Source organism: Oncorhynchus clarkii, chromosome 4, assembly GCF_045791955.1.
Source record: "Oncorhynchus clarkii lewisi isolate Uvic-CL-2024 chromosome 4, UVic_Ocla_1.0, whole genome shotgun sequence".
In the NCBI taxonomy this organism is placed as follows: Eukaryota; Metazoa; Chordata; class Actinopteri; order Salmoniformes; family Salmonidae; genus Oncorhynchus; species Oncorhynchus clarkii.
In genome coordinates, this window is record NC_092150.1 from 67,008,687 (window position 1) to 67,080,775 (window position 72,089).

Consider the following 72,089-nt stretch of genomic DNA (forward strand, 5'->3'; position numbering starts at 1 on the left):
GGCAATAAGCTGAATAGCCCCCCATATTAACTAAATTCACACAAATGTGCCAGCAAGGTGTATAGACTTTGTGTGCCTCTAAATCCTTTTCATTATAACCTCAGATTCAGGCAGTGTTTGAGCTGAGCCTGAGTTGAGAGAAATCTGCTGGGCTTTCATAAAGTTAGAAGAAATATCCATCTTTTTTCACTCTGGGAAAAAAAACTGTTCATCACACAAAAGTAAAATGTTCATATTCAGCAATCCAATTGGTAACACTTTTTCCTCTATACAAGAGAGATGTAATAAACTATCATTTTACTGTGTATATACATCCTTAATCATCAAACAAACAACAACAATCCCTGAAGGTGAATTTCATTTTTCATTTTCTCTTAGCTTTAGTCTCAGGTTTGATTCATGTGTGAGGCCATCTACATGAATCATCTATGATGTAACTCTGTTCACAGACACGCTATGAAAGCTCACTGCAGATTCTCAGCTCTAAAGCCATGCGCCTTACGGCACCAATTTCTCAGGGAAATACCAAACGTGACGAGTTACTTTATTCCTTTCACTTAGGTGTGTGATCCCTCTCCACTGTCAACATCTTCCTCACTGACTCCGGTTGAAATCAGACTCTTTCACATGAATGACTTCAAACAAAAAGAAGGTGGTGCGTTCTCTTCTCTAAATGGTTTTATTTGCTCTTTGTCACTATTCTGTCTTTAGAACGTCACTCGCTCTGTCTAGCGCATTGAGAAATAGCTCTAGCAGCACTGACTAAATAAGATTGATGCCTCAATCCTTGGGAGATAAAGGTGAAAATTACAAATGTGCAGCAAAAGCAGACATCTTCTAGGGAGAGCGAAAAACACATTGGTTACAACTGACAGCCCATTTAGAATAAATGTATATAATTTTTCCATAGTCTAGACAGAATCCCATCAGCCCTGTTTGAATGTTTCAGCATTTCAGCAGCAGCAGTGTTGTGCCATTACAATGCTGTATGGGTGGGAAAGTTATTATCAAGCAGGCAGTGTGTGTGTGTGTGTGTGTGTGTGTGTGTGTGTGTGTGTGTGTGTGTGTGTGTGTGTGTGTGTGTGCTTGCATGCATGTGTGTGTGTGTGTGAGGATGGTATGATTTATTGATCTGCTCCTCATAATAGGGGGAATAACTCCTCCGGGCATGGTAATGACTGCAAAACAGCCCTATCACAGCACTTAGCTAAGAGTAACAGTCTAACAGCCTCTGCTAAGGCAATTTCTTTCAATATCAAACTGGGAATAGCAAAATGATTAACACATATTAAATGAGGCGTGCTACTGTTTTTCTCTTTAACAGGAGATGGGTTTTGGGTAACACTTTGAGAGTAAATAATAAAAAGACACTGCATATTTTAAACATAAGTGTTTAAGTGTTTTCATAGTTCCTTCAGTCGATCCCATCCTGCTTGCCTAAGGCTTACAATAACACTCACTTTTTACACTTACTGTGCAAACACCACGTCAGAGAAAATGAAAGACCTTGTGCACAAGGACAGTGCCTCCTTTCAATGGCTACTCTATAAGCACAAACACTCGCTCCCTTCAAGATGACTCAATATCCCATAGTTTGACTCCATCCACAGTAATCCTAGCACATTCATGTAACACCTACTGTACCAATCCTGAAGATGTGGTGCGGCAATCCTTACATGTAAAACATTCATTCCCAGCTTCAGTCATTTTCATCCTCAGACCTCATTTTATTTCTCACTCGTTGCTCTACTAGCAATGGGAAAAATAACAAAAATTCAATTTCATACAAGGTAGAAATGTGTCATTCCAATCATGTGGACGAGAGCATTCGGGAGTCATTGGCATTGTGATACAAAAGCTGAACACTGTGATTGGAACATCTGTCTTGTTTGTTCACCAGGTGAGAGTTACATTGGGAACAGACATGACATGAGAAATAACAGAGTTGTTGAGAGCTGGAGGAAGGTAAGGTAGGTAAGGTAAGGTTATTTTATGACATAGAGGGAAAAATAGAAGAACCCAGTATGGCTGAGAAAAACACACGCAAGTCTATGAGAATTGTTCTCCTGAAAACAATCATCGTGTGCTATACATCCTACGAGTCATTTAAGTTTACAGTACAACTTAAAAACATAATAATGACCCAATTATCCTAAGGTTACATAGTAGTTAGATTCCCCACACACAGCTCCAGGCGAGTCTCAACCACATGCCAAGCACCGTACAAACTTAAGCTTCAGAAAAGTGTGCTGCTGAAATGCCACACAAAAAGAGATGTAAGACGCATAATAAAAGCCTAGCGGCAGACAACTGATTCAGAAAAAAAAAGTATATCGTTGGGGATGAAAAGACTGAGTGAGATCCCCTATGGGATCTGTGCTTTGTGCTGCACAAGCTTCCTCTGCAGAACAGCTCCCAATCTGCATCAGGAATAGCTCAAAGACCCCCAAAAGACAGAGCTTGAGGGGGAAGAGAAACTGCTGTGTTCTTCAAAGGAAGGATGAATCCATGCTCTGCTATAGATATCCTTAGGCAGTCTGCAGCTTTTATTGTTCACAAAGCAGCTAGGTAAACAAACCTACATGGTCTTCTGAGATAGATGGGAGGGGTTGAGGGTAGCTGAAGGATGGGACTAAAAACAAACAAAAGATAGCTATTGTAAAATATACTGTGTCTGTAAAATGTATATAGTATGTATATACTATATTATGGAAGTAGAAGTCTAAGTGTTGTTGTCCATTAGTTTACTCCAATTAGGGGAGGGGTGGTAGGGTTACGGGAAAATAATAAAGGAAAATATTTTTTTTAAGTATATATTTTATATATACAGTACCAGTCAAAAGTTTGGACACAGCTACTCATTCAAGAGTTTTCCTTTATTTTTTACTATTTTCTACATTGTAGAATAATAGTGAAAACATCAAAACTATGAAATAACACATATGGAATCCTGTAGTAACCAAAAAGGTTATAAACAAATCAAAATACATTTTATATTTGAGATTCTACAAAGTAGCCAACTTTTGCCTTGACGACAGCTTTGGACACTCTTGGCATTCTCTCAAACCAGCTTCATGAGGTAGTCACCTGAAATGCATTTAAATTAACAGGTGTACCATGTTAGAGGTTCATTTATGGAATTTCTTTCCTTTTTAATGTGTTTGTGTCATGACTTCCGCCGAAGTCGGTTCCTCTCCTTGTTCGGGCGGCGCTCGGCGGTCGGCGTCGCCGGTCTTCTAACCATCATCAATCCACTTTTCATTTTCCATTTGTTTTGTCTTGTCTTCTCACACACCTGGTCTTAATATCCCTCGTTACATGTTGTGTATTTAACCCTCCATGTCTTTGTGCGGAATTGTTTATTGTAAGTGCATGTGCACATTTTCTCTGGTGCGCGACGGGTTTTGTACCCATTTGTTTATTGTTCTGGTTTCCGGTGTTTTATGAATAAAACTGCCCCGTTGAATACCCAGTTTTGCTCTCCTACGCCTGACTTCCCTGCCGCCAGGTACGCACTCCCTTACAGTTTGAGCCAAATAGTTGTGTTAACAACCTAGGGGTGGTATACAGAAGATAGCCCTGTTCGGTAAAAGACCAAGTCCATATTATGGCAAGAACAGCTTAAATAAGCAAAGAGAAATGACAGTCCATCATTACTTTAAGACATGAAGGTAAGTCAATATGGAACATTTCAAGAACTTTGAAAGTTTCTTCAAGTACAGTCTCAAAAACCATCAAGCGCTATGATGAAACTGGCTCTCATGATGACAGCCACAGGAAAGGAAGACCCAGATTACCTCTGCTGCAGAGGATAGGTTCCTTAGAGTTACCAGCCTCAGAAATAGCAGCCCAAATAAATGCTTCAGAGTTCAAGTAACAGACACATCTCAACATCAACTGTTCAGAGGAGACTGTGTCAATCAGGCCTTTGTGGTCGAATTGCTGCAAAGAAACCACTATTAAAGAACACCAATAATAAGAAGAGACAAAATACGAGCAGTGGACATTAGACCGGTGGATATCTGTCCTTTGGTCTGATGAGTCCAAATGTTAGATTTTTGGTTCAAACTGTAGTGTCTTTGTGAGACGCAGAGTAGGTGAACATATGATCTCCACATGTGTGGTTCCCACCGTGAAGCATGGAGAAGGAGGTGTGATGGTGCTTTGCTGGTGACACTGTCAGTGATTCATTTAGAATTCAAGGCACACTTAACCAGCATGGCTACCACAACATTCTGCAGTGATACGCCATCCCATCTGGTTTGCGCTTAGTGGGACTATTATTTGTTTTTCAACAGAACTATGACCCATAACACACCTCCAGGCTGTGTATGGCTATTTGATCAAGAAGGAGAGTGATGGAGTGCTCTGTCAGATGACCTGGCCTCCACAACCCAATTGGGATGAGTTGGACCTCAGAGTGAAGGAAAAGCAGCCAACAAGTGCTCAGCATATGTGGGAACTCCTTCAAGATGGTTGGAAAAGCATTCCTCATGAAGCTGGTTCAGAGAATGCCAAGAGTGTTTAAAGCGGTCAACAAGGAAAAGGGTGGCTACTTTGAAGAATCTCAAATATAAATATATTTTGATTTATTTAGTTATTGGTTATTACATGATTTCATATGTGTTATTTCCTAGTTTTGATGTCATCTATTATTCTGTAAAGTAGAAAATAGTAAAAAGAAAGAAAAACCCTGGAATAAGTAGGTGTGTACAAACTTTTGACTGGTACTGTATATTTACCATAACTACATATTGGAAATTGGAAATGATACAGACATTTACATTGATGGAAGCCACACTCTATCTGCAGTATTAAAGCTGACCTACCCCCTGAAAAATGTAATACAAAAATAAACTACGTGGTGAGAGTACACTGAGTGGGAATATTGCATTTGCATTTGAATGACAGATACCCACAATGTATGTTTTATTATCTGTGCAGCAGCCTTTCCCACAGACTACCCATTTTTCTGGTCTGCTTACTCTACAAATCATTTCTTACAGGTCTTCAACCCATAACGCAGCGTCTTGAAAATATTTTTGATTTATTTCAATGTTTTACCCAACGTTGAAACTCATCAGCATGAACATTCCAACTTGCAACTTTACTCCAGAAACCCAAACACCATCTCAGACTAAAACATACTTGTCACGACTTCGGCCGAAGTTGGTCCCTCTCCTTCTTCGGGCGGTGTTCGGCGGTCGACGTCGCCGGCTTTCTCGACACCACCGATCTATGTTTCTTTTTCGTTTTGTTTTGTCTTGATCATACACACCTGGTTTCCATTCCATTAAATATGTTCCTTAATTAACCCTCTGATTTCCCTCTCTGTATTGTTTGTCATGTGGGTTCTCGTTGTTCGTGCTTGGGATTATTGTATTTGTTCCTTGTTGGAATCTTACTTATTTTGGAGTAAACTTTGGAGGATTACTCAGAACTGTGTCCTGCGCCTGACTCTGCATTTTTTTTTCATTTTACCAACGTCCTCACAGTACTCAGTTGATAGAGGCCCTTCAATTGGCCAGTGTTGATTTTTCAGTGTAACATTTCTAGTGTTGATTCCAGAATTAAATTCACTTTGTAATAGTGAAATTAACAGTCAAGTAAATCTACATTTTAGAGAGTAAAACATTCCCATCAAAACCTAACCAATCATTGTTATAGTTTTCAGCATGTTCTACTTCAGGGAGATTTTTTTAGGATTTAATATCTGTGTTTTTGCTTGTACATTGATTGATTGATTGATTAATCTTATGATACACATAGATACATAACAAATGTTTCTAAACTAATCCAATCAGTTAGTTAGATTAATTGCACTGTTACTGAAATGGTTGTTCCAGTTTAAATGGTTTAGGCAGTCTTCTTAACACATTTCTTAAACCCTTGACAGTCATTCTGAATGCAGGGTGTGGGTGAATGTAAATTCCAACTGTTGGATATCTTAACAGTGTTTGGATTCCAATAGGAATTAAACATCACTTTGCAAGCCAGCATAATGTGACTTGCAGGCCTGATGTGACCTGCAAACCAGGAGTTTCTTAACACCACTGTGTTAGGTTAAAATTAGGCCATTGAAGTAAGGCCTTATGATATATGTATTGTATTGTCATAGAGTTACATTTTAATAATAGCATTCGCCTAGGTACTCCGTTGGTGAAAGCCACAGGCCTTTAAAAGGGAAGAACTTTCTATTTGAAATCTATTGGACACATTAGCAAACTTGAGGGAATCCTATTTGAGTCAGAAAAGGATATTCATATGATAGGTAAGATATAAAAAAAACTTGCAGAGACCCTATCCAACTGACAATCACTTTAAAATATATATAAACTACTGGAACCAAGACTTAAAAATAACTGATATTGGTACAATATTTTTATTTAACCTTTATTTAACTAGGCAAGTCAGTTAATAAAAAATATTATTTTACAATGACGGCCTACCCTGGCCAAACCCTCCTCTAACCCGAACGACGCTGGGCCAATTGTGCACCGCCTTATGGGACTCCCGATCACAGCCGGTTGTGATACAGCCTGGAATCAAACCAGGGTCTGTAGTGGTGCCTCTAGCACTGAGATGCAGTGCCTTAGACTGCTGTGCCACTCGGGAGCCCTGATGAAGGGAATAACTAAATAAATGACAGTTAAACGAAAATGGACGCTTAATCCAGTATATACGAATGTAGAGAATTTATTACACAAGGGACAAAATTCAGAAAATCTACAGCACAATGGCAGAGTCATGTCTTATGTGTAAACTAACAATGACTCAATAATCCATGCCTTTTGGGAATGCTATAAACTCCAAATGTTATGGGCGGAGTTAGAAAGTTGGCTGTTCAAAGTATTACAATTTAAATGTACTTTTAATCCATCTGTCTGCATATTTCAAGACATGGCATATGAGGGTGCAGTGAGATACCCGATGGGTTGGACGATACTTTTCTCGTCAATCATCTTGAAAAAAGGCTATACTTAAAAACTGGAAATCAACCAATCCTCTATCGTTAACACAATGGAAGGGTCAACTGCTTTATTATCTAAATGTTGAAAGTGTGTGGGCGATGAAGAGAAACAGAGTGGTGCAGTTTGAGGCCATGTGGCGGAGAGTTATGCAGGCGCTGAAGATGGGGGTATGAGCAGGTGGATATGGGCAGGGGTGGTGTTGCGGATGTTTTTTGTGCGTTTGTATGTTTATGTTTTGTAAATAATAAAATAAGGAAAGAATTTTATAACCACGTCTCTGTCGCTAACAAATACAGTCATGTGTGGTACAGTGCCTTGCGAAAGTATTCGGCCCCCTTGAACTTTGCGACCTTTTGCCACATTTCAGGCTTCAAACATAAAGATATAAAACTGTATTTTTTTTGTGAGTGGCAATGGTTTCCTTAAAGCTGCCTTTATAAAACAGGAGTATTAGGCATAGAAATGTGTTGGCTGTAAAAAGGTTACATCTTTGATGGCTATAATTGCTCCAGTCTGACTGTCTTGGTAAAGGTAGACAGTGTTATTCCATCACATTGTGTCCTTCAGCTCATTCAAAATGTATTTTCACACAGGGACCACCTATTACAAGTCAATGACTGAACCTATTGTCTGATAATGCTGCATTTTCAGACACAAGTACAGAACATCTAAGACCAGGTGGCTATAAAGAGCCAATAGGCAGAAATTCATGGATAGAGTTTAAATTATGTTAACAACAGATTGAGGAATTGAGGAATTCGTGTATTTGAGAAATTCATATAGGAATTCATGTATCAGTGTTTAATAACTGATGTAGGAGCCTACACTTTGAACATAGTGGAACTTTTGTTCATGCCAATTTAGTGAGCCTCTGACTGTTCTTTGTGCAAGATGCATTTCATAGGCTATCGGATGTTTATTCCGTTAAATATTATATGATTACTTACAACTGTATCTTCTGTTCACTTTGGAACGTACAGAAATCTCATCTAAACATCAATAAACTGCTTATAAACACATTATTATGTATCCTGATGCCTAGTCACTTTACCCCTATACATATCTATAACTATCACTCCAGTATCCCTGCACATTGTACATGCTTTATGATACTGGAACTGACTGAACCTGTTATTGTATGCTTACGTACTTTCTCGTGTTCTTCTTATATCTTTTTTTTTTTATTAATTGTGTGTTTTTGTTCAACCTAATGTTATTTTTAGTTTTACATTGCTATTGATTGCTGCATTTTTGGAGTTTAGAGCCTGCAAGAAAGGCATTTCACTGTACTTCACTGTGTGACATTAAAACCTGAAACCTGAAACTTTTAACCACTTGAAACTGCACTTTGCAATAGATAATGTATGCAGACAAATTCATTCGATCCTGAATTTTTTTAAAGTTAGGAAAAACTGGTTGTATGTAGTCTGCAAACTTCTAGAAAGCAATATAGAGAGGGAGCCGTGATACTCTTTCTGCATATAGCTCCGTGGAAATTCTGACACCCTCTCAAACCTCAATAAATATTTTCCTAGAAACACGCATTACCTGCGCGCACCTAGCACTCTTCTGTATATTGGTACAAGTTTAGACTACACAACTGCTAAGTGCATAGGAAGTGATATTGTGTGATATAGGTAAAATGATTATCGAATAAGAACTGATAGTGTTGCTTACCTTTCCGTACTGTGCATCTTTAGTCCCCAGGTCCGATACTTTCTGCCTACTTAAGAGTATCAAATACAGTAGTGCAGCAATCCAACAAAGCACCACCAATGCCAAAGTCAGCTTTCGGGAAAGCCGTTTCATTTTCCTATGAGTTACTGGAGCAGATATCCCCGCTTTATTGGCGCTGGGCAATCTACGAGAAGCACATTTCTAGGAATTCTATGAAAGTCGGTTGTGGAGACGTGGTTTTGCGCGCTGCTCTCACATTCTCTGGTTCTCTTCTCGAGCGCTGCTCGCTCGCTCCAGACGCATTCCCTGGTTGCGAGAATGTCTATGACGGGACTGGTAGTAGGCTGTTACACAGCGATTACTCGCTGGAGCTACGAAGTACTATACTGGAATCCGTCCAGCTCGATAAAAATCAGCCGGTTGGGGGTATCTATAAAATCGAATGGGTTTAGCACCACCTACCGTGTAAATCATAATGTACAAGGTTCTGTAGTCTATTGTACTTGCAATGTATGTATCCAGTAATAGATATCGTCTATAATCAACCATGCAGCCTAATTAATCTCAAGTTTTTTTTTACAGAGTTATGGGGTATTATAATACTGGTGACCCAGCTAGGTCACCCGTGATACCAGCCAGTATTCGACGTTCATCAATGTCTGAGGATATCGGGAGACGATGTGGAAACCGGCCACTAGGGGTAACAGTGAGCGAGGTTAACTTCAAGTAGGTTTCGGTTTTGCTAGGTTTTTGTGGATGGGGATGGTGGACCGGTGGCAGCATCTGATTCCAAAGGTTGTAAATTCGAATCTAGCAATAGAACGTTGTTTTTAGTTTTAAGCCTTTCCCAAATCTTAACCCTTACGTTAACCATTGGGAGTTTTTGGCTAACCTTAAGCTTTCGGAATGAATGCCCAAACTTAACCCTAACCTTAACCCTAACAAATTCTGAGGTAGTGCATAAACTTAACCTGAAACACTTCGAAATGTGACATTTGCAACAACTTTGCAATGTTATGTTTGAGAAACATGGATGAATGTCTAATTCTGACGTGAGCCTGTGAGAGCTAGTTGCAGTGACCATTGAACAGGTGGGACTAGGTCTGGTGACAAAAAAGAACAAATAGATTACAATAGAAAATATCTTTATTGACAATTCCCGAATTCATCCTATATATTGTGCTGTACTTTTGATATTGACTAATCTCACTTCGATTTAATTCTAAACTGAATTTACAGACCTTAAAAAAATAGCTAACAGATCAAAAAAGTATTATCATGTTGCACCATCTAGTGGTGGTCAATCGTCGAATAATCCATAAACCATCAACTATTGTATGTTTAAAGTTGTCCAGCAGGTGTCATACTGGTATGTAGAATAGACTGTAAGGGAAAGGATAGATGTCTTGCTATGGTCTCTGCCCCTCTCTCTAAATTTGGACAATTGTGTCTCTACAACTTTTGACATCACTGTAGACAGTACATTCTACACCGTAGGCCTACAATAGACTTGAGACAGTTACGTTGTATCCTCTCCTCAATTTAGTTCCATTGTACTCTCCATCAATTGTGGGCTGCATCATAAGGACACTTTTTTTGTGACACTTTTGTATTTTCTATTTTTATTAAAGAGAAGATTTTATTACAAAGATGTTTTTATATAAAGTCAACACTATATATTTGCGCGTACCAGTATATATATATATATATATATATATATATATATATATATATATATATATATATATATATATATAATATATATATATATATTAAATGACACAAGCAATATATGTGTAGGTATATGGAAATGTTGACATGGATCTTTTCTATTTTCTTTAGTAATGTAAGATGGAAGATTGTTATAAACCATAAACTTGCAATTTATGACTGATACAATGTGTATAGCAATTTTGCGATCACCCATTGTTTGTTACGTTGTATTACCACTAGAGGAGCATCAACAATGAGATGCTAGTGGTCCCTCATCCGCTAATATGGCGCTGCCATCACTGCCTTCAGTCGCTGTAATACTGGGTGGGGTTTTGCCAGTAGTTGGGCATTTCCTTTCGGATTAGATTTCGTTGTCAGACTGGTATTTAAATATGCTGCAGTAACGAAGCCGGGGAAGCCAGTGGAAGCCAGTGACCGCTCAAGATTCTACGCTATATTATACCTGTATTATTGTTTTCTTCATTTGGTTCGAAAAAGGTATATTATATAGAACAGTATTTTGAAGATTCAACCGCGTCAGAATTCAAATGTAAGACGACATCACAATTTGCCAGCTTGATACGTGGATCATTTTTGGGATTCCTCTACAGTTTGAATGAAAATCGTGCTTTTTAGCTGTGATATGTAAATGTGCATGTAAAAATGACTTAGGATCACTAGTATGTGTTGAGTCTAGTCAAGTTACTGGCTTATAGTGGTCTGTGCATCTTTGTCTCGTGTTTGGCCTGTAAAGACTTGGGGAACGCTTTCCATTCAAGGATATGTCTGCATAATATTTGATTGAAAGAAAAAACAAACCATCTACTAAACCAATAAGAAAGAGATCATCCGAATTATTTTAATAGAAAAAGCACCAATAGAGGTCCCTATAGAGTATAAGATTGTCCATTGTCGAATTGCATCATGTTCAGCTGGTTGGGTACCGATGACAGGAGGAAGAAGGATCCTGAGGTCTTTCAGACAGTCAGCGATGGCCTCAAGAAGCTCTACAAAACCAAGCTGTTACCCTTGGAGGAACACTACAAATTCCACGAGTTCCACTCGCCCGCCTTAGAGGATGCCGACTTCGACAACAAGCCCATGGTTCTCCTTGTGGGGCAGTATTCCACTGGAAAGACCAGCTTCATACGGTACGTCTGTGTTTGAAATGTGGGTGCTTTGGTTGCCGGTAAGTAGGCAAAAACACTAGTGAGTTTTGCGCACTGATATGCAAAGAGGGGACGTTACATGCATGGCAGGCACTGCATATGTAGAGTTTGATGCAACAAGTTGATTTTTATTGTAGTACAAATGATCCTAGAAAGAGACATCTGTTAGTGTTTTTTTTGACTGGATTCCTGTTCAACCTTGGGCAGATGCAGGTCAAATGTTGACATAGTCTGACTTAGAAGGGATGAGACATTCCAACAGACAAGAGAGCAACCTGCTGAGTTAGCTTTCACCTATTATGGTATAGATGACTACAAAACGACATAAGTACATTATGGAAATCTAGTGGTATTGCATAGTTATAGACATAGATCTACCTATTACTATCCTGTAATCCTCAATGCCATTTTGTGATTACATGTTACACTAATCATCTGCAATGTTCCCCTATAGTCACACCCATAACACAGGAATGTCAGCTGTGTCAATGTGGAAAACATTGTTTTTGTGGGGGCATGTTTTCCACATCCAAACTTTACTGGTGAGACTAAGTGAATCCCTCTAGCTGTGCAGTAATGCCAGTGAATACTAGTGCTTTTCCTGCTATCCCAAGGTCAGAAGTGAGATGCAGTCCTCTGCTGTCCTCTCACTGATAAGCCCTGCTGGTACCAAACCCTCTCATCAGCTCCCTTATTGCTATAGCAACCTGTCACTAATAGTTTCCAGAGCGACTAGTCCAGGAGTTATAGAGAGGCGCGATAAGTTAGAGACATTAGTCTGGAATCATGTAGAGAATGCCACTGGAAGCACTTACTGTGTATGGTCAGCTTTAAAAGTCTGAAAAGCTTTGGGACACACTCACTTCCTATCCCCTTTAAGTTTGTACTATCTAAATGAGTTATTAGCTTTAGGGCGCTGTTACTTCATAGCCCTTCATAGATTGTAGTACTTATTTTCAAACGAGTTATCATGTTTGGGTTAAGTAATTGAATAGTAGGGCTTTGTTCTCATGCTTTTGAACGTGTGGGTGAGAATGACATTTGAGTGTGGGCTGGTTGATAGGGTTCTGTCTCAATCTGGCCATATAACTGGTCTTAATTAGGCAGGCCTTTAAAATCCACGGTGACATGCAAACAACATTCTGTAACCAGGTATGGTCGTGATCCCTTGGTATAGACAGAGGGAGAAATCCCTGAAATCCTCTGATTGATATCAGACATGCTAAATTCCAGGTATATCAATCCCTGGACAAGATTGGATTAGATATGCATGCCATCTGATAAAAATATCACACATCTAGGAGCTTTCTATATGATGATACTTTAGTTTTTTGCTAAATAACTTTTTATACTTTATACTTATATTTTATGCTAAAGCCAGACCATACTCTATGTGCACCCACAATAGGAGTCCATTTCTAAAGTTGGAAACATTTGAATGTTTAATCAACTAAGGTTCAGCACTGGCCAAGTCGATGATGGCTTTGTCCCACTGGGCACAGATGTAAATTCAGCATCTATTCCACATTGGTTCAATTTCATTGAAATGACATGGAAACGTCGTTGATTCAACCAATGTGTGCCCTGTGGGGTTTCCTGTCATGGTCCAGTCCACTGTCAGAGTTTCTAGAGCTAGCCTCTCCTAATTGCTTTTTTATTTTACCTTTATTTTACCTAGGCAAGTCAGTTAAGAACAAATTCTTATTTACAATGACGGGCTACCAAAAGGCAAAAGGCCTCCTGCGGGGACAGGGGCTGGGATTGAAATACAAATAAATGAAATAAAGATATAGGACAAAACACATCACGACAAGAGAGACAACACTACATAAAGAGAGACCTAAGACAACAACATACCTAATGGCTTGGGGATAGAGGAAGAGATGGGCGGGGCTAGTTGGGCTACTCTCCTTTTCTCTGTGATTTGTACCCTATGCGATGTCACTGTCCTGCAGGATAGGGCCATAGGCAGCGTCTTTAGTTTCCTGTGTGCATTGTTCATAGAGGACCTGCAGGCCTATGTGGCGGCTGCAGTAGGGAGAGTTGTTGGGAAAGAGCTAGGCCTGTGTTTGTGTGTGTGTGTGCTGACTCCTCAGTGCTATGAAAGAACACAGGCCTTCTTTCCTCTCTGGTCTGTCTCCTAACACGTGCGCTGTCCCTGTGCTCTCCATCAGGCCAGTTTCACTCTGCCTCCCTTCCTCTCACTGAAGCCTCAGTGGCAGAGCTGTGGGAAGGTTAAACATCTGGCTCTGGACAGTGCTGCTCATCTACTGTTGGCCATTTCCTGCGGCACTGTATTATGGATTTAAACAGTGTCTACAGAGAGACCATACTAGCTGGCACTGTTGACCCCTATGACAAGATGTGTGTAGAGTGGATATATAGAGTATCAGCTGGTTGACCTCACATCCGTTAGTGCTTTAAAGGTTTAAAGTAGTTTAAAAGGACAACTTCCGTTATAAATTACTAGTATTTACAATTCAGTGCATTCCTAGGATTCTGCACATTCTATACAATTATACTACATTTTTAAACATCTGTAATGTCAATTTGGACTGATTGACAATGAAACTCTTGACCGTGACCCTATAATTCAACAATGTTAGTATGTTCTTTTAAAAAGATGGTTAAGTATGATTTTACTTTGTAACTGGTAGGTGTACCGGGCCTGTAATGTAAAATGTAAACTAAGATAGTGGACAATAAAATAATGCATAAACAGACATCCATTTCTCCTATTACTCCCCAGATACCTGTTGGAGCAGGATTTCCCTGGAATGCGGATTGGGCCGGAGCCCACAACAGACTCCTTCATTGCAGTGATGCATGGAGACACGGAGGGGGTGATCCCTGGCAACGCCCTAGTTGTCGACCCCAAGAAACCCTTTAGGAAGCTCAACTCCTTCGGAAACGCCTTTCTCAACAGGTGAGACTATAGCAGTCCACATATAGTATTCTAGTTGGATGACTCAAGTTTTTATAGAAGGGTTGGTTGTTTAGCAACAAAACCGACACGTGCACAACTATGGTGCAAAACAGACAGGGTTGACTTAGACTGTTGACAACATGTAAACTATATTTAGTCTCCAAATGTTTATTGAAAACGTAAGTACATTTGCACAATGAGCACTTGTTATCGCTCAAATGCATTGTTACAGTTGTTGGTTAGCTAGCTAGCGAATTTCAACCATAGCATAGACATGATATCAGTCAAAACGCCTCAAAACAAGACACTAACAAGATACAGTGAACTAAAACGAACCACCTATGATTCCCCACATGGCAGCTTCTTGTCATTGTTGCTAGCTATCTGACCGTTCAGAATCATAACAACGCATGTCTTCCGGCCACATCGATGTGTGAACATATTTTTTGTGATGTTGTCAGCCAGTCCGTCTACACAGCATATGAAAACTCACATTTCTGATTTATTTTACGATGACTTGTTGTTTTTAGTGGCCTTATCCTAGATGACAGGGCAAATATTCACTATCTTATTATCTTTCTCCCCCAAAAAATAATTTTGTGCATCAGACAGAATGTGAAAAAAACTCTAAAGGCCCCATGAGAAGTTCTTCAAATTTGCTTTAAGTTTGTTGTTCCCCTAATTTTTTTCTGTGCTCAAATGCTATAATATTTATCTAGAACTCTTCTAGTAATCCTTGTGAGTGCTTCTCTGTGCTCTTGCTGAATTCCAATCAGTTTCAGAATACCATTTGATTTGAAATTCCAATATGTTTTGGAATACTCCTTTGTTTAAAGTTGGCATGAAACTCACCATCCTTGAGGAAAGGAAAGGGAGGGAGGCGGAATGAGTACAGGAGCGAGAGTGAAAGTTAAGTTTAGCCTTTCTCAACGGTTGCTGTGTTGAGCTGTGTTTACCATGTCACAGGATGATATCATGACCAGAGACTCCTGAACCTGCCACACATGCTCTACATTCCACCTCTGATTGAATTTCACTCTGCTCACTGCTCAGGGTTTCCCTTAGTTGCAGACTGTCAGTGGGTCTGTTTGCTCTTTACAGTGCCTTCAGAAAGTATTCACACTCCTTGACATTTTCCACATTTTACAGCCTGAATTTAAAAAGGATTAAATCCAATGCAACACATTACTGAGCACTACTCTACATATTTTCAAGCATAGTGGTGGCTGCATCATGTTTTGGGTATGCTTGTAATTGTTAGACTTTGGAGTTTTTCAGGATAAAAAATAAACAGAATGGAGCTAAGCACAGGCAAAATCTTAGAGGAAAACCTGGTTCAGTCTGCTTTCCACCAGACGCTGGGAGTTGAATTCACTTTTCAGTAGACAGGACAGTAACCTAAAACACAAGGCCAAATATACACTGGAGTTGCTTACCAAGAAGACAGTAAATGTTCTTGAGTGGCCGGGTGACAATTTTGACTTAAATCTGCTTGAAAATCTATGGCAAGACTTAAAAATGGTTGTCTAGCAATGATCAACAACCAATTAGAAAGAGCTTGAATAATTTTTTAAAAGAATAATGGACAGATATTGAACAAACCAGGTGTGCAAAGCTCTTAGAGACTTAACCAGAAAGACTCACAGCTGTAATGCTGCCAAAGGTGATTCTAACATGTATTGACTCAGGGGTGTGACTACTTATGTAAATTAGATATTTCTCTATTTCATTTTCGATACATTTCCTAAAATCAAAATATATACATCTTTTCACTTTGTCATTATGGGGTATTGTGTGTAGATGGATGAAGAACAATTATATTTAAGACATGTGGAATAAGTCGAGGGGTATGAATACTTTCTGAAGGCTCTGTGTCGACTGATCAACCCAGGGGGTTTCCACTGTAAGGCTCAGCGTGTTTCCTGAGGGAGACGATAGGAATACAGCGCTTGTGATGGTTTCTGCAGGTGGCTCTGACAATATTAAGGAGGAGAACATATGTGTGGAAATAAGGGTTCTTAAGAGTTCTTTTTTTTTTAAGGGTTCTTGGCATAAGGCCGCTGTTTGTTTGCAAACAGGAGAATCAAAAGAGCAGAGGATAGCTCAACTATGTATCTGGCATTCTAGTCTATTGCATTTCCAACATAATTATATATTTCCTATATCAGCATGAACATGTTTTTTTTTATAGATAAGAAACAGCCAATGTTACAGTTGCATTATTTGGTTGACAAAGCTGTCATTGAATTGGTGAGCGAACGATCATGTGACGCTGTCATGAGAAGCCCTCTGCTGCTTGGTGCAGCTTGCAGACGAGGAGGCCTAACATCCTGTCTGCAGCATCATCCTAGTCTGCTGCAGCCTTCCTGTGTTACAGTAACCACTATCGAGATTCAAGAATATGCTTTATACTGTAAATTGGTCAATTGAATTTGTCTTATTTTGCCGTTTGAGTTTGAAATGACCAAAGGGGGATATGAAACATATTTTAGTCTAAGAGGTCCATTGAGACCCACCCAGAAAAATTACACATGTTTCTGGGAACAGTTCACATGCTTCAAGACACCAAGCTCACTCAGTCTTGGCTTGTCTTGAAAGGCTATACCAGACCGGTCATTTCCCCTCAGTAATAATTGTCACTTTCATGTACTATGTTTAGGACAGTGGAGGCTAATGATAATAATGGCTGAAACGGAGTGAATGGAATGGCATCAAACTCATGTGTTTGGTGTATTTGATACCATTCTACTGAGTCCGCTCCAGCCATTCCCACGAGCCTGTCCTCCAATGAAGGTGCCACCAACCCCCTGTGGTTTAGGAAGTATGATTTGGTTCTAAGTGGTCAATACTTTATTTTACATGAAGAATACCTACAGTAAATCACAAAAGTGAGTACACCCCTCACATTTTTGTAAATATTTGAGTATATCTTTTCATGTGACAACACTGAAGAAATGGCACTTTGCTACAATGTAAAGTAGTGAGTGTACAGCTTGTATAACAGTGTACATTTGCTGTCCCCTCAAAATAACTCAACACACAGCCATTAATGTCTAAACCGCTGGCAACAAAAGTGAGTACACCCCTAAGTGAAAATGTCCAAATTGGGCCCAATTAGCCATTTTCCCTCCCCGGTGTTATGTGACTCATTAGTGTTACAAGGTCTCAGGTGTGAATGGGGAGCAGGTGTGTTACATTTGGTGTCATCGCTCTCACACTCCCTTCACTGGAAGTTCAACATGGCACCTCATGGCAAAGAACTCTCTGAGGATCTGAAAAAAATAATTGTTGCTCTACATAAAGATGGCCTGGGCTATAAGAAGATTGCCAAGACCCTGAAACTGAGCTGTAGCACGGTGGCCAAGACCATACAGTGGTTTAACTGGACAGGTTCCACTCAGAACAGGCCTCGCCATGGTCGACCAAAGAAGTTGAGTGTACGTGCTCAGCGTCATATCCAGAGGTTGTCTTTGGGAAATAGACGTATGAGTGCTGCCAGCATTGCTGCAGAGGTTGAAGGGGTGGGGGGTCAGCCTGTCAGTGCTCAGACCATACGCCGTACGCTGCATCAAATTGGTCTGCATGGCTGTCGTCCCAGAAGGAAGCCTCTTCTAAAGATGATGCACAAGAAAGCCCGCAAACAGTTTGCTGAAGACAAGCAGACTAAGGACATGGATTACTGGAATCATGTCCTGTGGTCTGATGAGACCAAGATAAACTTATTTGGTTCAGATGGTGTCAAGCAACCAGGTGAGGCGGCAACCAGGTGAGGAGTACAAAGACAAGTGTGTCTTGCCTACAGTCAAGCATGGTGGTGGGAGTGTCATGGTCTGGGGCTGCATGAGTGCTGCCGGCACTGGGGAGTTACAGTTTATTGAGGGAACCATGAATGCCAACATGTACTGTGACATACTGAAGCAGAGCATGATCCCCTCCCTTCGGAGACTGGGCCGCAGGGCAGTATTCCAACATGATAACGACCCCAAACACACCTCCAAGACGATTTCTGCCTTGCTAAAGAAGCTGAGGGTAAAGGTGATGGACTGGCCAAGCATGTCTCCAGACCTAAACCCTATTGAGCATCTGTGGGGCATCCTCAAACGGAAGGTGGAGGTCTCTAACTCCGTGATGTCGTCATGGAGGAGTGGAAGAGGACTGCAGTAGCAACCTGTGAAGCTCTGGTGAACTCCATGCCCAAGAGGGTTAAGGCAGTGCTGGCAAATGATGGTGGCCACACAAAATATTGACACTTTGGGCCCAATTTGGACATTTTCACTTAGGGGTGTACTCACTTTTGTTGCCAGCGGTTTAGACATTAATGGCTGTGTGTTGAGTTATTTTGAGGGGACAGCAAATGTACACTGTTATACAAGCTGTACACTCACTACTTTACATTGTAGCAAAGTGTCATTTCTTCAGTGTTGTCACATGAAAAGATACACTTACAAAAATGTGAGGGGTGTACTCACTTTTGTGATATACTGTATTTGTCCATCTGTGAGTCGGTCTGTCTGTTTGTCTTATGTCCGGCCACCTCTTTTTCTGTGTCAGATTTGATCCTGTAAGCTCCGTATTCTTCAGTGTTGGGCTATATATCTGACCATGTCTATGGCCATGTCTGTGTGTTCTGTAGGTTTGTGTGTGCCCAGCTTCCCAACCCTGTTCTCGAGAGCATCAGCGTGATAGATACTCCTGGTATCCTGTCTGGAGAGAAGCAGAGGATCAGCAGAGGTATGGCTCTCAACCCCTCTACCCCTCTCTCAACCCCTCGACCCCTCTCTCAACCCTTCCACCCCTGTCTCAACCCCTCTACCCCTCTCTCAACCCCTCTCTCAACCCCTCTACCCCTCTTTCAACCCTTCCACCCCTGTCTCAACCCCTCCACCTCTCTCCCAACCCCTCCATCCCTTGACTTCTCTACACCTCTCTCGTCCAGGATGGTCACCCTCAGGAGTTAGAGATCAAACCATTTACAGACACAAGCACAGCAGTGTTTTATTGCACAACATAGTGAGAAGAAAGAAATCTGACTGAAAACCCTATATTTACTACTACAGAAGTAGTCATAATGCAAATGTGTACAAAAGCAAGACTTGGGAGAAAGTAGTGCTGTATTCTAACGTTAGCAGTGCCTGTTTGCTAATCTATTCCCTATATCGTGATAGTGCAAAACAGTCTGCAGCAAAGAAAGTATGTCCTTGAAAAACTCTACATCTGTTACTGCTGGCGGCTTTAGCTCTGTTTTCTTAGCTTCATTACAACAAATTTCCCAAAGGAAAATATTTGTATGATAATGTGGTGACGTTAAACCAGGCCTGTGCTGTTGAACCCACTGAGGGATTTGCGTAACCAGTTCTGTATCAAAACATTGTGGCTTCCACACTTCTTACGCCACTTCTGTAATTACTTTATTAGCATTTTCCAGGACACTTTTGAACCTTCATTCCCACAGGGTTTCTATGTTTGTGGTGGAAATAGCAAGAAAGCTTCAGATATCCTGCTTCTCGTTGACTGACCTTTAAAACCACATGTAGGAAGACAGTGAAACATGTAGCTGAGGCAGGGTTTTAGTCTGCGTTCAATCATAATGGGTTGAAAGACACCAGATATCACAGAGAGAGATAGTGTATACGACACCGATATGTTTATGGGATTTTATACAACTGGTGGGTCTAATCCTGAATGCTGATTGGTTAAAACTGCATTCCAGCCGGTGTCTATTCCACAAATTACCACCTGCTAAATCTATGATGTTAAAATGCCTTTTTACTCTGTTCCATCTAACTGCGCAATCCACTGTCTCATTTCACCCCATCAACCCAGCCAGGCAATTTCTGAACTTGATCTCTACTATAAAAAGCATCTAGACATTATCTCACATTTTTTTGTTTGTTGTTTTTTTGTTGTTGAATTTTTACCCCTTTTTCTCCCCAATTTCGTGGTATCCAATTGTTAGTAGCTACTATCTTGTCTCATCGCTACAACTCCCGTACGGGCTCGGGAGAGACTACGGTTGAAAGTCATGCGTCCTCCGATACACAACCCAACCAAGCCACACTGCTTCTTAATTAACACAGCGCGCATCCAACCCGGAAGCCAGCCGCACCAATGTGTCGGAGGAAACACTGTGCACCTGGCAACCTTGGTTAGCGTGCACTGCGCCCGGCACGCCACAGGAGTCGCTGGTGTGCGATGAGACAAGGATATCCCTACCGGCCAAACCCTCCCTAACCCGGACGACGCTAGGCCAATTGTGCGTCGCCCCACAGACGTCGCGGCCGGTTACGACAGAGGTCTCTGGTATCTCACATTTCTTTTAGACTAACATTTAGTTTTTCAAAAGCGGAGTTTTGTTCAGACCTTGCTGTCTGTCTCTCCGACATTTGCAACATTGTTTCAATATTCAAATTCGATCTCCAGCTGTCCCATAGCAATGAAGGTGTTGGGAGGCAGGATGAGACAGATAGGTAGGCAGCTTTTCTTAGCCAGTCAAAATCATAAATCGGCATCATTTTTATACACTTAGGTTGGAGTCATTAAAACTGATTTTTCAACCACTCCACAAATGTCTTGTTAACCAACAATAGTTTTGGCAAGTCGGTTAGGACATCTACTTTGTGCATGACACAAGTCATTTTTCCAACAATTGTTTACAGATCGATTATTTCACTTATAATTCACTGTATCACAGTTCCAGTGGGTCAGAAGTTTACATAGACTAAAGTTGACTGCGCCTTTAAATAGCTTGGACATTTTCATAAAAATGTCATGGCTTTAGAAGCTTCTGATAGGCTAATTGACACCATTTGAGTCAATTGGAGGTGTACCTGTGGATGTATTTCAAGGCCTACCTTTAAACCCTGTTCCTCTTTACTTGACATCATGGGAAAATCAAAAGAAATCAGCCAAGACAAAAATTGTAGACCTCTACACGTCTGGTTCATCCTTGGGCGCAATTTCCAAACGCTTGAAGGTACCACGTTCAATAGCACACAAGTGTAAACACCATGGGACCACGCAGCCATCATACCGCTCAGGAAGGAGAAGCATTCTGTCTCCTAGAGATTAACATACTTTGGTGTGAAAAGTGCAAGTGAATCCCAGAACAACAGCAGAGGACCTTGTGAAGATGTTGGAGGAAACAGGTACAAAAGTATCTATATCCACAGTAAAAAACAAGTCCTATATCGACATAACCTAAAAGGCCGCTCAGCAAGGAAGAAGCCACTGCTCCAAAACCGCCATAAAAAGCCACTCTACGGTTTGCAACTGCACATGGGGACAAAGATCGTACTTTTTGGAGAAATATCCTCTGGTCTGATGAAACAAAAATAGAACTGTTTGGCCATAATGACCATCGTTATATTTGGAGGAAAAAGGGGGATGCTTGCAAGCCGAAGAACATCATCCCAAATGTGAAGCACGAGGGTGGCAGCATCATGTTGTGGTTGTGCTTTACTGCAGGAGGGACTGGTGCACTTCTCAAAATAGATGGCAACATGAGGAAGGAAAGTTATGTGGATATATTGAGGCAACATCTGAAGACATCAGTCAGGAAGTTAAAGTTGGTCGCAATTAGGTCTTCCAAATGGACAATGACCCCAAGCATACTTCCAAAGTTGTGGCAAAATGGCATAAGGACAACAAAGTCAAGGTATTGGAGTGGCCATCACAAAGCCCTGACCTCAATCCCATAGAATTTGTGGGCAGAACTGAAAAGGTGTGTTCGAGCAAGGAGGCCTTAAAACCTGACTCAGTTACACCAGCTCTGTTAGGAGGAATGGGCCAAAATTCCCCCAACCTATTGTGGGAAGCTTGTGGAAGGCTACCCAAAACATTTGACCCAAGTTAAACAATTTAAAGGCAGTGCTACCAAATACTAATTGAGTGTATGTAAACTTCTGACCCATTGGGAATGTGATGAAAGAAATAAAAGCTGAAATAAATTCTCTCTACTATTATTCTGATATTTCACATTCTTAAAGTAAAGTGGTGATCCTAACTGACTTAAGACGGGGCATTTTTACAAGGATTAAATGTCAGGAATTGTGAAACTGATTTGAAATGTATTTGCTGTATGTTAACTTCTGACTTCAACTGTACAAATAACTCTCAATAGAAAACAGGTAAACAAAATGATGTGCAGCTAGTTTGAAATCTTTCCAGCTTCAGTTTGAAGTGATTATGTTAGCTGTGTTGTTGGCTAGCTCCTCTGAACAACAGTGTCCTGACGAGAGATCACATTTTCTATGCCAGGTGAAATCGCTCATCATTAGCTCATTGTTATGTATGTATCCAAAAAAATGTCACTAGAAACAGCTTAAACAAATGCAGCTAGTTGGCTAGCTAGCAAGCAAGGGATAAGAACGTTGCCAGCCAATACTGCAATGGAACATTTTGAACGAACGTCTGGGTTGCGTCCATAGATACAGGAAAGAAAGACTGAATGACTGGGTCGACCAGCCGGCTTGGGTAGCAACCCTAGATTTGTGTTGGGACTATATCTTGTGGAAGGATGAAATAGTACGAATACATTCCTAAAAATAACGTTTTTAATTAAAATATGTTTAGCATTATTTGAATATGTTGGTAACCTGCTGTATAAAAGTGATAATTCCAGAGAAGCCAGTGTTTGGGGGATATATTGGCACGGTTTGCCAACACCCGTGCCAATATATCCTACAAACACCAGCTTCTCAGGAATTATCACTTAAGTGTAACATGGCCCACCAGCTCTTTCCACATGAATTCCATTGAACAGTGAAGACCATTGTATGGCAGTCTGAGTACACTCTGGTTAATCCTTATAAAAAAATCAGGGTTTTATATCACTTATGACTCTCATAGTGCTTCCAATGCTGCAAAGTACAGTATGTACATATACCTGCAGTTATGTCGTCTGCAATTCTGAATGGCTCTGTGTGTTTCTGAGGATGGCAGAGTGGACAGTGGAGTAGTGATCAATGTCACCATGATGTCACAGTGTTCCAGCCTTCTTATCAACAAGGACATCAGGACTCTGCAGTGGACAGATATGGTGCTTATCACTGTTATCCTAGCAGGCTGCCATAGGCTGACCAGCCACATTGCCCTCTGTAATTATTGAGACAGTGAATAATTTTTCTTCTTTGGGCTCTATACTATTAGCTATAATATTTGGGGAATTTTCATCCATATCAGGTGAACCGTTTAGAAATGAAGGCACTTTTTGTACGTAGTCCCCCCATTTTAGGGGAGCAAAAGTATTGGGACAAATTCACTTGTGTATTAAAAGGTTAAGCATTTGGTCCCATATTCACAGCACACAGTGACGACATCAAGCTTGTTACTTACACATGTGTTGGATGCATTTGCTGTTTGTTTTGGTTGTGTTTCAGATGATATTGTGCCCAATAGAAATTAATGGTAAATAATGTATTGTCATTTTGGAGTCACTTTTATTGAAAATAAGAATGTTATACAGTACCAGTCAAAAGTTTGGACACACCTACTCATTCAAGGGTTGTACTTTATTTTTACTATGTTTGACATTGAAGAATAATAGTGAAGACATCAACTATGAAATAACCAAAAAAGTGTTCATATAAAAATATATTTGAGATTCTTCAAAGTAGCCACCCTTTGCCTTGACGACAGCTTTGATCTTTGCACACTCTTAGCATTCTCTCAACCAGCTTCATGAGGTAGTCACCTGGAATGCCTTTCAATTAACAGGTGTGCCATGTTAAAAGTTAATTTGTGGGATTTCTTTCCTTAATGCATTTGAGCCAATCAGTTGTGTTGTGATAAGGTAGGGGTGGTATGCAGACGATAGCCCTATTTGGTAAAAATACCTATGTCCATATTATGGCAAGAACAGCTCAAATAAGCAAATAGAAACGACAGTCCATCATTACTTTAAGACATGAAGATCAGTAAATCCCAAAAATTTCAAGAACTTTTAAAGTTTCTTGAAGTGCAGTCACTAAAACCATCAAGCGCTATTACGAAACTGGCTCTCATGAAGATCGCCACAGGAAAGATCCTCTGCTGCAGAGGATAAGTTAGTTCGAGTTACCAGCCTCAGAAATCAACAATTAACTGCACCTCAGATTGCAGTCCAAATAAATGCTTCACAGAGTTCAAGTAATAGACACATCTCAACATTAGCTGGTCATAGGAGACTGCGTGAATCAGGCCTTCATGGTCAAATTGCTGCAAAGAAACTCTACTAAAGGACACCAATAAGAAGAAGAGACTTGCTTGGGCTAAGAAACACAATAAATGGACATTAGACTGGTGGAAATCTGTCCTTTGGTTTGATGAGTCCAAACTTGAGATTTTTGGTTCCAACCGCTGTGTCTTTGTGACACGCAGAGTAGGTGAACGGAGCATCTCCGCATGTGTGGTTCCCACCGTGAAGCATGGAGGAGGAGGTGTGATGGTGTGGGGGTGCTTTGCTGGTGACACTGTCAGCGATTTATTTTGAATAAAAGGCACACTTAACCAGCATGGCTACCACAGCATTCTGCAGCAATATTTGACTATCATTTGTTTTTCAACAGAACAATGACCAAAAACACACCTCCAGGCTGTGTAAGGGCTATTTGACAAAAAAAAGGAGAGTGATTGAGTGCTGCATCAGATGACCTGGCCCCCACAATCACCCAACCTCAACCCAATTGAGATGGGTTGGGATAAGTTGGACTGCATAGTGAAGGAAGAGCCGCCAACAAGTGCTCAGCATATGTGGGAACTCCTTCATTGGAAAGCATTCCTCATGAAGCTGGTTGAGAGAATGCCAAGAGTGTGCAAAGTTGTCATCAAGGCCAAGGGTCGCTTACTTTGAAGAATCTCAAATATAAAATATATTTTAATTTAACACTTTTTTTTGGTTACTACATGATTCCATATCTGTTCTTTCATAGTTGTGATGTCTTCACTATTATTCTACAATGTAGAAAATAGTAAAAAATAAAGAAAAACCCTTGAATGAGGCCTAATGTGATTTGGAGAAAGGTTGTAGTCACTTGTTGACAAGATGCTTAACAAGCGTTGTAATCCTTTTAGAGGAGACAGGTTTGTGTGTTTTGGTGCAAATGTGTCTGCATGTATTTGCTGCTGTTTTGTTCCCTCCCACTGTGCTGCGTGTTGGCCTGAGCGTGTCTGGGATTAATAGTGCTGAGTGCGCGTAGTGCAGGTTTGGCAGATGCAGGTTTGTTTCTGTTTCAATAAAGTAGCACAGCTTAGGATCCTACGTACACCACTGCAGTGGACAGGCCTGAGGATACTTTTCACAGCCTGTTAATGTTCTTAGGATTCCATAATAAGTGGACACATTTCCATAACATCACTCATGAACATGTTTGTTACAAATCACCAATTTAATAAGATGGCTTGTGTCAAGCATTTAGGGAAGAGTGAAATGAGTTTGAAACAGGTTAAAGTTGAGGGCCAAGTACTGCTTGATACTTTCAAGTCCCTCACAGAAAGTAGAACTCTTTAGTACCACTCGTAGCTAAGTAGTAAACAGGCCATATCTCTGGAAACTACTAAGAATGCCAGAGGCCTGGCAACAGTTGGCTAGGGACAGGGCCACGGGTATGGGGACAGGGGAGGGTTGCCACAGGAAGCCTTTTTATCACTCCAAACAAGTATATTGCACACCTTCCCCCCCCGTCATAGCACAGTAGCACATCAGTACAAGGTGGGTGACCATCTGTGGATGCTTAGAACTGAGCCGAGAGAGAATCAGACTTCTTAAAAACACAGACTTACCTGGCAGATGGGAAGGATAATGACCTCAGTAAGGATGCCCAGAAGGGACAATAATAGAGACGTCTCTAAGCCCACAAACAAATGGAGAGAGAGAGAGTACTGGTTAGTTTATGGACAGCTTTCGCTACAGTAGGATACCCTGATAAAGGCTGCTGTTTTTAACCTTTAGGGAAAAACATTTGACCCCAGTATAATAAAGGCTTTATAAGAGTAATTCAGCAAATGATTTGGAGCTTTTTAACCACATATCTCCAGTGTAGCGGTGTTATATCTGCTATAGAGCTGTTCTATCCTCTAGTTTCTGGGCTATATTAGAGGCCTGGCCTGGCAGAAGGGCTGCTGTTAGTTTTAGCAGCTGGGAGCTTTCACTGATACTCAGCCAACACCTCTCTCTCCCCAGAGAAGCCTCTCTTTCTGCTGGGCCAGGACGCTCAGATCTCCACTACACCAGGCCAGGACTCCTACACCATGCTCATATCCTGAGGAAAATACTAATACCAGCCCAGGTCTATTATAGCAATAATGATGTTATATTCTGTGCCTAGCAGATTCCCTCATTCTGGATGGCTTGCACCTGTTGTCCCAATGTAATGAAGTGGTACGGTGAGGTACGGGTCTGGCTAGATAAAGTTTGAGGACATTTGTTTAGGCATACATGACAAAAATCTGTCCCAATCACTGAAAGGTCCACTGAGTGTATCAATTCTTTCAAATCTATAAAGCATTTGATCATAACTTTTCAGCTTACTTAATTTGAATCTAACAGAGATGCACAGTCTTTTTTTATTTTTTTTACATTTATTTACTGAGTGGTTTTCCACCCTTTCAGGCAACACAATAGTCATCTTCAGCAGGACGCATACCTGCCCTAAGTGAATAAGTGTCTGATTGCAGCGTATTTTCATAACCAAGGGCCAAGCCTGCGTTCCCACGTCAACCAGTAACACAGTTAAACCTCTGAGGGGCCAGGAGTCAGAAGTACAGTGCTAGGAAAAGACATGAAGACTATCCCTTACTTGTGAACTGTCATTGAACTGTGGAAAATGACAGATTCCTGGATCTGATATTCCAATCCCTTTCTATGGCTTCTGAAGCCCAAGTGTAGGCAAAGTCACAGCGCTAGTTGACTAGCTGTTTGTGTGTTCAGTTCGGTTGCAATTCAATGACGTGAGGAAAGTTTGATTTTTTATGTGTCTTACACTTGTTACCTTTGGATAGACTTGGGAATGGACATTAGGACAGTGTCACTCTTTCCAACTAATTAGGTAGCAGAGCAGACAGACAGAAGATTGGTTCCAAAAAAAAAGAAACCCGCACACTGCTCTTGCTACTCTCACTGCTTTTTAAGCTTTACCTAAGGCTTAATAAAGAGCAGTGTGCAGGTTTCTTATTTTTTCTCATCTTATTCAACTGTTTTCATGCACCTGCAAAAAAGATTGCTCAGCTCAGATGTGCGAGTGCCTTTTGAATTATAGTTAAACTACTTGAAACATGGTAATTCTTTCAACTTTATTCAGCTATGGCTGTTCACCCACTTAACTTTGTTCTACACTTTGGTTTTATCTTACCTTATTTAAGTCAGCATAGCTGTGTTTATGCGTGTGTGTGTGTGTGCGCTGAGTCTTGGCGTGTTTATGTGTGTGATGTGTAACTGTGTGGGGGGGCCTGTTCTTGAATCTGACGCCTGTCTCTCAGAGTGTGAATGTTACTATTTCTCTTGTTGCTGTAGCAACCCCACAGGAAATGTGGTCGCAGTCTTCGTTGTTTGTGTGTCATCCTAACTTGTTGAAATACAATGGGTTGGTAAATAGAAGTTATACCAGGAGCTGTCTACAAGCAGAATACAGAGTGCTCTTATTTCCACCTGTAATTTTTTTAAAACCTCTTTTCTTCAACATTTGGTTTACTGTTCTGTCAGGACCCTGATTGTGTTTCAGTTCTGGAGAGGTTCATTACTAGACTGTATTATGATTATCACAATGTACAACATTCACCCACACATAGCCATGTTGACTTGAAGCTCTGAACCCCCCCCCCTTTTCATAAATTTCATTTTTCACCTCTGTTTGTGTCTCCTTTCTTCCTGTGTACAGCTGCGAATGAACATGGACCCGGCTATAGCGAGTATCATAAATGCCCATATGGAGGTATTGTAGTGAAAGTCCGACTTTAAACAACCGCAGTGTTAACCAACGCAGCTTGCCTATACTACAGTAGACCCTATGGGATTTCTGCAGTGCTGCGTCAAGCCAGGCTTAAAATAACTGGGTCCCTTGACATTAACAGCTTACTGTGCCCCATCGTTATAAATCAGTGCCATAATGCCATGGTCCTCCAACCAGTTTCACTGCTCTTATTGTCCTGCCCATTATTCACGTATGGTCTTTGACTTACTGTACTGCTGCCTATATTTCGCTCCAAAGGCAAAGGAGCCGTGAGTGTTTATTTCTGTTTAAGCCCTTACGGTAATACCGGTAGTTGATCCATAGTCAATAGTAAGTCTAGTCAATATACTTGAGAACTAGAGAAACACTAGCAAGGGTATGGAGTAGCAAGTAACCACTAATGATAAAATACCTCCTATGAAAAGGTGAGAAACGTGTTCTGTCTATCCCCACAGAAGGTAACAATAAAGGCCCATAGTGAAACTGCCAAATCATCAGGGATGAGGCCTCTGCGTTTCTATCCTGTATCGGCATGGAATAAAATCCTTCCCTGGAAACATGGCCCTGGCTGCCATATTCCATGCCTCTGATTTGAGCAACATTAACACACTAATCCCAGCTTCTGGTACAGTACCTTCTCCAGTTCTGTGGAAGTCTTCCCCTCAGCTGTAAGTGCACCAAGGTAAGGAGGAGCTCTGCCATGCACCCTTGGAGTTGGAATAGGGTTGGAGAAGGGTGGTTAAGTGCTCCATGAAACAGGTGTTTCACTTTATAGATGCTATGTGTCTTGATATTGAAATGCATCTCAGCGCAAACAGCTTGAGGTTGTTGTTCCTGTGTCTATGATGTGCCTATGCACAAACAATAGACCTGAAATGAAAGTCCTGGGTTGTCTTCTATTCTTTTTAATTTCATAGATCACTCCATTGTCTCGTTTTGCATTCAACAACTTTTGCATGTCTGCTTTAAACAGATGCTTTGTTTTCTTCAAGGTGTACTCATACGGTATGTTTCTTTATTCTCCTCATAATGCTATGTCACATATGCTGTGTGTGGTTCCCTGACCCATTGTTATATTACAGCACACACATTCATTTTTCTGTAGCCAAGCTCTTTGAGCAGAACCTTTTTTAATATGATTAGTTTTTATTGTGTGATTTTCCCCACTTGGGTCCCAGCCAGTTAGAGTTAGGAATGGAACGGAGAGAGAGAGTGCGGTGCCCAAGGTCAACTCTCTGACTTACTGGCTGACTGCAGGTCTGCCTCCCAATACTCTCCCCATCCAATGGAAACTCCTCTTTCAATGGCATTCAGATAAGAGAGCCATGTCCACCACTGATATCTTGTCAATGGGAGACTTAACTACTTTCACGACTAGGAATACATGCTTTGATAATGGACTCATCCATTAGTACTCATCACCTGCTGCTTTCTAGAGACTAGAGTACATTTTAATTTCTCTGGAGCTGAAATCTGTATTCCCCTGACAGCTCTCTTCGTCTCTGGGCTTCTCGGATCACTGGCTTCAGATTAGACCGCTAATTGCTCCATTTAGATTAGCAGTTGTTTGGGGGAATTCTCCTTCGTGCCTGAAATGCCTGTCTTTCTCTCTCCCTCCCTATCTGCTGCTGCGAGATAGGTGCAGGAGGAGAATAAAGTGGGTCAGTCGCCCGCTTAGTGTAAAACCTGTTATCCAGCTAGCGAGGTTGAGGGTAGGAGAGGAGGAGGTCATGAAGCCATATGCTGAGTCATTCAGCCCCTTCTTGTCCTTCCCTGCTCCTCAGACTGGGGTTAAAGAAAGCACCCTCATTCTCCTCAATCCACTGTATTAGCATGAAGTGATGACATAGTTAAGTGAGGACAGGACAGATTAATATTGGCTTTAGAAATCCTGTTCTCACTGCATAACGGTAAGAAAAGGGAGAGGCACAAAATGATTGACCATTGGATCATGTTTTTCAGGCGTTCAGCCTCTATCTCAGATAGTGGTTTTAACTGTTGTCTTTAGGAATTTATGACGTGTCATACTGTTTGTCCTCTTGAGCAATAGCAGGCCTCCCAAGTTTACAACATTCTTCTGGTTACTTAGCTGGATGCCACTGGATCGCTCTGGCCCTCCAAGAGTCTGTACTGTTGATGTTCTGCCGGTTGTTGACCCTGCCTATCTCCCTCCACTACCCCTCGCCCCCCCTCTCCAGGCTATGACTTCGCAGCCGTTTTAGAGTGGTTCGCCGAACGCGTGGACCGCATCATCCTCCTGTTCGACGCCCACAAGCTAGACATCTCAGACGAGTTCTCGGAGGTCATCAAGGCCCTGAAGAACCACGAAGACAAGATCCGGGTGGTTCTAAACAAGGCTGACCAGATCGAGACGCAGCAGCTGATGAGGGTTTATGGCGCCCTCATGTGGTCGCTGGGGAAGATCGTCAACACGCCTGAGGTCATCCGTGTCTACATCGGGTCGTTCTGGTCACACCCATTGCTCATCCCTGACAACCGTAAACTGTTTGAGGCGGAGGAGCAGGACTTGTTCAAGGACATCCAGTCACTGCCCCGCAACGCTGCCCTCAGGAAGCTCAACGACCTCATCAAGAGGGCACGGCTCGCTAAGGTAAGCTCTGACTACATGCACGCACACATTCTCTCAGAAAAGAGTGGAAAGTACTCCTAAGCACAATGTCATTTTGGTCTGACTAGAAAGTTCTCTTTTTATTAAGTATTAAGTCATTTTTCCAAAGAGAATAATAGTATTTTTTTAAAGAGGTCTTTGAATGGAATAGAATCTCAAGAGACACCACACAGACTGACCAGGAACTATAATACAGTAGACTCACTATGCAAGAGTAATGAGTGCAATCACACCCACTTTGTTAGGATACGATAACCTTCCCCTACTAAGCGAGCTGCCAACCCTCTCCCCAGGGGAACATTATGTGACTGCGTGGTGAGATGAAGGCTGGTACAGTGGCTGTACCTGGGTACCTTCACAGCTGAGCTACACTCTAATAGAGTCATAAGGCATTGGTGGCACTGAGAACCCAAAGTCATACCACATCAACTATCAGTCATAGGTCACTACTGTTCACTTGACATAGAGGCTTGATTGCAAGTGGGTTTGAGATGCAGTTGGTCATGGACAAACCTTAACTTCAAGCCCACATGTAACTTACATTTTTGGGGGGGCATGGTTTTCTCTCAGGACACAGGAATGGTTTTTTGTTTTTTTTACAACTCTCATCGTGCAGTTTGGAAACAAACTAAATATTTTTATTTGATTTTTTTACTAGTCAACAAAAAACTGTTGGGCGATGGTGATAATTTTACAGCAATAGAAATCATTCCACAAGGACTAGTTTTTATAAGTCATTATATTGATGAATAATTTTTTCCAAGCTAGATAGAAAAATAAATTGCAAGGTGAGTTGTTCTGTGGTCAAGGCCTACTGGCTGACTGATGGACGAGCATCCAGGGATCACAGCAGTGGTCAGGATAAAGACAGGTCATTTGGGCTCCGGGTGTGTCCAATACCATCAGATGATTAACATTCAGCCTCATGATGAATCTCACTCCCCATGGCTGAGTATATAACCCTCCCAGACAGCCATAAACCCCAACACCACCCTGCCTCTGTGGTGACCTAGCCGTGAGTCGTGACCATATTGTGTTGCCGCCAATTATTGTGGTGTCACAGGCAAACATGATTTGCAGTACAATATTATCGCCCTATAGCTAAACAAACAGAGGGGGTGTGTGATCACAAACAGTGGGGAGTGTTTAATTGATAATTATTATTATTTGACCATGCTGGTCATTTATGAACATTTGAACATATTGGCCATGTTCTGTTATTATCTCCACCCTGCACAGCCGGAGGATTGGCCACCCCTCATAGCCTGGTTCCTCTCTAGGTTTCTTCCTAGGTTTTGGCCTTTCTAGGGAGATTTTCCTAGCCACCGTGCTTCTACACCTGCATTGCTTGCTGTTTGGGGTTTTAGGCTGGGTTTCTGTACAGCACTTTGAGATATCAGCTGATGTACGAAGGGCTATATAAATATTTTGATTTGAATTGATGAGCTTGTCATAATTTCTGGGATGTCCCTGACCTTACAGTAGGATTCAACTGGATCCAGATGTGTATAGGCATGATCTGTGGCTGGGGGAGGGATGGATAGAGTGAGTTGGATAGTAGAGCCAAGCAGGGAGGTGGGGGGGGGGGGGGGGGGGTATTGAATTATGTGCAGAAAGACCTTGAGAGAGCATCAGAAGTGTTTGTTCTAATAACAACGAGACCTGGGGTGTATTCATTACGGAAACCTTTTACCGTTTAAGAAACAAACCAAAGCAAACCAAGAGTTTCTATTGGACAAATTCAGGTACTGTAGGGCCCTCCTCTACAGTACCTGGCTGTTCAACAGGATGTCCTGAAGGGTGTGTGATTGCCTTTGCATGCGTGTTTTGTCCACAGTCCATGGAATCGCAACCAGACAGGTGGCCACTTTGAGTGGAGATGGCAACCCACCCTCGACCTCCCCCTGTCCAGTGGAGGCTGCTGAGGGGAGGACGGCTCATAATAATGGCTGGAATGGAGTAAATGGAAGGATACCATTCCATTTACTCCATTCCGGTCATTATTATGAGCCGTCCTCCCCTTAGCAACCTCCACTGCCCCTGTCCCCCTATTCCCTGTCCCCTGGTTCCTGATCCCTGTCCTGTCTCCTGTCCTGACCAGAGAGGTAGTCTTCCTCTGCTATCAGCAGCAGTGTGCTCATCCATCCGCCAAAGTAGAAGTACTGTTACTTTAATGACATTTTGCTCAAGTAGAAGTAAAACTACTAGTGTAAAAACTAAAGTAAAAGTAAAAAAGTAGCTCATCTAAATATTACGCAGAGTGAAAGTAATGTAGTATACCTTTAAAATAAAAATGTTGACCTTATAGCTATGGTTACCTAAATGTTGTTGCACATCATTTTTTCCTTGCAATAAATTGAAAAAAGAAGAGAGGAAATTAATGTTCAGTATTAACTAAGTCTGTTTATTTGAGTTGCAGCAAGGCACATCGAGTATATAAAAAAACAAAGGATTTGTCAGTACTATTCATATTTAAAAATACATGAAACATTCAAAGCAATTCATGTATTGATGAATTATAAGCAATACAAAATCAAGTACATAAACAAATCACTTTCCCCACTCATTCCATCCCTCTTTCCCTCACTCACAAACTCCCTCTTTCCCTCACTCACAAACTCCCTCTTTCCCTCACTCACAAACTCCCTCTTTCCCTCACTCACAAACTCCCTCTTTCCCTCACTCACAAACTCCCTCTTTCTTTTATTCTCTCACTCTCTCAAGGCCAAATGAGGAGTGCAAGGGCATTGGACCTACCTAAAGGATTTGATGTCAAATTAGCCTTGGAGGCAACAACAGAACACCATGGAAATAAAGATTGAGCAAACTCCACTGAAATAGAGGAGGGAATGTAGGGTCGGTTGCCCCTTTGCCTCCAGAAGAGCCTGAATTCTTCATGGCATTCTACAAGATGTGAGAAACGTTCCACAGGGAAGTTGGTGGATGTTGCACAGGGATGTTGCTTAGGTCACTCGTTTTTCCCATTCTAACGTTCAATCGAACAGCAACTCAGAATGCCTTGATGCCTGTCTGCCTGCTTTATATAGCAAGCCATGGCCACGTGACTCCGTCTGTAGGAGCGATACCTTTTCGTGAATGGAGTGGTGTACCTAATAAACTGGTCAGTTTGAGTGTATATAGGCTACATGTACATTAGGTTTTGTTGTGTTCCTTGAGCAAAAACCAAGAGGTTCTGTTCTAATGCCTTCACTTACCTCTGAACTTGGTGTTCAGTTTTCGCAGGAGCTGATTTTCCAAGTGAATAGAATCTGTCCTGGCTCTCTTTGCAGAGCAGTCTAACACAGCTAAAAAGATGCTCACAGGCGGCCGAGGAAGGCAGGCCTCTGTTCAGTTTGAGGGACACACATCTGAAAGCAGAGTTCAATTCCTTTCTGTCTGTATGGAAAGGAATGAAGCAAGTCCATCTTATCTGACACACAGGCAAGGTACCCATCCAGCTCCCCTGTACCTGGTGACCTTTTGGGCATCAGTGATGAAGAAAAATCCTCTTAATCAGATGAATGCTGCCTCTGTTGCTCTGTCTCGCTCTCTGTGGCAAGATGATGCTTCAGGTAGACCAATCCTGTATAGTTACAAATACAAAACATCCACATATTTAATATTTCAGCAAATTCTGCTTTAGGTGGAAACTTCATATCACTGACATTACAATAGCCCAGACATTCCATACTTGTTATTCTCAGATACTGAGACTGAAGTGAGTTGGTCAGATGTTCTCAGACCTAAATGTTGTCTAATGTTGAGATGATTCCATGTCTAGCTGTACCTATTGTGTACACTAACAACGTTATATGCACAGCTAACTTAGCTGCAAGGATAGCTTGCTAACATTAGCATGCTAGACTAGGCTAACGCTAACATACGTAAGTTACACTATTAGATAGCTAGCTATACTAGCTGCTAAAGCCATCCATAACAACATGTTTGATCATTCATAGCTAGCTAGTTATCTCAAACTAAACTAGCTAAGTTCTTTTTTACTTTTTGAAAATCTTTTGACCATCATCGTTCAATTTGTATGCACAGCTTGATTGGCCTGTATGGGTGCGACGATGCGTGACATTTTATTTAATTGGTCACTGACTAAACAACAATGAGCATTTTCTTTTCTGCCTTCAAGGGGCTCTCCAAATCTTTCCATGCCCTCATGATCTACTATTATGAATAGCCTACAAATTTGTACTCTTTAATAGATGTTTTTAAAAAGGTAGCGAAGTACAATACTATAAAACATTTTAAAGTAAAATGGCTGCCTTTTGAAAAATACAAAAGAAAGTACATGTTCTTGGAAAAGGTACTCAATTCCTGTAACGAGAGTATTTGTAATTCGTTATTTTCACCCCTACACCTACTATTGTTAAATTGCTTTTATTCCTCATTGAACACAGTCAATAATGTCTGGAGCAACTGTTAAATATCAACAAAAACATTGTGGCCTTGGATTTGAGTTGCTGTTGCCATTTCACTGCTTGAAACTTGTTTTCCGCTTTTAGTATGCCTTATCTCAGCAATCAGCTGATGTCACAAAGTGCTATACAGAACCCCAGTCTAAAACCCCAAACAGCAAGCAATGCAGATGTAGAAGCACGCTGGTTAGGAAAAACTCCCTAGAAAAGCAGGAACCTAGGAAGAAACCTAGAGAAGAACCAGGCTGTGAGGGGGGCCAGTCCTCTTCTGGCTGTGCCAGGTGGCGATTATAAGAGTATATGGCCATTTAAGGCCAGATTGTTCTTCAAGATGGTCAAACATTCATAGATGACCAGCAGGGTCAAATAATAATCACAGTGGTTGTAGAGGGTGTAACAGGTCAGTGCCTCAGGAGTAAATGTCAGTTGGCTTTTCATAGCTGAGCGGTCTAGAGGTCGAGACAGCAGGTGCGGTAGAGAGCGAGAGAGTATTGCATTCAGATATAGCATACGTAACATGTGAATTTCTTCTTTCATGGTGAATTGTGTCTCAGAAATCTCCAGGAGAGCCAGTTGTGTGATGCGGTTATTTTCGCCTTCCCCTCTCAGTTTTAGGAAACCCTAAGGAAGGGAACCTCTTGAGTAGCCGGATGTGGTACCTGCTACATGCACCCTCATAAAACTGCTTTAAGTGCTTCCTTCCTGTTTGAATGTTTAAAATATCAGGCATTTCTTTTCAATGACTTTGGGAGATTAAGGGAAACATTAAAGAGCCCTTTGTGGCACAACAGACACATAAACAAAACTATGACCCAAGAGGAGCTGGCAGCAACCCCTGTATTGGTCCCGAACCAGCATTTGGGAAACACTGTCTCTCTGCCCCACTTGGTATTACCAGTCCTGTTGTTTTCTGCTGTCTTGTTGTAGGTCCATGCCTACATCATCAGCTCTCTGAAGAAGGAGATGCCAAGTGTGTTTGGAAAGGAGGGCAAGAAGAAGGAGCTGATCAACAGCCTGGGAGAGATCTACAGCCGCATTGAGAGAGAACACCAGATCTCCCCTGGAGACTTCCCCAACCTCAAGAAGATGCAGGTGAGATAGACACACTCCTGTGTAAGGTATAAGAGTAGATGTACACTACCATTCAAATGTTTGGGGTTACTTAGAAATGTCCTTGTTTTTAAAAGAAAAGCACAAAAAAATTGTCCATTACAATGACAACAAATTGATCCGAAATACAGTGTAGACAAGCTTAATATTGTAAATGACTATTGTAGCTGGAAATGGCAGATTTTTTAATGGAATATCTACATAGGCGTACAGAGGCCCATTATCAGCAACCATCACTCCTGTGTTCCAATGGCACGTTGTGTTAGCTAATCCAAGTTTATAATTTTAAAAGGCTAATTGATCATTAGAAGCACAGCTGAAGACTGTTGTTCTGATTTAAGAAGCAATAAAACTGGCCTTCTTTAGACTAGTTGAGTATCTGGAGCATCAGCATTTGTGGGTTCGATTACAGGCTCAAAATGTCCAGAAACAAAGTACTTTCTTCTGAAACTCGTCAGTCTATTCTTGTTCTGAGAAATGAAGGCTATTCCATGCGAGAAATTGCCAAGAAACTGAAGTTCTCCGTACAACGTTGTGTACTACTCCCTTTACAGAACAGCTCAAACTGGCTAAAACCAGAATAGAAAGAGGAGTGGGAGGCCCCAGTGCACAACTGAGCAAGAGGATAAGTACATTAGAGTGTCTAGTTTGATAAACAGAAGCCTCACAAGTCCTCAACAGGCAGCTTCATTAAATAGCACCCGCAAAACACCAGTCTCAACGTCAACAGTGAAGAGGCGACTCCGGGATGCTGGCCTTCTAGGCAGAGTTCCCCTGTCCAGTGTCTGTGTTCTTTAATGCACCTTAATATTTTCTTTTTATTGGCCAGTCTGAAATATGGCTTTTTCTTTGCAACTCTGCCTAGAAGGCCAGCATCCCGGAGTTGCCTCTTCACTGTTGACGTTGAGACTGGTGTTTAAGATGGCGTCAAAGAACATGGCTGACGTTTTACATTCTCCCAACCAATTGTGCTATTTTGTTAGTTTTTTTTTGCATTTTGTTAAACTTATTGTGTACATAATGCTGCTGCTACAGTCTCTTATGGCCGAAAATAACTTCTGGACATGAGAACAGCGATTAATCACTGCGGACTGGAGGAAACTTTTTCCTTTAACGAGTCTGACGAGAAGAATATCCTGCTTTCACTGTAACAGGCCCAGATTCGGGCAGCCTTCTGAGAATCCGTAGGTGAGTGAGTAAACTCCCACTGCCATTCGTTCTTCTTGCTAACATGCAATCATTGGAAAATAAAATTGATGACCTACAATTGAGATTATCTTACCAACGGGACTTCAAAAACTGTAACATTTTATGTTTCACCGAGACGTGGCTGAACGACGATACGGACAATATAGAGCTAGCAGGATTTTCCATGCACCGGCAGAACAGAGACGCTACCTCTGGTAAGATGAGGGATGGGGGTGTGTGTATTTGTCAATAACAGCTGGTGCGTGATGTATAATATCAAAGAAGTCTCGAGGTATTGCTCGCCTGAGGTGTAGAGTACCTTATGATTACTGTAGACCACACTATCTACCAAGAGAGCTTACAGTGGTCTCCAAAATTAATGGCACCCCTGACTGGCAATGCACAAACAATGCTTAAACAAATATAAACAATATAATTATAGAGAGAAACTCTAAATACCAACATGTGAGAAATACTGTACTTTATTAATGTTTCAATGGAACCAACCAAAATAATGTATTGATTTAATTAAAAATCAATGTCCTCCAAATCAAGGTTTCACAATTAATGGCGCCCTTAAATATTATTGTAAATAACATCTACCAAAATTAAACCACAAATTAAATTCACTTATTTAAGTTATCTAAGTCTTAAGGAACTATATTGAGCCATTACATCACTTCCTGTTTCATTAGGGTATAAAAATGAAGTGACACACATGCAATATCCCGCTGTCATCCAACACCATGAAGAAAACAAAAGAACTAGCAGTTCAAAAGAGACAGAGGGTCATAGACCTCCATAAATCTGGTAATTGCTACAAGAAGATCCACAAACGATTGAATATAGCACTGTCAGGGCAATTATTAGAAAATTCTAAAGATATGGAACAGTTGAAAACCTCACGGATAGAGGACACAAATGCATTTTGCCCCCCCAGGATAGGGAGGAGGATGGTGAGAGAAGCAACAAAATCCCCAAGAATCACTGTGAAAGAATTGCAGGCCTTGGTGCCGTCTTAGGGTCACCAGGTTTCAAAAAGCTCCATCAGACGCCACATCCACAGGCTCTTTGGAAGGGTTGCCAGAAGAAAGCCCTATCTGACCCCAAGACACAGATGCAAGCGCTTGGAGTTTGCCAAACTTGGAGTTTGCCGTAATTTAAATTAAGACTGGAAGAAGGTGCTCTGGTCAGATGAGACCATAATTGATCATTTTGGTCAGATACAGCATTGGCATGTTTGGCGTCGAAACAGAGATGCATACAAGGAGAGGCACCTCATACCCACGGTGAAATATGGAGGGGGGTCAGTGATGTTTTGGGGCTGTTTTAAATCCAGAGGTCCAGGGGCACTGGTTAAGATTGATGGCATAATGAATTCTACCAAGTATCAGGCAATTCTGGCTGACAATTTGGTTGCCTCTGCCAGAAGGCTGGGACTTGGCCTTAGGTGGACTTTCCAACAAGACAATGACCTGAAACATACCTCAAGATCCACACAGAAATGGTTCTGTGACAACAAAATCAATGTTCTGCCATGGCCATCTCAATCGCCAGACCTCAATCCAATCGAAAACCTGTGGGCTGAGTGGAAGAGGGCAGTTGGTAAGTGCAAACCCAAGAATGTGAAGGATCTTGAAAGGATCTGCATAGAGAAATGGTCCAAAATCCCCCCAAATGTGTTCCTTAACCTTGTCAATTATTACAGGAAAAGACTCCATGCTGTTATCCTTGCCAGAGGTGGTTGCACTAAGGGCTAAATGAGGAGTGCCAATAATATTATGAAACCTTGATTTTGGTTAAATTTATTTTGTATTAAATAATTGTATGATTTTGTTTGGTTCCATTTGAAACATTAATAAAGTACAGTATTTCTCACATGTTGGTATTTTGAGTTTCTCATTAATTATATTGTTGATATTTTTTTAATTATTGTTTGTACATTGCCAGTGTGGGGTGCCAGTAATTTTGGAGCCTACTGTATATTATTAGTAGCCGTCTATTTACCACCACAGAACGAAGCTGGCACTAAGACCGCTCTCAACCAACTCCATAAGGCCATAAGCAAAGGAGAAAATGCTCACCCAGAAGCGGCGCTCCTATTGGCCGGGGACTTTAATGCAGGCAAACTTAAATCAGTTTTATTACATTTTTACCAGCATGTCACATGTGCAACCAGAGAAAAAAAATCCTAGACCACCTTTACTCCACACACAGAGATGCATACAAAGCTCTCCCCGCCCTCCATTTGGCAAATCTGACTATAATTCTATCCTCCTGATTCCTGCTTACAAGCAAAAACTAAAGTAGGAAGTACCGGTGACTCGCTCAATATGGAAGTGGTCAGATGACGCAGATGCTACACTACAGGACAGTTTTGCTAGCAGAGACTGGAATATGTTCCGGGATTCCTCCAATGGCATGGAGGAGTACACAACCTCAGTCATCGGCTTCATCAATAAGTGAATCGATTACGTCGTCCCCACAGTGTCTGTACATACATATCCCAACCAGAAGCCATGGATTACAAGCAACATCCGCATCGAGCTAAAGGCTAGAGCTGCCGCTTTCAAGGAGTGGGAGACTAATCTGGACGCTTATAAGAAGTCCTGCTATGCCCTCAGACAAACCATCAAACAAGCAAAGCGTCAATACAGGATTAAGATTGAATCCTACTACACCGGCTCTGAAGCTCGTCAGATGTGGCAGGGCTTGAAAACTACGGATTACAAAGGGAAACACAGATGCGAGCTGCCCAGTGACGTGAGCCTACCAGACGAGCTAAATGCCTTTTATGCTCGCTTTGAGGCAAGCAACACTGAAGCATGCACGAGAGCACCAGCTGCTCTGGATGACTGTGTGATAACGCTCTCGGTAGCCGAACAAAACCTTTAAACAGGTCAACATTCACGAAAGTTTCAAGTTCCTTGGTGTCCACATCACCAACGAACTATCATGGTCCAAACATGCCAAGACAGTCGTGAAGAGGGCATTACAAAACCTTTTCCCCCTAAAGACACTGAAAAGATTTGGCATGGGTCCCCAGGTCCTTAAAAGGTAATACAGCTGCACCATCGAGAGCATCCTGACCAGTTGCATCACTGCATGGTATGGCAATTTCTCGGCATCTGATCAATTTTATTTTATTTTAATGGACAAAAAATATAATTTTCTTTCAAAAACAAGGAAATTTCTAAGTGACCCCAAACTTTTGAACAGTAGTGTATAATGCAGCATATGGGCTGGACAGCATCATAGCATGTATACATAAGAGCCAAAAAGTATGGCTACAAACATGACTCACATTGTCATGTTTACCTAGAGAACCTGATTTGCTTTGGATAAAGCCCACTATCTGTGCTATTTTCAAGCAAACACAAATCTTCTGACTGAGCTAACACACCAATGTGTCTGCCCTACTGGGACAAACTGGTTTGAGCCATGGTGGCCAAACAGCCCCTTTCTGATTGGCTGTGGTCAGCCATTACATCTGAACCACCCCCAGTCCATCTGGGCCTGATGAGCACTTTGTTTTCCTCACTGAGAGAAACACCATTATGACTTGGCTCAGAGTAGAGAATAAACAGCAGTCATGTTGATCCTTTCTGTCACAAATGTATCTCTGATGCACAGACCAGGACAGTCATGTACCTTGTTCCAACCCCCTCACACGCATTAGAGACTGTAAAGATGTATCAACGAAGATCAGCTTGACTCTGAAAACACATCTCTTTTTAACTCTAACCTCTGCCCTCTCTTCCCACTTATAGGAGCAACTGAACGCCCATGACCTGAACAAGTTCCAGCCCCTGAAGATGAAACTGCTGGACACAGTGGATGACATGCTGGCCCACGACATCGCCAGCCTCATGGTGCTGGTCAGGCAGGAGGAGACCAACCGACCCCAGCAGGTGGTGAAGGGAGGGGCCTTTGACGGTACCCTCAACGGGCCCTTTGGCCATGGCTACGGAGAGGGTGCTGGAGAGGGCATCGATGAGGCAGAGTGGGTGGTGGCCCGTGACAAGCCAATGTATGACGAGATCTTCTACACTCTGTCGCCGGTCAATGGGAAAGTGACGGGTGCCAACGCCAAGAAGGAGATGGTGAAGTCCAAGCTGCCCAACACTGTGCTAGGGAAGATTTGGAAGCTGGCTGACATCGATAAGGATGGGATGCTGGATGATGAGGAGTTTGCCCTGGCCAATCATCTGATTAAAGTCAAACTGGAGGGGCACGAGTTGCCCGCCGACCTCCCCGGTCACCTCATCCCCCCCTCCAAGAGGAAAATCCCTGCTGAGTAGACCCACCCCTGCATCCTCACTTCCACAGGGCACTGAAGAAGAAAGGGAGTTGGTAGGAGGAAGGGCAGGGAATGATCTTTGGGGGGTGCGGGGGTAAATTCATCAAGGTTGGACAACCACGCTTCAACATGAAACAAAGAAAAGTTTCAACTTGGTGGTCATGCTTAGAGAGAGCAAAAAGATTGCAATTGTTGGCTTGCTCTTCTGACCTATGTATGATTTTGTTTTGTTTCTTTTTTTTTGATTAAACTGGGTTGAAGGGGGTAAAGGTCATGGTTCAGAGTTGGAGGAACTGATATTGGACTCTTACTGACTGCACCACCTGCATGCCATATTATTAAACACCCCCACTTAGAGTGTGTTATCTGTGACAATAACCTGCATTATCATTGGATACATGAACCCTGTCTGTTTCTCAAGCATAAAGGATTTTGTATTTTATTTGAACCATATCTCCATATCTCTCTTGGCATAAAATAGGCATGTTTCAAAAAGGATCAACTTAATCTTAATAATCTTTATTACTTATCATCTTTAAAATACAATAACGGCTCAAATGCAGTGATATGAATCCTTTTTTTAAATAAATAGACATATTCTATTTTCTTCTTGTGAACAGGCGGCATCCTAAACATGCAGGCCCTTCGTAGCCTGACCAAGAGACTGTTACAACTGTATGGCTGTCATGTCGGAAATCTGAGAGTTGGTAGACCTTTAAATGTATAATGTTTTGAAAGTGCTTTCTAGTAACTTGTATCCCTGTCCAACGTTGGTATGTTTATACCTACGTATTTAACCTATTATTTAGAATACTTCACTGTCGAGGGAAAGAGACTTCAATCTTTCCATAGACAAGGAGGTGAACTGACAATGGAAACGGACAATTTCCTTAGGTAAACAGTGCTCACTAAATGCATAACTAATTAAAAAGAAAAGGTTTTAAATAAGCACTTTCATTCAATTATTGTACTCAGATCGCTTCCCTCAATACTGTAGATAGCACAAAAAAGAGTTATATTCTTCCTATACTGTGACTTTCAATGTTCATCATAGAGTGTATGTCTAGAGACTAGGTTCTATATTTTAGGATATCCACTAGTGTTGTAGTTGAGACCACTTCTGGATATTATCCACCATAAAGAATATAACATAATCCAAATACCCTGTGTTTGTGTACCTGATTGGTCAGAAACAGAAATTGAATAGGTCAAATATATATGGGTATTGTATATAGAAAAGGCCCCCTAATTGCGTGTTCAGGGCAAGTTTAATTTCGTAGCTACAGTAATACTGGCGGTTATTACTGGGATCATGTTGGGGGAACACTGGTCTGAAAGGAGTTCTTAGGGGCAACTGATATGTTGAGAGAATATACAGCACACAGTATGAAAGGGCTCTATTCAATCCGTAGCACTGAAGATCCGCTTTATAGAGCGATTGACAATTAAAGACAATGTTCCCGTGGTCGCGGAGACTGCATTTACGGTAAACGCTGCGTATGTCGGCTCAATCAGAATGAGAGTTTCTCCCACTCTGTACACAAGGGGTAAGTTTCTTTCCCTGGCTGATATAACTGATACTATTTTCTACTGCTGTCTGTCTGTTGCTGCTGACAGTACGCTAAGTATCCTGTTGTCATCAGTCTGTTGCTGCTTACAGTACGCTAGGTATCCTGTTGTCATCAATCTGTTGCTGCTGACAGTACGCTAGGTATCCTGTTGTCATCAATCTGTTGCTGCTGACAGGACGCTAGGTATCCTGTTGTCATCAATCTGTTGCTGCTGACAGGACGCTAGGTATCCTGTTGTCATCAATCTGTTGCTGCTGACAGTACTCTAGGTATCCTGTTGTCTTCAATCTGTTGCTGCTGACAGGACGCTAGGTATCCTGTTGTCATCAATCTGTTGCTGCTGACAGTACGCTAGGTATCCTGTTGTCTCATTGTCTCATTCTGCTTCCTGTTTTTGTTTTGATTAACTTTAGTAAGACTATTTGATCTCCTGAGACAGTGACTTTCCAGATGTCAGGGAGCTATGAATCTACATGGACACAAATCAGATGACTGTTTTCATGCACGCCAATTAAAGGGATGTATTTTGAGTCCGATTGCAGCTTCTGATTGTATCACACCTCACATGTGCTCAACAGTTACAGTGCATTGCGAAAGTATTCGGCCCCCTTGAACTTTGCGACCTTTTGCCACATTTCAGGCTTCAAACATAAAGATATAAAACTGTATTTTTTTGTGAAGAATCAACAACAAGTGGGACACAATCATGAAGTGGAACGACATTTATTGGATATTTCAAACTTTTTTAACAAATCAAAAACTGAAAAATTGGGCGTGCAAAATTATTCAGCCCCCTTAAGTTAGTACTTTGTAGCGCCACCTTTTGCTGCGATTACAGCTGTAAGTCGCTTGGGGTATGTCTCTATCAGTTTTGCACATCGAGAGACACATTTTTTCCCATTCCTCCTTGCAAAACAGCTCGAGCTCAGTGAGGTTGGATGGAGAGCATTTGTGAACAGCAGTTTTCAGTTCTTTCCACAGATTCTCGATTGGATTCAGGTCTGGACTTTGACTTGGCCATTCTAACACCTGGATATGTTTATTTTTGAACCATTCCATTGTAGATTTTGCTTTATGTTTTGGATCATTGTCTTGTTGGAAGACAAATCTCCGTCCCAGTCTCAGGTCTTTTGCAGACTCCATCAGGTTTTCTTCCAGAATGGTCCTGTATTTGGCTCCATCCATCTTCCCATCAATTTTAACCATCTTCCCTGTCCCTGCTGAAGAAAAGCAGGCCCAAACCATGATGCTGCCACCACCATGTTTGACAGTGGGGATGGTGTGTTCAGGGTGATGAGCTGTGTTGCTTTTACGCCAAACATAACGTCTTGCATTGTTGCCAAAAAGTTCAATTTTGGTTTCATCTGACCAGAGCACCTTCTTCCACATGTTTGGTGTGTCTCCCAGGTGGCTTGTGGCAAACTTTAAACTACACTTTTTATGGATATCTTTAAGAAATGGCTTTCTTCTTGCCACTCTTCCATAAAGGCCAGATTTGTGCAATATACGACTGATTGTTGTCCTATGGACAGAGTCTCCCACCTCAGCTGTAGATCTCTGCAGTTCATCCAGAGTGATCATGGGCCTCTTGGCTGCATCTCTGATCAGTCTTCTCCTTGTATGAGCTGAAAGTTTAGAGGGACGGCCAGGTCTTGGTAGATTTGCAGTGGTCTGATACTCCTTCCATTTCAATATTATCGCTTGCACAGTGCTCCTTGGGATGTTTAAAGCTTGGGAAATCTTTTTGTATCCAGATCCGGCTTTAAACTTCTTCACAACAGTATCTCGGACCTGCCTGGTGTGTTCCTTGTTCTTCATGATGCTCTCTGCGCTTTTAACGGACCTCTGAGACTATCACAGTGCAGGTGCATTTATACGGAGACTTGATTACACATAGGTGGATTGTATTTATCATCATTAGTCATTTAGGTCAACATTGGATCATTCAGAGATCCTCACTGAACTTCTGGAGAGAGTTTGCTGCACTGAAAGTAAAGGGGCTGAATAATTTTGCACGCCCAATTTTTCAGTTTTTGATTTGTTAAAAAAGTTTGAAATATCCAATAAATGTCGTTCTACTTCATGATTGTGTCCCACTTGTTGTTGATTCTTCACAAAAAAAATACAGTTTTATATCTTTATGTTTGAAGCCTGAAATGTGGCAAAAGGTCACAAAGTTCAAGGGGGCCGAACACTTTCGCAATGCACTGTATGCTTCACATGTACACAACCCATTCAATGATAACTACATACACTGGATGCCTGCTCTGTGTTCATCATCACAACGACTAAATCCATTGTACAGCCCCTTGTAAATGAGAACACACAGTCTTCCCTGTCTAGCTGGTGGAGAATACTCAGACAGCTGCTGGGGTGGCACTCGCTGATCTATAGGCTAATGTGGTGTATCACAAGTGGAGCTGTCGGTGATGTTTGTGCAGTCTCCTCTCTGAGCCATGAATATAGAGAGTTAGAAGGGGTGTGTGCCACGGGTAAATGTAAAGGGGTGTCCTGGGATATGGATCTTTACATTCAGTTGTATTATTCATGATTAACAATGAGCAGTCTACTTGGTAAACCACAGTACCCTGCGTGTGTCTGTCTGTACCATATGTGCGTGTGTGATTAACAGACTTGCAGAAAACCAGTAGCCATGTTCATGTGTATGTTGTTCTATGTAACTGTTCTCCAGTTGGTGGGAAGTTGGATGGTGAAACATTCCGCATATTATGTTCTGCTTTGAAAACGAAATAAAGCTCATTCATTTATTACAGAGTTTAATGTGCTGTTTTCATGTGTCCCCACATGGGAGTAGACCACACTGCCTTCTGTATAAACTCTCTCATCTCGCTCGTGTCATGTCTTTCTTTTCAGACTGTGTGGAGAAGAAGGGAACATGTGTTTTTGTGGAGTTTAGTTGCTGGGGTTTTCCAGCCAGAGATGTGGGTCATGCTTGTTTGTTATGACTGAAGGCAGAGAGCAGCGGGAAGGGCAAGAGCTTCGAATACAGCAAACAAAATGTTGGCATGTAGTGTTTTTCCCACTTCTGGAATGGACCATGGATGAGAAATTGTAAAGTTATTGTCTCTCTCCATTTCTCTGTCACCATGGATACAGTATCTAATACACATGAATTAAACAGACTACTTATTGCCTGGAAAGATGATACAGTTTGTTCACTTTATTAAGGAAATTCTGACATCGATCATACATTGGTCATACCCCCTCTCTACAGAATACATCCTCTGCATCACCAACTCTATGATTGATGTTTTCCTGTTTGTTGCATCACACTCCTCATTCCTATACATTCACATGGCTGATACGTTGGACATCAGGATCGAGCCATCTAGAACGTGATGTTCATGTGTAATGGGAGGGCAGAGAGTGGCTCCATCATCCTGGACCAAAGCAGGGAGACGGGAGATTGTCTGCAGGGATCCAGTGTGTTTCCCTCTTCCCTGGCCCTGCCCTGTGTCTCATGGCCATGGGGAGGTGAGTCACCTCAGATACTGCCTCTGGTCTGCACAGCATCCCAGCTGCACGCACACAAAACAGTCTTGGTCATGAGAAGCCATGTGTCCCCTTGATGAGAACCCACCCAAGTGTCAAATAGACTCTGTTGTACAGTTGATCCCATGATGACAATAACACCTCCACAATGGTGACAATGATGTTCAGCAGCATCCCATCCTGCATCCCACTGCTAGCATTACCTCTGAAGCTAAGCAGGGTTTGGACCTGGTCAGTCCCTGGATGAGAGACCAGATGCTGCTGGAAGTGGTATTGAAGGGCCAGTTGGAGGCACTCTTTCCTCTGGTCTTAAACAATGTCCCAATGCCCCAAGGCAGTGATTGGGGACATTGCCCTGTGTATAGGGTGCTGTGTTTCAGATGGGACGTTAAATGGGTTTTCCTGAATCTCAGTGGTCACTAAAGATCCCATGGCATTTATTGTAAGAGTAGGGGTGTTAACCCTGGTGTCCTGGCTAAATTCCCAATAATGGCCACCAAATCATCCCCAGCTTCTAATTTGCTCATTCATCTCCCACCTCTCCCCTGTAACTATTCCCCAGGTCATTACTGTAACTGAGAATGTGTACTCAGTCAACTTACCTGGTAAAAAAAAATCATTCACAAATTCTGCACAAATTCATAAATATGTGAAGAATAATGTAATGATCTGACTTTTCCACTTTCACTGTGTAGACTAAGTATCAGCATGGCTCCTTAGGCTGTCAAAACATTGAGAAAAAGGCCAAGCTGAATATTGCCTGTTGTCACGGTAGACCCTGTAAGTGTGCGTGGGAGAGATGGGGGAAAGGGGGGGGGGGGGAATTTGAGGGAAAGGGGAGGCCCAGCCCTGGAGTCAGGGCTGGCCAAGAGCAGGCCACTGGCCTTGACATCCACACATGTTTGTTTGACTATCCTTGTGGGGACCAAACAATTGATTACCATTCAAAATCATATTTCCCTTAACCTAACCCTAACCTTAAGCCCTAACTCCTAAACCTAACCCTAATTCTAACCCTAACTGTAAACCTGACCCCTAAACCTAAAATATACTTTTTCGTTGTGAGGACCGGCGAAATGTCCCCACTTGTCAGAAATGTCCTTGTTTTACTATCCTTGTGAGGACTTCTGGTCCCCACAAGGATAGTAAAACCAAACACACGCGCACACACACACACACACACACACACACACACAGACTTGTGGAGGAAGCTGAGAAGTACACCATAGATCGCAAACATCCGACACTTTCTCCACTTCCTACAGGAAATGCTGCCCCGTTGCAGCTGTAATCTCTGTCTGTGCTCCTTGCTCACCCCTGTACCCTGTACTGACAATACAGCCAACCACTCCTTTTATTTTTTCATGTTTTGGACATAAAAGACTAAAAACACCAGGAAATCAGCTCAAAGTTGTTTTAATAAAAATAAAAAAATCCCAAATATTCCCAATGTGTTGTAGAGAGACACGTGATCGTATACAAATGTAAGCAAAGTTTGAAATGATTATGTTTTAGTCAAACACATCTGTTTGGGCTTCTTGTAGTCTACAAATTATTTGTGATTATGTTTTGCTCCGACCATCTGCTCAAGAAAAGAAATGGGCCCAGGGCTAAATCTAGTTGATGATCCCTGCCCGATAGCGGCAGGGTAGCCTAGTGGGTAGAGCGTTGGACTAGTAACCGGAAGGTTGCGATTTCAAACCCCCGAGCTGACAAGGTACAAATCTGTTGTTCTGCCCCCGTCATTGAAAATAAGAATTTGTTCTTAACTGACTTGCCTGGTAAAATAAAACCCACTCTATCTATGGCTTGTATTTTCACTCAGTACCAAATCCATAAGTATGTGCATAATAATTCTGAAAGAGTCACATGTTTTCTTTTATGTACAGCTATACTATGTCTCCTGAGCGGAAGATCATGAGTTCAAATGAGAGATATGCTCTTGGACTGTTCATGTTATTTGTGATGTGCTAGCAGTAACCATGACGTTAGTATGAGTCTTATCTCACCCGAGGCTTTGAACGATGTCTTTTCGTTGATAAATTTGATTCAGAGCAAACTGTTTGCGTTTAATTTTAGAAACCAGGGTTTTAACAGCTCCCGAGGGGATGGGAGGAAGAGGTGGACTTCCAGAAACTCCACAGACAAGGAGACACAATGTACAATATTTTAAAACTACTATGTTTCCTGGAAGCTGTTCAGCAGGAGACACATAGTTCAAAAACAGGAATCTCATCACTTCCCAAGGAAAATCAGAGTATCTAAAAAAATCAGTGATTGAGTTAAGTGTATATAACTTCTGAAGAGGCAGGACACAGAGGACGAAACTATAACGAGGGTTCATTGGCCTCCGTTCCCTGTGTGATGCAGACATGATCAATCCAACTATAGCCCACTCCGACTATAGCCCACTCCAACTATAGCCCACTCCAACTATTGCCCACTCCAACTATAGCCCACCCCAACTATAGCCCACCCCAACTATAGCCCACTCCAACTATAGCCCACTCCAACTATAGCCCAATCCAACTATAGCCACCTCCAACTATAGCCCACTCCAACTATAGCCCACTCCAATTATAGCCCACTCCAACTATAGCCCAATCCAACTATAGCCACCTCCAACTATAGCCCACTCCAACTATAGCCCACTCCAACTATAGCCCACTCCAACTATAGTCCACTCCAACTACAGGCTGACGTGGGTTCTCACGTGAATGACGCGAGAGCAGGGTTGGCCTTTAAATAATGGCATTTCCTCTTCTTTAAAATACACATCTACAAGGCTTTCTTCATGCCTACAAGGCTTTCTTCATGCCTACAAGGCTTTCTTCGTGCCTATTTTCTCGATATGAGGTTGTTTAAAGAGAAGAACATACCCTTGCATTTCTATGTTTTGAAATATTTGCTAGATGGAAATAAAATTATACTTGACCTTTAATTTTCACACAGCCAGCTGCACAGTTTCAGCCCTGCACCAGGCTCTTTGTTTATTCTCCTTTACCCAGGCCGTCAGACCCAACCACAGCCCTCTGAATTACAGCAGCCAGAGACAGTGTAGTGCCTTCAATTTAACCATGAACAACACCTCTGCTGTGAATCTACAACCATATAAATCTGTAGAATATGTCTATCTGACACCATGAACCTCCTCAGGGGAATGTAATTATTCTTTCAAATGATCTGTAGCTACATGAAAGTGACTCCACTGTGATGACCCTATAAATCTAACTTCTTATAGAGCGAGATAGGCAATAAAAACACAGAAACCCTCACACCCTTCTTAAATGTTGATTTTATATTGTTCTTGGTCTTGGGGTGCAGCATAGCTTAATAGTTAGGGAGAGTGATGTCGGAGAGCTAAAATATGAATGGGGGTACCATGAGAAAGAGTCACATTATGACGGGGTGGAGGGTGTTGTGAGTGGTGCCTGTGGTCCTGAGTCATCACCATGGTCCTGATACCTCAGCATCCTGGCAGTATGTGGGAGTCACGCGGCCGGCTCCAGCTATGGGACAATAACTCCTCACACCCTGGTGCTAATTGACATCTTCCAACAGTAAGCGTTTACAGAGCATTACTGAGGGTGAGCAGGACCACAGTAATGTGGAATGCCTGTGTGGCTCATTGAACCCAGGGCATGTAGCCATGTGAGAAGAGATAAATGGAGGCACACTTTTTGTAGTGTACATGCCAGATATGTTCACGAGAACAAAGCTATACTGGCACTGTTGACCTCTGCCTGCAAGCTGCAGAGCTGATTATATTTTTTACAATTCATACAGTTATTTCTGCCTTTTTCAGTGCAAAACATATGGTACTGTAAAATATCAGATGATGTACTCAATGTGCTCCTCATTTGTCTCTCTTTTCAGAGGAAACACTGTGGTTAACGTGTGAGGAAGTTATCGCTCCTGTCATCTCTGCGCACCAAATCCACCACAAAGTCATAGATCTATCATCAACTTTTGGCAGAAGTAAGCTTCAGCTCTTGCATGGCGTTGAGTATTTGTCGCACCCTGTAGCAGAAATGAGACAAGAGGACAGTGCTAGTAGAAACTCAGCTCTTTTGACCATCAACACAGCAGTCAAACAAACATAGAGTGCAGTACAGTGGGGGGTAGTGGGGTTGACAGCAGGCCAGGCAGGGTGAGAGCGGACACATCTGACTGCACTGTGTTTAGATGTGTCATTGGAGAGGCCCTGAGAGCCCCCACTCTCTCCCCTGTGGCTGATCTAAGTATTCTGGGTAAATAAGTACACTGGACTGTTGGCTCAGCCAGCACTCTCAGGAGTCTTGACCTCAGGGAATCCACACCTGCCTCTGGGATGAAGGTTCTCCGCAGCTCTCTACAGCTACACAGGGCCGTGACTGGATGTTGCTCACCCATGCTGGGTGTTATGTAGGTTATTGAGAGAGAGCAAAGGCCAGTGGGAGAGCTGGGGAGATCATGGGGGGTGGACAGGATGGGGGGTGAGTGCAGCTGTGGAAGTCAGGACCCGCACTGACAGTGTGTGTGTGCGTGCGTGTGCGAGGATATCAAAAGCATTCCCATTAAGCAAGGCCTCCCTAGCAGGTCAAGAGGCCCAAAACAACCTCGGGGAAAACTATACCCTACATTACTGTACATCAATTTCAATGTTACTCAGATACAGGAAAAGACTGTAGGGTAGAACAACCTTCACTGCTACACACATGTTTGTTATAGATTATCCCTGTAGGCAACATTATGTTCCTATCAAAACATTGAAACCAGAAGTGAATGAGTCTATTTTCAGTATTTTTAGAAACTATTTCCCTAGAATGTCAGCCATGACTCACTATAATCATACCTGACATGTATTTAAGAATGATACAGTGCTTGCACAAATCATCAACAGATAATGATAAACAACATATTAGATTCCTTAAATAATGTGGATTAAGGCCTTGTATCTTTTGACAGGGTGAACGATGGAACTTGAGTTCCTGTGAATGATGGAGGTCACCTTTCCTTGGACTGTCAGAGGGCACAAACAAGGGCAGTGTCCAAACTCCAAACTTCTACCGTCACCACCACTCCAATATTAGCCACAATTGCCCATTCATACAGTATGTGTCAATGCCACTACATTACTACCTTTGGCTCAGAGGCGGGTGGATAGAGGCTAGAAAGGAGGATAGTGGACTCTCCTTGACCACAGCAATGACAAGAACACTGGACTCATGATCTTTTCTTTAGGATTAGGAAATCTAAGACTTCATCATGTGAGATATACCACATAGTGTACTTTACACAGGAAAATGGAAGAGCGTGCCTCATTTGTGGAAAACATTGGGGTGGTAGGTTGCCTGGTTGTTAGAGCGTTGGGCTGGTAACCGAAAGGTTACCGGATCTAATCCCTGAGCTGACAAGGCAAAAAATCTGTCCTTCTGCCCCTGGGCACTTGTTCCCCAGTAGGCCATCATTGTATGTAAGAATTTGTTCTTAACTGACTTCCCTAGTTAAATAAAAGTAAAACATTTTTAAAAATCCATAGTAGTTAGTTCATCAACAAACTATTTCATCAAAGAGAGTTGAGGAATTCTCATCTTATCTGAAGTTTCATCTGCTCTGAAATATGTCCATGTTGAGGAGTAAAGATGGAGAAGGAATGGGGATTAGCCAGACAGCAAGGTCATGACCCCCTGACCCCTCATACCTCCCTGGAATGGATAAAGGTATTTCTAGAAGTGTGGGAGCAACCACAAGCATCTCTTACTAAAGTGCCAGGCCAGACTACTGGCAGCAGAGAGAATTAATGAAGTGGTGATGCGTATGGTTCGTGGCTCGCACAGCCTCCGGCCTGGGTGTGTTTGAGAGGCCGGAGAGGGGAGAGGGGAGAGAGGCTTGGATGATACTGACTCGGGGGAGGGGTAAGAGAGGATATGGCCATTTAAACTAACTGATAGTATTGTGTTGTGTTGAGTCTCCCAGAGTCTGCAGTCTCTCAGCAAAGTCCCATTTTGTGGCTGAAGAACACAGCTGTGTTCTCCTGGGTCAATGACAATGACTGTTTCAATTAGTTAACAAACACACTGATGAAGAGACAGATTTATGTACACGGGACTGTTAAATGCACAATAAACACCCCTGAAACTGCAGTTTAATTGTGTCTCCTGAATAATGTCTATCAAAATGAAACCGGGCATTTACATCATTTGGAATAGCCTTGTAATGATTCTCCATGGTACAATTCTCTTTGACCTTCTAGCAAATGTTTCTTACTCAATCTATTGTCATATATTTAGTAAAGGGTCTTGGGGGATGAAAGATGACACAAATATCATACCGATTCTATTTGAGTTTAAGTGACAGTGACAACGGGAAATAAGTCCCACCGTTAAGTGTTCCCTTGTGTTTAGTCAAGGCTTTTCCAGGTCAAAAGCATCCTTCTGCTCCACCAATAGGAGCAAAGAAAAAGAAGGACAATAACTCCTCAGAGAGCCACTAACAGGCCAAGAACAACAAGCACACTCATGGACTGTCAACGGAAAAATTCTGAGCTGCTGTAGCACAACATTCCATTCTCTGTGTGTGTGTGATTAGAGACAGATACTGTAAGACAAATCTGGGAATCATCTCCAAAAAAAAATGTGCTTTCTTTGGAGGTTAATATCTAGGTCACATAATATTCATGTATATTATACATGAATCTACTTGCATCTAAAACACATGCAAGTATGTACAGTGCAGACATGTACAGTGTTATTGGACCATTGCAAAGCAGATTAAAAGGGAACATTCAGCCATTTTGCCCTCCACATTTCCATGACATGGTAGCATTATTAACATGCTGCATATTGCTTCTTCGTTCCGTTTCGTAAAAATGTTGTGAAAATGTTGTAGGCCCATCCCAAACATTGACCCCTGTGCTCTGAGCATAAGTATCTGTTTTATTCATACTACTCTCAAACTGAGCCTTGAGCCCCTCAGAGGTCCCATCACATCCAACACCATAACAACGACATACACTGAGTGTACAAAACATTAAGAACACCTTCCCCCTCCTTTTGCCCTCAGAGCAGCCTTAATTCGTCAGGGCATGGACTCTACAAGATGTCAAAAACATTCCACAGGGATGCTGGTCCATGTTGACTCCAATGCTTCCCAAAATGGGTGTCAAGTTGGCTGGATGTCCATTGGGTGGTGGACCATTCTTGATACACACAGGAAACTGTTGAGCATGAAACAAACAGCAGTGTTGCAGTTCTTGACACAAACCAGTGCACCTGGTGCCTACTACCATACCCCATTCTTTTGTCTTGCTCATTCACCCTCTGAATGGCACACATACACAATACATACAGTAGCTTGCAAAAATATTCACCCCTCTTGGCATTTTTTCTATTTTGTTGCCTTACAACCTGGAATTAAAATATATTTTGGGGGGGTTTGTATATTCTTTCCATTTTTTAATAATGGATTTCATGGTGCTCTGTGGGATGTTCAAAGTTTCTAATATTTTTTTTATAACCCAACCCTGATCTGTACTTCTCCACAACTGTGTCCCTGACCTGTTTGGAGAGCTCCTTGTCTTCATGGTGCCAATTGCTTGGTGGTGCCAATTGCTTAGTGGTGTTGCAGACTCTGGGGCCTTTCAGAACAGGTACTGTATACAGTGCCTTGCGAAAGTATTCGGCCCCCTTGAACTTTGCGACCTTTTGCCACATTTCAGGCTTCAAACATAAAGATATAAAACTGTATTTTTTTGTGAAGAATCAACAACAAGTGGGACACAATCATGAAGTGGAACGACATTTATTGGATATTTCAAACTTTTTTAACAAATCAAAAACTGAAAAATTGGGCGTACAAAATTATTCAGCCCCCTTAAGTTAATACTTTGTAGCGGTTTGATTCAGGTTTGGACTTTGACTTGGCCATTCTAACACCTGGATATGTTTATTTTTGAACCATTCCATTGTAGATTTTGCTTTATGTTTTGGATCATTGTCTTGTTGGAAGACAAATCTCCGTCCCAGTCTCAGGTCTTTTGCAGACTCCATCAGGTTTTCTTCCAGAATGGTCCTGTATTTGGCTCCATCCATCTTCCCATCAATTTTAACCATCTTCCCTGTCCCTGCTGAAGAAAAGCAGGCCCAAACCATGATGCTGCCACCACCATGTTTGACAGTGGGGATGGTGTGTTCAGCTGTATTGCTTTTACGCCAAACATAACGTTTTGCATTGTTGCCAAAAAGTTCAATTTTGGTTTCATCTGACCAGAGCACCTTCTTCCATGTTTGGTGTGTCTCCCAGGTGGCTTGTGGCAAACTTTAAACAACACTTTTTATGGATATCTTTAAGAAATGGCTTTCTTCTTGCCACTCTTCCATAAAGGTCAGATTTGTGCAATATACGACTGATTGTTGTCCTATGGACAGAGTCTCCCACCTCAGCTGTAGATCTCTGCAGTTCATCCAGAGTGATCATGGGCCTCTTGGCTGCATCTCTGATCAGTCTTCCCCTTGTATGAGCTGAAAGTTTAGAGGGACGGCCAGGTCTTGGTAGATTTGCAGTGGTCTGATACTCCTTCCATTTCAATATTATCACTTGCACAGTGCTCCTTGGGATGTTTAAAGCTTGGGAAATCCTTTTGTATCCAAATCCGGCTTTAAACTTCTTCACAACAGTATCTCGGACCTGCCTGGTGTGTTCCTTGTTCTTCATGATGCTCTCTGCGCTTTTAACGGACCTCTGAGACTATCACAGTGCAGGTGCATTTATACGGAGACTTGATTACACACAGGTGGATTGTATTTATCATCATTAGTCATTTAGGTCAACATTGGATCATTCATAGATCCTCACTGAACTTCTGGAGAGAGTTTGCTGCACTGAAAGTAAAGGGGCTGAATAATTTTGCACGCCCAATTTTTCAGTTTTTGATTTGTTAAAAAAGTTTGAAATATCCAATAAATGTTGTTCCACTTCATGATTGTGTCCCACTTGTTGTTGATTCTTCACAAAAAAAATACAGTTTTATATCTTTATGTTTGAAGCCTGAAATGTGGCAAAAGGTAGCAAAGTTCAAGGGGGCCGAATACTTTCGCAAGGCACTGTATATATACTGAGATCATGTGACAGATCATGTGACACTTAGATTGCACACAGGTGGACTTTATTTAACTAATTATGTAACTTCTGAAAGTAATTGGTAGCACCAGATCTTATTTAGGGACTTCATAGCAAAGGGGGTGAATACATATGCATGCACCAAATTTCAGTTATTTATATTTGAGAATTTTTGGAAATAAGTAATTTTTTTCATTTCACTTCACCAATTTGGACTATTTTGTGTATGTCCATTACATGAAGTCCAAATAAAAATACAGGTTGAAATGCAATAAAATAGGAAAAATGCCAAGGGGGATGAATACTTTTGCAAAGCACTGTATCTCAATTGTCTCAAGGCAATTGTCTCCTCCCCTTCATCTACACTGATTGAAGTGGATGTAACAAGTGACATCAATGTTTTTTACGTTCAATTCTGCTGCAGTTACCAGGGCCCTTACACATTGGCGATTTTAGCATGTAAACCTTAGTGGGGCAAACAAAAAAAACACAAAATTGGGATGCATGCCATCAAAGCCACTACACAACACAACACTAAACAATACATTAATTGCACTATAACAGTGACAAAAGGTGCCCACAAACTGTTAGGGCCTACATAAACCTGTCCCAACACCTTACCACTGCTACACCTGGCTGTCAGCAGAGCCCTATCTGGCAGCAAAAACAGTTCATTCAGCCTCATTTACTGCCTTAAAAAAACATAGCTGATATTTCTGACTTGCTTTAACAAATGTGGTTTCTAATGACAATTGAGACGTACAAACTATGGCATAAGGGGACGACAAGCGGATAAGAGGCAATCCGTAATTTTGATTAAGACATTAATGAGCGAGCTAGGACAGACGTAGTCAATATGATTATTTGTTCAGCACTTTTGAAATGTATAGCGACAGAATTCAGAACATGGGCCGTCTTACTCCAAGTCAGAACCGTTGGATAAATAAAGGGGGTATATAAACAGACAAAAGCTCTTACAATATTTGATGATTACATTTATCTAAAACAGGTTAAAGGCTACATGTGCACATCCAAGTCAGAACATTAGTTGAAATTAAGAGGGGAAAATAGACCAAATTATTAGGGTGAGGCTACTAACAGCTTACTACAGAACATACACTTAGTATTACTTTCTTAGCTATAGTATACATATCTCCCTGGCATATTACATAACTTATGCAGTAGCATACAAGACATTTTTGTGCTGTGCTCACTTGAACAGGAAGATGGCTCGGCGGTCCTTAATGGGCAAAATTTGTCATCAAACTTTGTCATCAAAGTCTGGCATTCTCTGGATTAATTGTGCTTTCAAGACAACTGGGAATTCGGAAATAAATAAGGTCGAATCATGATGACGTCAGTGATCTTCAGGTCATAGCTCTAGAAAGAGGCCTGAGTTCCCGACTTACAATTCTGAGTTGGATGAACGTATTTTCACAGCCAGAACTCGTTTTTTCCCAAGTTCCCAGTTGTCTTGAACTCACTGAAGTCAGATTTCTCAGTTCCGAGTCAACAGTTGTTTTGAGCGTGGTAGAAATCATGCTGGATTGACAGCATGGCCAATGTTGAATGTTTATAATTTGAAGCATGAATAAACCCGTACTTGGGACCATACAACCACTCCACTGAATAGCAGGCTAGTGATTACTTTGCAATGCTTCTGAAACACTCATTGTTGAATTTGCTAGCTAAGATTTTGAAAGTATGATGTTGACATGATCAGTCCAATCAAAGCTACTGTAGAATTTTCGAGCTCTACCCTTAGATTTGGCAGTGACGTAGTGTCCCCATGAGTGACAGAAAACTGAGCCAATCACGGCACAACTAGAGAACATTACCTGAGCTAGGCTGAAATGCCTGCATTTTGGAGCTGCCTTACTCAAGAAAGCAAAAAAGAGACCATGTTTGTATACGGCATTATTCATTTTTCATTTTCATTTGTATAAATCATAATAATATTTTTTTGCTAAAAATGTGGGGCTCAAAACAGGTCTTAATTGATGGGTTGCCACTGCCCCCACATCAAACACAGTGCAATTGCACATGAAACAGTGCATTACTCAGCTACAGCTGGGCAAATCATTGACATGTTTGTGGTCATATAAGCCATGCTGGGCCTGCCCTAGCCATGAGGAGCCTGGGTAGTGTAGGTATACTCTACTTGTCATGTACTGTCATGTTGTCTTGTCTCTGTCCTTTCCCTTCACCCTGTCTCCCTCTGCTGGTCGTGTTAGGTTACCTTTTCTCCCCCGCTTTCCCCCAGCTGTCCCTTGTCTCCTCTAACTACCCATTCACCCCGTTCCCCACCTGTTCCCTTTTTTCCCTCTGATTAGGTCCCTATATCTCTCTCTGTTTCTGCTCCTGTCCTTGTCGGATTCTTGTTTGTTTGTGTCATTCATGCCTGAACCAGACTGTCGTCATGTTTGCTGTAACCTTGTCCTGTCCTGTCGGAATCTGCCGGTCCATCTGAGCCTACCTATGTTTGGTAATTAAAGAAGCTCTGTTTAAGTTGATTCGCTTTTGGGTCCTCATTCACGCACCGTAACAGAAGAATCCGACCAAGAATGGACCCAGCGACTTCGGATCCTCTCCACTCAGCCGTCGAGATCCAGGGAGCGATGCTAGGCAGACACAAGCAGGAATTGTCTGCTGCTCGACATGCCGTTGAGACCCTGGCCACCCAAGTCTCCAACCTCACAGAACAGGTTCACCATCTCCGCCTCGATCCACCGGCCACTTCCAGGGCTTTCGAATCTCCGGAGCCCAGAATCAATAACCCGCCGTGTTACTCTGGGGAGCCCACTGAATGCCGCTCGTTCCTCACCCAGTGTGATATTGTGTTTTCTCTCCAGCCCAACACTTACTCCAGGAGCACTGCTCGTGTCGCCTACGTCATATCTCTCCTTATTGGACGGGCTCGTGAGTGGGGCACGGCAATCTGGGAGGCAAGGGCTGAGTGTACTAACCAGTATCAAGACTTTAAGGAGGAGATGATACGGGTTTTTGATCGATCTGTTTTTGGGGAGGAGGCTTCCAGGGCCCTGTCTTCCCTATGTCAAGGCAATCGATCCATAACAGACTACTCTATTGAGTTTCGCACTCTTGCTGTCTCCAGTGGCTGGAACGAGCCGGCCTTGCTCGCTCGTCTTCTGGAGGGTTTCCGCGCAGAGGTAAAGGATGAGATTCTCTCCCGGGAGGTTCCTTCCAGCGTGGATTCCTTGATTGAACTCGCTATTCGCATTGAGCGACGGGTTGATCTTCGTCACCGAGCTCGTGGAAAGGAGCTCGCGCTCTCCGTCGCCTCCCTCTCCGCATCACTACCATCTTCCTCTGCCGGCTCGGGTGCTGAGCCCATGCAGCTGGGAGGTATCCGCATCTCGACTGAGGAGAGGGAACGGAGAATCACCAACCGCCTCTGTCTCTATTGCGGTTCCGTTGGTCATTTTGTCACTTCATGTCCAGTAAAAGGCCAGAGCTCGTCAGTAAGCGGAGGGCTACTGGTGAGCGCTACTACTCCTGTCTCTCCTTCAAGATCCTGCACTACCTTGTCGGTCCATCTACGCTGGACCGGTTCGTCAGCTTCCTGCAGTGCCTTAATAGACTCTGGGGCGGAGGGCTGTTTTATGGACGAGACCTGGGCTCGGGAACATGACATTCCTCTCAGACAGTTAAAGGAGCCCACGGCCTTGTTCGCCCTGGATGGTAGTCCTCTCCCCAGGATTCAGCGTGAGACGCTACCTTTAACCCTCACTGTTTCTGGTAATCATAGTGAAACCATTTCTTTTTTAATTTTTCGTTCACCTTTTACACCTGTTGTTTTGGGCCATCCCTGGCTAGTTTGTCATAATCCTTCCATTAATTGGTCTAGTAATTCTATCCTCTCCTGGAACGTCTCTTGTCATGTGAAATGTTTAATGTCTGCTATCCCTCCTGTTTCCTCTGTCTCTTCTTCACAGGAGGAGCCTGGTGATTTGACAGGGGTGCCGGAGGAATATCACGATCTGCGCACGGTGTTCAGTCGGTCCAGGGCCACCTCTCTTCCTCCACACCGGTCGTATGATTGTAGTATTGATCTCCTTCCGGGAACCACCCCCCCCCGGGGTAGACTATACTCTCTGTCGGCTCCCGAACGTAAGGCTCTCGAAGATTATTTGTCTGTAGCTCTTGACGCCGGTACCATAGTCCCCTCCTCCTCTCCCGCCGGAGCGGGGGTTTTTTTTGTCAAGAAGAAGGACGGGTCTCTGCGCCCCTGCATAGATTATCGAGGGCTGAATGACATAACAGTGAAGAATCGTTATCCGCTTCCTCTTATGTCTTCAGCCTTCGAGATCCTGCAGGGAGCCAGGTTTTTCACTAAGTTGGACCTTCGTAACGCTTACCATCTCGTGCGCATCAGGGAGGGGGACGAGTGGAAGACGGCGTTTAACACTCCGTTAGGGCACTTTGAATACCGGGTTCTTCCTTTCGGCCTCGCTAACGCTCCAGCTGTCTTTCAGGCATTAGTCAATGATGTCCTGAGAGACATGCTGAACATCTTTGTTTTCGTTTACCTTGACGATATCCTGATTTTTTCACCGTCACTCCAGATTCATGTTCAGCACGTTCGACGTGTCCTCCAGCGCCTTTTAGAGAATTGTCTTTTTGTGAAGGCTGAGAAGTGCACTTTTCATGCCTCCTCCGTCACATTTCTCGGTTCTGTTATTTCCGCTGAAGGCATTAAGATGGATCCCGCTAAGGTCCAAGCTGTCATTGATTGGCCCGTCCCTAAGTCACGCGTCGAGCTGCAGCGCTTTCTCGGCTTCGCGAACTTCTATCGTCGTTTCATCCGTAATTTCGGTCAGGTGGCAGCTCCTCTCACAGCCCTTACTTCTGTCAAGACGTGCTTTAAGTGGTCCGTTTCCGCCCAGGGAGCTTTTGATCTCCTCAAGAATCGTTTTACATCCGCTCCTATCCTTGTTACACCTGACGTCTCTAGACAGTTCGTTGTCGAGGTTGACGCGTCAGAGGTGGGAGTGGGAGCCATCCTTTCTCAGCGCTCCCTCTCTGACGACAAGGTCCACCCATGCGCGTATTTTTCTCATCGCCTGTCGCCGTCGGAACGTAACTATGATGTGGGTAACCGCGAACTGCTCGCCATCCGGTTAGCCCTAGGCGAATGGCGACAGTGGTTGGAGGGGGCGACCGTTCCTTTTGTCGTTTGGACTGACCATAGGAACCTTGAGTACATCCGTTCTGCCAAACGACTTAATGCGCGTCAGGCGCGTTGGGCGCTGTTTTTCGCTCGTTTCGAGTTCGTGATTTCTTATCGTCCGGGCTCTAAGAACACCAAGCCTGATGCTTTGTCTCGTCTCTTCAGTTCTTCAGTAGCCTCCACTGACCCCGAGGGGATTCTCCCTGAGGGGCGTGTTGTCGGGTTGACTGTCTGGGGAATTGAGAGGCAGGTAAAGCAAGCACTCACTCAAACTCCGTCGCCGCGCGCTTGTCCTAGGAACCTTCTTTTCGTTCCCGTTCCTACTCGTCTGGCCGTTCTTCAGTGGGCTCACTCTGCCAAGTTAGCCGGCCACCCTGGCGTTCGGGGTACGCTTGCTTCCATTCGCCAGCGTTTCTGGTGGCCCACCCGGGAGCATGACACGCGTCGTTTCGTGGCTGCTTGTTCGGTCTGCGCGCAGACTAAGTCCGGTAACTCTCCTCCTGCCGGCCGTCTCAGGCCGCTTCCTATTCCCTCTCGACCGTGGTCTCACATCGCCTTAGATTTTGTCACCGGACTGCCTTCGTCAGCGGGGAAGACTGTTATTCTTACGGTTGTCGATAGGTTCTCTAAGGCGGCTCATTTCATTCCCCTTGCTAAGCTTCCTTCTGCTAAAGAGACGGCACAAATCATCATCGAGAATGTTTTCAGAATTCATGGCCTTCCGTCAGACGTCGTTTCGGACAGAGGTCCGCAATTCACGTCTCAATTTTGGAGGGAGTTTTGCCGTTTGATTGGGGCTTCCGTCAGTCTCTCTTCCGGCTTTCACCCCCAGTCTAACGGTCAAGCAGAACGGGCCAATCAGACTATTGGTCGCATCTTACGCAGTCTTTCTTTTCGCAACCCTGCGTCTTGGTCAGAACAGCTCCCCTGGGCAGAATACGCCCACAACTCGCTTCCTTCGTCTGCGACCGGGCTATCTCCTTTTCAGAGTAGCCTCGGGTACCAGCCTCCGTTGTTCTCATCTCAGTTCGCCGAGTCCAGCGTCCCCTCCGCTCAGGCTTTTGTCCAACGTTGCGAGCGCACCTGGAAGAGGGTCAGGTCTGCACTTTGCCGTTATAGGGCGCAGACTGTGAGAGCTGCTAATAAGCGTAGAACTAAGAGCCCTAGATATTGTCGCGGTCAGAGAGTTTGGCTCTCCACTCAGAACCTTCCCCTTAAGACGGCTTCTCGCAAGTTGACCCCGCGGTTCATTGGTCCATTCCGTATCTCTCAGGTCATTAATCCTGTCGCAGTGCGACTTCTTCTTCCGCGATATCTTCGTCGCGTCCACCCGGTCTTCCATGTCTCCTGTGTTAAGCCCGTTCTTCGCGCCCCCGCTCGTCTTCCCCCCCCCCCCCCCCATCCTTGTCGAGGGCGCACCTATCTACAGGGTCCGTAAAATCTTGGACATGCGTCCTCGGGGCCGTGGTCATCAGTACCTAGTTGACTGGGAGGGGTACGGTCCTGAGGAGAGGAGTTGGGTTCCCTCTCGGGACGTGCTGGACCGTGCGCTGATTGATGATTTCCTCCGTTGCCGCCAGGTTTCCTCCTCGAGTGCGCCAGGAGGCGCTCGGTGAGTGGGGGGGTACTGTCATGTACTGTCATGTTGTCTTGTCTCTGTCCTTTCCCTTCACCCTGTCTCCCTCTGCTGGTCGTGTTAGGTTACCTTTTCTCCCCCGCTTTCCCCCAGCTGTCCCTTGTCTCCTCTAACTACCCATTCACCCCGTTCCCCACCTGTTCCCTTTTTTCCCTCTGATTAGGTCCCTATATCTCTCTCTGTTTCTGCTCCTGTCCTTGTCGGATTCTTGTTTGTTTGTGTCATTCATGCCTGAACCAGACTGTCGTCATGTTTGCTGTAACCTTGTCCTGTCCTGTCGGAATCTGCCGGTCCATCTGAGCCTACCTATGTTTGGTAATTAAAGAAGCTCTGTTTAAGTTGATTCGCTTTTGGGTCCTCATTCACGCACCGTAACACTACTCTTCAGAGTATAGAGTGACTAATGTACTGAATGTCTGGGTGTTCAGTTTGAGACTCTTCTCTAATTCTGGGTGTTAGCGGTAAAGCACAAAGACATAATAAATGTCAGTGTAAACCTAGAAAGTTGCCCTTGAGTACATGGATATGGCAACAATGCTGTGCTATTATTAATGTGGGTTTATTCTGAAGCAGGAAACCATATTTCAGATATCTCCATGTTTCATTTAGACATGATAGAATTTCTAGAATGTTTAGAATAGTTTATATTGTTATCTAATCTTTGGTATTATATAAGTGCTGCTCAACAGGATATCATAGATAAGAACCTACAATACAGTAGATGTCAAAATGATCAGGTGGTATACTGGCCAAGTCTGTCGAGGGAGATTGTGACCAGTGTATGCTGAACTTCCCACAGAAAAGAGTCCTCTCGCTCCCATGGGGGATTGATAGTGATGATGAATAGCATCCACTAAAATGGATACAAGGATTTAGACACACTCCACACACCGAACACCTCCACGAGCATGGCGTCAAACACTACAGAAATAGCCAAGTCGAAAGTTGACAAAGAAAAAACACCAAAAACAAAAGTGTCTGACATCAGGCCCTTTACCAAGCAGCATCTTCCTGTCAACCTGCCTTCTATCTCCAGCTCCCATCCTGTGAGGAAAGAAATATTGCTATGCCTCTGAGAGCATGGCAGGATGTTTGTCCTTTGACAAGCGACAACCCCAGAGGGGCCTTGAATGACAGGGATATGGTTGAGCTTGAGTATGCCAATGTGGAAGTATGACACAAGCAGAGAATGAAAGTAGTGCCTTGGGTCAAGTTTCAGTACAGCGTTAATGAAAGTATACCTACTGTATAGACAGAGCAGTGATGCACCTGACATGGTCCTGTGGTGATTCCAGAGGATAAACATGTTATAAACAGAAGTGGGTTCCACAATGAGCTGCAGAAGAGACGCACTGGGCACAGACGTCAATTCCACATTGGTTCAATGTAATTACGTGGAAACAACGTTGATTCAACCAGTGTGTGGCCAGTGGGGATTGTCTACTGAGATGTGTGTGGGAGAGGATCCAGGCAGTCTGTGGTACTGCTTTACTCAAGAAGTTATGTTAGTTCAGAAGTAAGATGTTTGTTTGGCTGAGGGTTTATTTTGCAGGTGGACATTTATTTTCGTGAATCTTGACCTGGAAGCAGAACTGAGGGATTTACTCTATGGGCCAGCTGAAAAGTCAATATTAGATGCAGTGTAAAAATTCATTAGGTTAGGGTTAGGCATTAGGGTTAGCCGTGTTAGGTTTTAAATCAGATGGTATGACTTTGTGGTTGTGCTAACTAGTGACCATTCTGCAGAGCTGCCTCCAGAAAAAGATGAATGACAAAAAATATATATCTTGTGTTTCTGTTGGTATCAGACTACGAGTGCATAAAAGCTGAATAAAATACATTAATAATGTGAAATATTAACTATATGCCAGTCAATTTCACTGCCAGTTACTGGCTGTTGAATTGATTGGTTATTTATTTGTTGTTGAACGTAAGGAAATCCAAGTCATTTGCATGCCTTTACACTGGTATTGTTAGCCAATGGCACCACATAATGGTCAGTCAAGTGAAGTTCTTTGGATTACTATGCTTTATGTGTGGAAATTATCAGTGTGTTGATTGATCCATGATCCTAAAGTCCTGAACACACATGAAGGTAAAAACAACTTTATGTTTCTAAAAGCACAAGTTGTTCAAGTATGATTGTGAGAGTATAATTTGATGAATAATGGTACTAACATCCTGTTTTGAAATGTTGGTTTATTGTCCTAATGTTTTTAAGAGGATACACCCTGGTTCTGTTCATGTTCATTACTATGCTTCAGAGAGGAGAATTAGCTGAAAGCCATCAGCTAATTCTCCTCTCTGAAGCATAGCAATGAACATGGTGTGTACAAGGACATTAGGACAACTGTTATTTCCTTTTGCTAAGGGTCAGAGTTGGAGGATTTTTGGAAATAATCAAAGCGTACAATTTTGGTCCAAGGGTCAAGAAAAGTGTGACTTTTTATATCTGATCCCCTCCAGCCAAATCATATGTAACCACCTGTCAGACAAGTGTGACTTTTTATATCTGATCCCCTCCAGCCAAATCATATGTAACCACCTGTCAGACAGGTGTGCAGCATGAAATACACTGCTACTATATAATTCAATGATTGTAAAAATAAAAAATAAAAAGACCATGTATTTTATCTCAACTCCAGAAATAATGGTGATATTTTTGTCATTTAGCAGACGCTCTTATCCAGACTACAGTGAGGATTCTGAGTAGGGTATAGGAGATCATCCTGGAAGATGACTACAGTGAAGATTGTGAGTAGGGTATAGGAGATCATCCTGGAAGATGACTACAGTGAGGATTGTGAGTAGGGTATAGGAGATCATCCTGGTAGATGACTACAGTGAGGATTGTGAGTAGGGTATAGGAGATCATCCTGGTAGATGACTACAGTGAGGATTGTGAGTAGGGTATAGGAGATCATCCTGGAAGATGACTACAGTGAGGATTGTGAGTAGGGTATAGGAGATCATCCTGGTAGATGACTACAGTGAGGATTGTGAGCAGGGTATAGGAGATCATCCTGGTAGATGACTACAGTGAGGATTGTGAGTAGGGTGTAGGAGATCATCCTGGTAGATGACTACAGTGAGTTATGGTGAGTAGAGTAGATCATTCTGATGCTGTAGATGACTACAGTCAGGATGGTGAGTAGAGTAGATCATCCTGGTAGATGACTACATTGAGGATGGTGAGTAGAGTAGAGGAGATCATCCTGGTAAATGACTACGGTAAGAACGGTGAGTAGAGGTATAGCATATCCTACTGGAATATGACTATAGTTAGGATGGTAAGTAGAGTAGAGTAGATCATCCTGGTAAATGACTACAGTGAAGATGGTGAGTAGAGTAGAGGAGATCCTCCTGAAAGATGAATACAGTGAGGATGGTGAGTAGACTTCAGAAATCGTCATGGTAAATGACTACCGTAAAGATAGTGAGTAGAGTAGGAGATCATCCAGGGAGATGACTACATTGATGATGGTGAGTAGAGGAGATCATCCAGGGAGATGATACAGTGAGGATGGTGAGTAGAGGAGATCATCCAGGGAGATGATTCAGTGAGGATGGTGAGTAGAGGAGATCATCCAGGGAGATGATACAGTGAGGATGGTGAGTAGAGGAGATCATCCAGGGAGATGATACAGTGAGGATGGTGAGTAGAGGAGATCATCCAGGGAGATGATTCAGTGAGGATGGTGAGTAGAGGAGATCATCCAGGGAGATGATACAGTGAGGATGGTGAGTAGAGGAGATCATCCAGGGAGATGATACAGTGAGGATGGTGAGTAAGAGGAGATCATCCAGGGAGATGATACAGTGAGGATGGTGAGTAGAGGAGATCATCCAGGGAGATGATACAGTGAGGATGGTGAGTAGAGGAGATCATCCAGGGAGATGATACAGTGAGGATGGTGAGTAGAGGAGATCATCCAGGGAGATGATACAGTGAGGATGGTGAGTCGAGAATAGAGCATATGAAACAATCCTGGTGGATGACTATGGTAAGAAGGGTGAATAGAGGATATAGGATATCCTCCTGGTAAATTACTACAGTGTGGATTGTAGGTCGAGTAGTGGAGATTATCCTGGTAGATGACTACATTGATGATAGTTAGTAGAGTACAGTAGATCATCCTGGTTTATGACTACAGTGAGGGTGTCAGTAGAGTAGGAGATTCATTTAGTAGATGACTACAGTGAGGATGGTGAGTAGAGTACAGATCATCCTGGTAGATGACTACGGTGAGGATGGTGATATAGGAGATCATCCTGGTAAATGACTACAGTGAGAATGGTGAGTAGAGTCGAGGAGATCATCCTGGTAGATGGCTACGGTGAGGATTGTGAGTAGAGTATAGGATATCACCATGAAAGATGAATACAGTGAGGATTGTGAGTAGAGTAGAGGAGATCATACTGGTCGATGTCTACAGTGAGTATGGAGAGTAGGCTTTTGGAAATCATCCTGGTAAATGACTACAGTGAAGATGGTGAGTATAGTATAGGAGATAATCTTGGTAGATGAATACAGTGAGGATGGTGAGTGGAGGAGATAATCCTGGTAGATAATTATAGTGAGGATGGTCAGTAGAGTATATGAGATCATCCTGGTAGATATTGATTACTCTCTCATGAATTGACATCATCGTGAATGTGGCAAAGATCAAATAGAAATCATGAAAAATGAAATGTCGCCACCTTTCCAAATACGTATATCTTGTATTTTTAGCATGCTTTAACTCTTTGGCAAAAGTATGAAAACCACAGCTGCCGACTCTTGTGCGTCATAGAAGGACTTATTTCCGTTCTATCTTACCTCGTCCCCAGGCTGATTGCTAGAAAGTCGGCTGGTGGACGAGACTACTATCTCTTGCCAGTCTTTTATACACCTAACCCTTCTTTTCCACACCCCGGCTCAACCCTAACCATAGCCATAGCCCTAACCTTAACTTTAACTTAATGTCCCCACCCCGGCTCAACCCTAACCATAGCCCTAACCCTAACTTTAACTTAATGTCCACACCCCGGCTCAACCCTAACCATAGCCATAGCCTTAACCCTAACTTTAACTTAATGTCCACACCCCGGCTCAACCCTAACCATAGCCCTAAACCTAACTTTAACTTAATGTCCACACCCCGGCTCAACCCTAACCGTAGCCCTAAACCTAACTTTAGCTTAATGCCCACACCCCGGCTCAACCCTAACCATAGTCATAACTCTAACCCTAACCATTGTCATAACTCTAACCCTAACCATAGTCATAACTCTAACCCTAACCATTTTCTGAATATACAGTATAGCCAACAACAATACAGCATATGGTTATGATATGGTTCTATGCCCAAAATGTACACCCTTTACGATGTTCAGGGGGTATCACAAGTGCCCTTTCATTTTTCCACATTTTGTTGCGTTACAACGTGGAACTGAAATATATGTTGTTGTTATTTTTTGTTGTTGTCATTGATCTACACAAAATACTCTCATGTCAAAGTGAAGAGAAAATGATAAGAGGGGGTACTAGGGGGGGGTGCTGTACGATTATTGAACATACTCTTTGAAGAGGTAGGGTTTCAGATGTTTTTGGATAATGGGCAGGGACTCTGCTGTCCTAGCTTCAGGGGAAGCTGGTTCCACCATTGGGGTACCAGGACAGAGAACAGCTTGGACTGAGCTGAGCTGAGCTGGCGCGGCCTTCCTGCAGGGGTGGGAGGGCCAAGAGGCCAGAGGTGGCAGAACGGAGTGCTCGGGTTGAGGTGTAGGAGCATAGCCTGAAGATAGGGCGGGCCAGTTCCTCTTGCTGCTACGTAGGCAAGTAGCATGGTCTTGTTGTGGATGCAAGCTTCGACTGGAGGCCTGTGGAGTGTGCGGAGGAGCGGGGTGACATGGGAGAACTTGGTAAAGTGGAACACAATGTGTGCTGCAGCGTTTTGGATAAGTTGCAAGGGTTTGATGGCACAAGCGGGGAGCCCTGCCAACAGCGAGTTGCAGTAGTTGCAGACTGGAGATGACAAGCTACTAGATTAGGATCTGTGCCGCTTCCTGTCTAATTAGATTCCAGGATAGACAAGATTAGATAACCAAAACACAACAAGCTACATTGAGAAACATTTCTGTGTGTGCAGGGCTGAATGTGTTTCTGCGTTGTATACAGTACATCAGGAGAAAATACATAAGGAGCTCCTTATTTACGTCCTCTTAACCACAGCCTTAACAGCAGCCCATAAAACACCACAGAGCTCTGATAATGCTGTCGATAAACATGCTGTATAGCAGCAGGCCTTAATAGCCATCTAAATAGCCAGCGATAGCTGGAGCTGCAGGCACAGAGCTCACAAGCTCAAAGACATGAATACAAAGACTCCTCAAAACAGTTTATTCATTCTGAGCATAAACATTACTGTAAGGAATAGACATTTGTTAGTGTACTGTTAAAAGACCTGATATGAGTTTATGATAAAACATCAAAGATGAATACCATGTTGGATTTAAGGAAAGTGTTGCCAAATTCTCTTGAAATCGTATTGTCAGAGTTCCTATTATAATAAGCATGAACCACAGGAGGCTGCTGAGGGGAGGATGGCTCATAATAATGTCCAGAAAGGAGCGAATGGAATGTCAAACACCAGAAACCATGTGTTTGATGTATTTGATACCATTCCACTTATTCAACTCCAGCCATTAGCACGAGCCCGTCCTCCCCAATTAACCAACCTCCTGTGGTATCTACTACTGTGCTGCTGATATCTGTGTCTATTTACAGAAGGAAGTGGGAGGCTGTGGGAGACTACCGTTCTCACCTGTGGTCAGCCCCGTCTGTCTCACTGTGCTGTGGTTGGACATACTGCACAGCCCACTAACTGGTGTTTCCATCTAGCCTGAGTATCCTCCACTAACTGGTGTTTCCATCTACCCTGAGTATCCTCCACTAACTGGTGTTTACATCTACCCTGAGTATCCTCCACTAATTGGTGTTTACATCTACCCTGAGTATCCTCCACTAACTGGTGTTTCCATCTACCCTGAGTATCCTCCACTAACTGGTGTTTCCATCTACCCTGAGTATCCTCCACTAACTGGTGTTTCCATCTACCCTGAGTATCTTCCACTAACTGGTGTTTACATCTACCCTGAGTATCCTCCACTAACTGGTGTTTACATCTACCCTGAGTATCCTCCACTAACTGGTGTTTCCATCTACCCTGAGTATCCTCCACTAACTGGTGTTTCCATCTACCCTGAGTATCCTCCACTAACTGGTGTTTCCATCTACCCTGAGTATCCTCCACTAACTGGTGTTTCCATCTACCCTGAGTATCTTCCACTAACTGGTGTTTACATCTACCCTGAGTATCCTCCACTAACTGGTGTTTACATCTACCCTGAGTATCCTCCACTAACTGGTGTTTACATCTACCCTGAGTATCCTCCACTAACTGGTGTTTACATCTACCCTGAGTATCCTCCACTAACTGGTGTTTACATCTACCCTGAGTATCCTCCAATTCTGTGAAAAAATCTCCAATAGATTCTTATACAGCACTCACAATTTCAGACATTGTGGAAGGAACAGATTAATAAGAAACTATAGTGTATGACCCCCCCAGGTAAACCGGCAACCCAAGGACCCCATCACATGTTAGTAAAAAATAAATGAATTCATGTGTTGTCTTATCGTCAGGTGAATTCCAATGGCATGGAGAAGAGAAAATGTGTCCGTTTGAAAGCTAATGTCCTGTAACTCTAGATATTTTGCCATGACTTATGCAATGTTCATATGATATGTGATTGAGAGAAACTGAAAAAATCAATGGGAGGCCCTGGAGGTCAGGGCCCCTGGGCAAGTGCCCTGCGTACCAGGTCGCTAAGCTAATTCATCCATGGTCACTACAAGGTTTAGAAAGCTGCCTAGACTAACCTAGCGATCAACAAAATTGCTGACATGGGCTAATTGAGTGACTGTCAGTACCATATTCCCATCCACTGTTTTTATGAGAGTAAAGTCATGCCGTATAAAAAAAATGACAGCTGTGATGGAAACCGGAAATTTCCATCACAGATAATATGCTTGTTCGACATGGTGGGATCTTTTTGTGTCTGTAAAATTAATTGTTCGAGAAATGGTGGTGGATGTGGTGTGGCAGTGGATGTTAACATTGTCTGTTGAGAATATAGGCTACTTCTTAGGTGTTAATAGTTGTCTATCCTAACCAGTTGAAATTGTTTGACATTTTGTAGGCTACTTAGAGAACATTATTTCTTCCTTGCATCTGTTATGGCATCCTTTTGACAGCGTTGATAGCTTTTGCTGTCAATTGACCACACATTTCGTGAAGCAGCATCAGCTGTAAACCACATTGACTTCTGCTACTCACCACAGCTCATGCACAACTGTGATGATGCTTCTTAACCTAGCTGTCCCCTACCTCTTTTTCCACTGTGCATCATAGACAGTTCTCACTTCGGTAATTTCACACTTTTTCTGCTGAGCTCTGGCCTTAACCACATCTAAGTAGAGAGTTACTGTTAGATAGATGTGGTTTAAATGGAAAATGCCCCACCACACGCATCAGAGTTAACTGATTAAAGGGGACAGGTTATGAGAGAGGGTAACCAGACATCTGAAGATTAGCTACTACTGCTCAACACCTCAACTTGACTCTGAAGACAGACAGCCATGAATCCCACCAACCTGATCGCCACTACTCTCCTCCTTTCTGCACTGTGTGCTCTGGCTCTCTGTGAATGTAAGTCTCCATCTTTTTGGTTCTCTTGCTTGTCTCTCTTTTTGTGACCTTACTGTGTATTCTTCGTGGTTTATTCTGATCCAGTGGTACTATAGTAATGGTAGTTGATATCTTATTGTGTAGAAGGTAATGCCTTGCGCAAGTTTTAAATTTTTTATATTTCAGTTATATAAAGTTCCACAGCATCCATTGATTCCTGTGTGTACGTAAACGAGAAGTGTAATGAAACAAATGTTCACATTCACAGTCAGCTTTGGGGCAGGTGAGTGCTGTTTTGATTATTACCCCAAAAAG

At 42.7% G+C, this 72,089-nt stretch overlaps 2 protein-coding genes across 3 annotated transcripts in view; one reads left to right on the forward strand and one right to left on the reverse strand.

Moving 5' to 3' along the window:
* The window catches only part of LOC139407794 (polypeptide N-acetylgalactosaminyltransferase 14-like), a 116,293-nt gene extending 107,270 nt beyond the window's left edge, over positions 1–9,023 (reverse strand). Inside the window, exon 1 of the mRNA XM_071151659.1 lies at positions 8,649–9,023. Coding sequence (XP_071007760.1) covers positions 8,649–8,780 — 132 coding nt within the window. The 5' untranslated portion in view covers positions 8,781–9,023. The remainder of the gene's footprint in view (positions 1–8,648) is intronic.
* A 1,709-nt stretch (positions 9,024–10,732) lies between these two features.
* On the forward strand, positions 10,733–46,374 carry LOC139407134 (EH domain-containing protein 3-like). 2 transcript variants are annotated; one of them, XM_071150563.1, is made up of 7 exons: positions 10,733–10,911; positions 11,315–11,512; positions 14,280–14,456; positions 19,090–19,187; positions 30,577–30,989; positions 36,362–36,526; positions 41,503–46,374. In XM_071150563.1, coding segments are annotated over exons 1-7 (1,584 nt in total). In that variant the 5' UTR covers positions 10,733–10,909; the 3' UTR covers positions 42,034–46,374. The 2 variants fall into 2 exon arrangements, with proteins under 2 accessions (XP_071006664.1, XP_071006662.1); XM_071150561.1 differs by lacking the exon at positions 10,733–10,911 and having other exon boundaries at positions 11,066–11,512; positions 41,503–42,206.
* Positions 46,375–72,089: the final 25,715 nt, after the last annotated feature.

What these genes read in the sequence shown, in the direction of transcription:
- LOC139407134 (XM_071150561.1), top strand. Translation starts at nt 11,286, where the DNA reads ATGTTCAGCTGGTTGGGTACCGATGACAGGAGGAAGAAGGATCCTGAG. An exon ending in GGAAAGACCAGCTTCATACG is followed by an intron (nt 11,513 to 14,279) that starts GTACGTCTGTGT and finishes ATTACTCCCCAG; the next exon opens with ATACCTGTTGGAGCAGGATT. An exon ending in CCAACCTCAAGAAGATGCAG is followed by an intron (nt 36,527 to 41,502) that starts GTGAGATAGACA and finishes TCCCACTTATAG; the next exon opens with GAGCAACTGAACGCCCATGA.